The 72,089-nt window shown below is 39.7% G+C and overlaps 1 protein-coding gene across 1 annotated transcript; it reads right to left on the reverse strand.

Moving 5' to 3' along the window:
• Positions 1-16,671: 16,671 nt before the first annotated feature.
• On the reverse strand, positions 16,672-55,879 carry ACSM2B (acyl-CoA synthetase medium chain family member 2B). The gene is given in 15 exon segments (XM_045849085.1): positions 16,672-17,507; positions 21,504-21,623; positions 22,697-22,796; positions 22,916-23,043; positions 24,786-24,887; positions 29,469-29,549; positions 30,716-30,839; positions 31,050-31,129; positions 34,185-34,341; positions 42,113-42,256; positions 43,418-43,625; positions 46,035-46,245; positions 54,213-54,397; positions 55,275-55,363; positions 55,774-55,879. Coding segments are annotated over 14 exon segments (1,764 nt in total). The 5' UTR covers positions 55,294-55,363; positions 55,774-55,879; the 3' UTR covers positions 16,672-17,402.
• Between the last annotated feature and the right edge of the window lie 16,210 nt (positions 55,880-72,089).

Raw genomic sequence — 72,089 nt, forward strand, 5'->3', positions numbered from 1 at the left:
GTATTTCATTGTGATGAGACAGGCCTCTTCTGGAAGAAGATGCCAATGAGGACCTACATCACACAGGAGGAGAAGTCACTGCTAGGATGCAAGTCAGTGAAGGGAAGGCTGACATTAGTGTTTTGTGAGAATGCAAGTACAGACTTTAAACTGAAGCCTCTACTCTTCTACCATTCTGAAAACTCATGAGTTTTCAAGAAAAAATAATTTCATGGAAAACAAGTTGAATGTGATGTGGAGGGTTGGTACCAAAGCTTGGGTAACCAGGCAATTTTTTATTGAGTGGATTCACGAACTGTTTGTTCCAAGTATGAAGAAATACCTCTAGAAAAACAATTGCCACTCAGGGCATTTCTTGTAATGAATAACCCTCCTGCTCACCTTTCAGGCCCATAGACCAAGTTGGTGGAGGTGGATAGCTTCATCACTGTTAAGTTTATGCCACTTAATGCAACTGCTCTCATCCAGCCCATGGTCCAGCATGTCATTTCTAATTTTAAAAAGTCTACACAAAGGCACTGTTCCAGAGGTGTTTTGAGGGGACCTCTGAAACTAATTTAATCCTCAAGGAGTTCTGGAAGAAACATTTTAATATCCTCACTTGAGGCTCATAGACAAATCATGGGTGTAAGTGTCTTCCAGGACCATCCAGTCAGCCTGGAAGAATTTGTTGTATGAGTGTGTTGTTGAAAGACACTTTGAGGGCTTCAAGGATGAGCCTGTATCTGTCGGGGAAGATATTGTGTCTTTGGGTAAATCCATGAGTTTGGAAGTGGATGATGATAATGTGGAGGAGTTTGTGGAGCACCAAAATACTGAGCTGAACATGAGGAATTCTTAGAACTTCAGAGGGAGTAGCAACAAATGGCAGCTGAGGAGCTTTTTTCAGAGGAGGTTGAGGGAAGGTAGGATATTCCTACTTTCCTTATCAAGGAAATGGGGAGAAATACAAAGTTCTACTGAGAAATATCACTCTGACAAAGAAGTAGCAAACCACGTGATAAAGTTGTTCAATGACAATGCAGTATTTCAATTTAGGCTAGTGTTAAAATACAGGCAAAACCAAACATCATTGGATAGGTTTTTAGTGAGACAGAGGCTCAGTGGATCTGAAACAAGTTCTAGTGCAGCAAAGAGATAAAAGAGAAAGAAACCCAGAAAAACAGCTACCTGGTTTTTTATGGATGGGGAAACCTTTTCCAAACAATAACATCTCTCTATCCCTCTATCCCACCTCTCCATATTTAGTCATCAACAGCTCTCAATATTACAGGTAAATTATAGTGAGTAAATTTTTATATTTTACTAAACATTTTATTTTTGTTAAATCTTCATTTACATTTTGTATCCTTTTTGTTTTTAAGGGTTCATTTCTAGATCAAACAGTACATTAGACATTACTATATATAAGAAACATTAAAGGATGTTTCCTTTAATGGAAGGAAACATCCTTCCATTTGAGGAATCATTTCCTCATTTGAGTCATTTGAGGATCTGGAAAAGATTAATTCAATTTACAATATGTCTAATGGGAAAAAATGATTCAGCTTTCAAACAAATTGCTTCATTTTTAAAGCTTAATCCAAGTTTATTTTATTATTTTTCTTTTCAATTATATTTTATTTATTATGCTATTACAGTTGTCCCAATTATCCCCTTTTGACCCCCTCCAACCAGCACTGCTACTCCTTCATAATTCCCAGTATTGTTCATGTCCATGGGTCATGCATAGGTTCTTTGGCTACTCCATTTCCTATAGCAAACTTTACATCCCCATTGCTATTCTCTAACTACTTATTTATACTTTTTAATCCACTCACCTCTTCACCCATTCCCTCACACTCTCCTCCCAACTGGCAACCATGAAAACATTTTCTGTATCTATGGTTCTGTCTCTTTTCTTCTTGTTTGCTATATTTGTTTTTTAGATTCAATCGTTGATAGATATGTATTTATTGCCATTTTATTGTTCATACTTTTGATCTTCTTTTTCTTAAATAAGACCCTTTAACATTTCATATAATGGTTTGGTGATGATGAACTTCTTTAGTTTTTTCTTGTCTGGGAAGCTATCTGCACTTAGATTCTAAATGATAGCTTTGCTGGGTGGAGCAATCTTGACTGTAGGTCCTTGCTTTTCATGACTTTGAATATTCCATTCCAAGCCCTTCTAACCTTCAAAGTTTCTTTTGCAATCATCTAACAATCTTATGATAATTCCCCTGTAGGCAACCAAGTGCTTGTCTCTTGCTACTTTTAAGATTCTCTCTTTATCTTTAATCTTTAGCATTTTAATTATGATGTGTCTTTGAGTGGGCCTCATTGAATCCATCTTGTTTAGGACTCTGTGTTTTCTGGACTTGCATGTCTATTTCATTCAACAAATTAAGGAAGTTTTATTTCTTTGTTTTTTTTCAAATGGACTTCCAATTATTTACTCTTTCTCTTCCCCTTCTGGTACCCCTATGATGCGAATGTTGGATCACTTGAAGTTGTCCTAGAGGCTGCTTACACCACCCCCATTTTTTATTTTTTTCCTCTTGTCCTGATTGCTTGTTTTTTGCTTCCTTATGTTTCAAATCCTTTATTTGATTTTCAGCTTCATCCACTCTACTGTTGTTTCCTTGTAAATTGTTTATTTTAAGTAGTGTATCCATCATTTTTGACTGGATCTTTTTTATGTGTTGATATTCTCACTAAGTTCCTTGAGTATCCTTATAACCATTGTTTTCAGGTCTGCATCTGATAGATTGCTTATCTCCATTTTGCTTAGTGATTCTTCTGGAGTTTTGATCTTTTCTTTCATTTGTGCCATGTTTTGTTATCTCCTCATGTTGGTAGCCTCCCTGTGTTACTTTGTATGTATTAGGTAGAGCTCCTATGACTCCCTGTCTTGGTAGCATGGCCCAATGTAGTAAGTGTGCTGTAGGGTCCAGTTGCAGTCTCCCCTATAACCCAAGCTGGGCATTCAAGGTTCATCTTTGTGTGGGCTGAGTATATTTCCTCTTGTACTTGAGATTTGATTGCTGTTGGCAGGGCAATGGGAGGATTTTATCCAGGCCAGTCATCTGTATGGACTGGCTGTGACCATTGATCACCAATCACTGTCTTCTGTGGGAGATCAGCAGTGTGAAGGCAGGGTGGCAGTGCTCTGTAGCACTGGATGTGCAGCCTCAGGGGTTTCTTGGGTGGTGGAGGCTAAGATCAGCCCCCTATTGCCTGGGGCCAGCCTGCCTGAGATATAAGGCAGCCTGAGATGACTTATTTGTGCTGAGTTTTGAGATTTCCAGGTGAATACAAGCTGTGATTCTAGATTACCTGCTGCTAGCATCATGACTGGGGCCATTTAGCAAGTGGTGGAGGGGTTGAGGGCTCCTTGAGGCTGGATGCTGCTTGTTTGGGAAGATTTAGGAAGTTGTGAAGAATGAATTAAGAGTAATCATTCATACAGAAAATCAGCTTGGGTGGGTCCATAAGTTGGGTGGGACAGAGGTTCTAGGGATCTCTGGGGTGGGGCAAACAGTGCTAATAATATTTATGGAGTCTCCTATATGACACCAACCTGCTGGCTCTGTAGTGGGAGGGCTCAGAAAAGTGACAATGGGCTCTGTCTCCCTTTCTTTCTGGGAGAAGGATATATCCCAGCTCTTGCCTTGATGCCAGACATTTCATTTTCTTCCTGTATGCCACTGCTACCTTTTAAACTGCTACCCAGGTACTGGAGTTCATAGGGAGTGAGTCTGCATAAATCTGCGTGTGAGTTATTTAAGAGAAGTGGCTTGGGACTCTAGAAGTTTTTTCCATTGTCCCAATCCCTGATGGTTTTTGCAGCCAGAAGTTATGGGGACCTATCTTCCTGACCCTAGAACCTCAGCTGGGACACCTGTCTTGGGGCTGGGACTTCTTGCTTCCAAGACATCCCTCCCAAGTTTTTACTTAACACACATGGATGTGAGACCATCCTGCTCCACATATCCAAGTCTTTTATCAGTCTGGATGTATGTGGTTTCTTTAATTGTGTAATTGTAAGACTTCTATTCAACTTGATTTCTGATGGTTCTGAGTGGTGGTTGTTCTATATTTTAGTTGTAATTTGATATGGTTGTGTGAGGAGGCAAGCCAGGTTTACCAATGTCATCATCTTGACTGGAAGTCTGCCACAAATTGCTTCTTGAACGGCCTTCCTGAATGAATTAAATTTGAGGACCGAGGTTCAATCAGAGGCTGCTCACCTATCCCTTGTCCTTGGACTATGCCTTTGGCCCACCATTTCTATACCAACAGCTGTTTCAGGGAGGTAGCCTTGGGAGATAAGGTGATGTTGAGATCTCTTGCATGGAAGACTAAAACTGTTCCCAGCTTCTATATAAACCATAAGAGTTTGTTAGGCCAGTGTGAAGGTCTACTGTTCTTGCAGCTCCCAAAGACAAGCTCATGTAGGTACTGCCATGATGATTGCTCATGGGTGATCAACCAAGTCCCTTAAATCCTTGGTGAATCAGAAGTATAGGACTGTTCATTGTTTAAAGAAAAAGAGCCAAACAACTGTTGGAATTTTCTTCATAGACTCTACAATGATAGCAACTTTTTATATGTGATGAAGATACAGACATAGATACAGAATGTTAAGAGTTTAGGAGGTTGTGGTCAATATGGAGGCATAGGTAGAAATGCTATGCTTCCTCACATAACCAAAAGAAAGATGAAAACTAATTTAAAAACCAAAAAACAAAAACCAACCAGAACTTCCAGAAAATCAAACTGTACAGAAGCCAGACAACCAAGGAGTTAAAGAAATATGAATCCAGATTATAGGAGGGACAAAGATAGGCAGTGGGGCAGAGAGGATGTGTGGCAAGGCAACAGCTGGAGGATGAGGTGGGAGGAGTTGGAGCTGGTGGACCGGACTTTCCACATTCATGTGTAGATAAGCTAGGAGGAACAAATGGGGATCAAAACATACTGTGAAGCCCAGGGTTTCAGTGCAGGAAACAAAAGACTCAAAACCTCTGACTGTAAACATCTGTGGGGGTTGCAGTGGTGGGAGAAACTCACAGCTTCACAGAAGAGTTTACTGGAGAGGCCCACAGTGTCATAGAATGCACACAAACCCACGCACCTGCACATTAGAACCTGAAATGGCACAATCCACTTGTGGAAAGTGAGGGAAGTGACAGAAAGTGGAGCAAGAGCCAAGTAAGCTGCATTGTTTCCTCTTTGACCCCTCCCACACAGACAGTATGGCAATGCAGCAAACAGGGTTGCCCCACCCTGGTGAATACCTAAGGCTCTGTCCCTTATAATATAACAAGTGAACCTAGACAAAGAAATATGGCCCAGATGAGAGGGTAGATCAAAACTCCAGAAAAAGAACTAAGTGACAAGGAGATCGACAACTTATCTGATGCAGAGTACAAAACAATGGTAATCAGGATGCTCACAGAAATGATTGAGCTCAGTAGCAAAATGAAAGAAGAAATGAAAGCTATACAAAGTGAAATAAAGGAAAATATACAGGGAACTAGTAGTGAAGGGAAGGAAACCAACACTCACATCAATGATTTGGAACAAAAGGAAGAAATAAACATCCAATCAGAAAGAATGGACTAGTAAGAATTAAAAAAAAAATGAGGAGAGGCTTAGGGACCTCTGGGACAACTTTAAATGCTCCAACATCGAATCATAGGGACCCCAGAAGGAGAAGAGGAAGAGAAAGAAATTGAAAACTTATTTGAAGAAATGATGCAGGAAGACTTCCCCACTCTAGAGAAGGAAATTTACTTCCAGGAAGCCCAGGAAACTCAGAGATTCTCAAAGAAATTGGGTCTAATAAGGAATACAAAAGGACTTATCATAATTAAGTTACCAAAGATTAAAGATAAGGAGAGAATCTTAAAAGCAGCAAGAAAAAAGGAGACAGTTACCTACAAAGGAGTGCCTATAAGGCTATCAGCTGATTTCTCAAAAGAGACCTTGCAGGCAAGAAAGGGCTGGAAAGAAGTATTCCAAGTCATGAAAGACAAGGACCTACACCCAATATTACTCTACCCAGCAAAGTTATCAATTCGAATGTAAGGGTACATAAAGTGGTTCCCAGATAAGGTCAAGTTAAAGGAGTTCATCATTACCAAGCCATTATTGTATGAAATGTTAGAGGGACTTACCTAAGAAATAGAAGAAGATAAAAATATGAACAGTAAAATTACAATAATCTCAGAACTATCAACAACTGAACCAAGAAAAAAAAACAGCAACAAAAACTAAACAAACTACTAGAACAGGGACAGAGTCAGAGAAATGAACACCACATGGAGGGTTATCAGTGGAAAAGGGGAGGGGGAGAATGGGGGAAAAGGTACAGGGGAGAAGAAGCATAATAGGTAGGCACAAAATAGATGTGGGAAGTTAAGAATAGTATAGGAAATGGAGAAGCCAAAGAACTTATATGTACAACCCATGGACATGAACTAAGAAAAGTTGGGAATGCTAGAGAATGGGGGTGTGTAGGGACAAGGGTGATAAAGGGGAGGAAAATGGCACAAATTTAATATTATTAATAAAATGCACTTAGAAATAAAATAAATAAATTTGAGAACTGAGGTTCCTCTGTAGTTTTATGCAAACAAGAGGCCTTATATTGATCAGAAACTCACTACTTCCTAAGCAGCCCAGAACATTGGGGAAAAGACGTCATTTTCAGAAAATTCTGAGAATGTTCATGTTGTGAGCTGCTTTCATGCCATGTACATTCATTCTTCCTGAAGCCATGCAGAACAAATCCAATATCTAGGTACTTAAGTGTCCCAACCTGAGTTCCTTAGGAAGTAAATGTCCCTCATCCTGAGCTCCTTGGGGAGTAAATGTTCCTGAACTTTTGCCCTCCCAAGTGACTATGGCCAGACAAGAGGACAAGCTACTGAACACGAGGATAGTGCCTGGCTTTTAGGGTAATATTGACAGAAATACTGACCCACAAGCACAGTCAGGACCACAATAATGTAGCTTTCTGAGGCTTCTTTTGTTCCACCCACACTGCTGGGGATATAAAAAAAGGACCTGAGGAACAGTGAGTTCTATTATAGGGGTTGTCCAAATGGAGCTCCAATGGGGTGCGAATTTTAACACAGCCTGAGTGAGGAGGGAGAAAACCAACTAAGTTGTTTGCCATCTATCTCTTCTCAAACACTCCCAGATACCTTTGAAAAGATTCACACACACAAAAAATGGCATTATTTTCCTCTAGGGACAAGAACTGTGATGGCAGTGTGGGTGATTTTTACTGGACACCTTTTATTTCAGAACATCTTTGTCATTACCCAATTGCAAAGGTAAATAACATTTTTTTATTTTTAACTTTTTAGGCTTTGTAAAATTCTCCTATGAAACCACCTGGTCCAGGGCTATTGTGTGCTGGGAGGTGTTTTTCTTTTTTTTTTTTTATTACTGCTTCAATTTTATCTGCTGTTATTGGTCTGTTCAGGCTTTCTGTATCTTCTTCATTTAGTTTTGGAAGATTAAATATTTTTAGAAATTTCTCCATTTCATTTAGGTTTTCAAATACTTTGGCATATAGTTCTTCATAGTAATTTCTTACAATCCTTTGTATTTCTTTTTTTTAAATTTTAATCATTGTTCAAGTACAGATTTATGTCCTTTACTCCCATTTCAACCCACTCACCCATCCCTCCCCAACTCCCTCCCATTTCCACCCCAGCTACTTTTTGTCCATGTGTCTTTTATATTGTTCCTGTAAACCCTTCCCATTCTCCCCTGAAGTTCCCTCCCCTCTCCCCTCTGGTCACTGTCAGCCTGTCCTCTATTTCAATGTCTTTGACTATATTTTATTGTTCGTTTGTTTAGGTTCCTGTTAAAGGTGAGATAATATGGTATTTGTCTTTCACTGCCTGGGTTATTTCAGTTAGCATAATGCTTTCCAGCTCCATCCACGCTGTTGCAAAGGGGAGGAGCTCCTACTTTCTTTCTGCTACAGAGAATTCCATTGTGTAAATATACCAAAGTTTTTTGATCCATTCATTTACTGATGGGCATCTTGGTTGCTTCCAGCATCTAGCTATTGTAAATTGTGCTGCTATGAACATTGGGATGCATAGGTTCTTTTGAATTGGTGTTTTAGTATTCTTAGGATAGAGTCCCAGCAGTGGAATTGCAGGGTCAAAAGGCAGATCCATTTTTAGTTTTCTGAGGAAGTTCCATACTGCTTTCCATAGTAGTTGTACAAGTCTGCAGTCCCACCAGCAGTGCACTAGGGTCCCTTTTTCTCCACAACCTCTCCAACACTTGTTGTTTGTTGGTTTGTTTATGATGGCCATTCTGACTGTTATGAAGTCATATCTCATTGTGGTTTCTATTTGCATCTCTCTGATGGTTAGCCATATTGACCATCTTTTCATGTGTCTCTGGATCCTCTGTATATCCTCCTTGGAGAAATGTCTGTTCCAGTCCTTTGCCCATTTTTAAATTGTGTTGCTTGTCTTCTTAGAGTGGAGTCATGTAAGTTCCTTATATATTTTGGAGATTAAACCCTTGTCTGAGGTATCCTTGGCAAATATGTTTTCCCATACAGTTTTCTTTTTATTTTAATAATGGTTTCTTTAGCCATGCAGGAGCTTTTTATTTTGACAAGATCCCATTTGTTTATTGTTTCCTTTATGTCCTTTGCTCTAGGGGACATGTCAGTAAAAATGTTTCAGTGTGAAATATCTGAAATTTTCCTGCCTAGGTTCTCCTCTAGGATTTTAATGGTGTCATGGTATATATTTAAGTCTTTTATGCACCTTGAATTAATTTTTGTGTAAGGTGTAATTTGGTGATCAAATCTCATTTTTTTGCACGTAGCTGCCCAGTTCTCCCAACACCATTTGTTGAAGAAGCTATTTTTACTTCATTTTATGTTGCTGCCTCCTTTGCCAAATATTAATTGACCATAGAGACTTGGGTTATTTCTGGGTTCTCTGTTCTGTTCCATTGGTCCATGTACCTGTTTTTATGCCAGTACTAGGCTGTTTTGATTACAGTGGCCTTGCAATATAGTTTAGTATCACGTATTGTGATCCTCCTCAAAGTGGAGGAGGGATCCTCCACTTTGCCCTTCTTTCTCAAAATTGCAGCATTTATTTTATTTGGGGTTGTTTATGGTCCATATACATTTTTGAAGTGTTTTTTTCTATGTCTGTGAAATATGCCATTGGTACTTTAATAGGTATTCCATTGAATGTGTAAATTGTTTTGGGTAGTGTGGACATTTTGATGATGTTAATTCTTCCAATCCATGAACACAGTATATGTTTCCATTTGTTTGTGTCTTCCTTGATTTTTTTTCTTCAGTGTTATGTAGTTTTCTGAATACAGGTCTTTTACCTCTTTGGGTAGGTTTATTATTAGGTATTTTTTTTCTTTTTGCTATATCAAATCATTTTTTTTATTTCTGTTTCTGCTGTTTCATTTTGGTGTACAGAAATGCCTTTCATTTCTGGATATTGACTTTGTATTCTGCTGTTTTACTAAGTTCATTTATTAGGTCAAGCAATTTTTTGGCCAAATCTATAGGATTTTCTATATACATTATTTTGTTTATTATTATTTTGTTTATCTTTTTAAAGAAGCAGGTTCTTGACTTATTGATTCTTAGAATTGTGCTTTTAGTCTCTATGCCATTTAATCCAGCTCCGATCTTGGTTATTTCTTTCCTTCTACTTGCTCTGGGCTGTCTTTGTTGTTGTTCTTCAACTTGTAGGCTTAGGGTTAGGTTGTTTGTTTGAAATATTTCTATTTTTTTTAGGTAGGCCTGTATCACTATGAACTTCCCTCTCAGGACTTCTTTTTGCTGTGTCCTATATGTTTTGGATTGTTATGAGTTCATTTTCATTTGTTTCCAGGAACTTTTTTATTTCTTCCCTAATTTCATTCTTGACCCATTCATTGTTTAATAGCATGGTATTTAATCTCCATGATTTTGAGTATTTCAGGTTTTTTTTTCCTTGGGGTTGGTTTCTAGTTTCAGTCCCTTCTGGTAGAAGAAAATGCTTGATATGATTTAAATTTCCTTGAATTTCTTGAGGCTTGTTTTGTGTCTTATTATTTGGTCTAGCTTCGAAAATGTTCCATGTGCATTTGAAAAGAATGTGTATTTAGCTTCTTTGGGATGGAGGGCTCTGTATATAGCAGTTTAGTCCATTTCCTCTAGGGCATTGTTCAATGCCTTAATATATTTGTTGACATTTTGTTTGGAAGATCTGTCCATTTTTGACAGTGGGGTGTTAAAATCCCCCACTATAATTGTGTTGCTGTCAATATTTTTCTTGAAGTCCTCTAAGGTTTGCTTTATATATTTGGGTGCTCCTATGTTGGGTGTATACATATTTACAATATTTACATCTTCTTGGTTGATTCTTCCCTTGAGTATTATGTTGTGACCTTCTGGTTCTCTCTTTATGGCCATTTTTTTGGAAGTCTATTTTATCTGATATGGGTATTGCTACCCAAGGTGTTTTTCTCTTGTCTGTTTGCTTGGAAAATTTGTTTCCAGCCCTTCACTTTCAGCCTGTGAAGGTCTTTTGTAGACAGCATATCTGTGGGTCATGTTCTCTTATCCATTTAGCTATTCTATGTCTTTTCACTGGAGCATTTAATCCATTTAGGTATAAGGTTATTATTGATAGGTACTTATTCAATTGCCATTTTCATACCTGTGTTGCGCTTCCCCTCACTCTCTCGCTCTCTCTCTCTCTCTCCCTCTCTCTCTCTCTCTCTCTCCCTCCCTCTCTCTCTCTCTCTCTCTCTCTCTCTCTCTCTCTCTCTCTCTCTCTCTCTCTCTCTCTCTTTTCCTTCCTTTCCTTAAAGCAGTCCCTTTAGTATCTCTTGCAGAGCTGGTTTGGTCGAGGTGTATTCCTTTAGACGTCTTTTGTCTGAGAAGCTTCTTATTTGGCCTTCTATCTTGATTGAGAGCCTTGTTGGGTAAAGTAGCCTGGTTGAAGACCTCTGGTTCTCATTACTTGGAATATTTCTTGCCATTCTCTTCTGGCTTGGAGTGTTTCCATTGAGAAGTCAGCTGCTAGCCTTATTGGGGCTCTCTTGCATGTTACTTCCTGTTTCTCCCTTGCTGCCTTTAATATTCTCTCTTTTTCTTGAAATTTTGCTATTTTAATTATGATGTGTCTTGAGGTGGGCCTCTTTGGGTTTCTCTTTATTGGGACTCTCTGTGTTTCCTGGATTTGTGTGACTTTTTCTCTCATCAAATTAGGGAAGTTTTTCATCATTACTTTTTCAAATAGGTTTTCTATCCCTTGCTCTTCTTGTTCTCTTTCTGGTGTCCCTATTATGCAGATATTATTACGTTTCATATTGTCTTGCATTTGTCTTAATCCTTTTTCATTCTTTCTGAGCCTCTTTTCCTTTTCTTGCTCTTTCTTGGTGTTTTTTTTTTCTACTTTGTCCTCCAATTTGCTGATCTGATCTTCTGCTTCAATTATCCTGCTTTTGATTCCTTCTACTGTGTTCTTCAGTTCAGAAATTGTATTCTTCATTTCCTCTTGGCCCTTTTTGATAGTTTTTAGTTCCTTTTTCATGTTGATGTAATTTTCAGTGAGTTCATTGTAGCTTCCCTGTAGTTTCTGGTAGCTCATTGTGAGCTTGTTGAGTTTACTGATAATCTTTGCTTTGAACTCAATATCTTGTAGTTGAATTGCCTCTATGTAATTTAGCATTCTTTCTGAGGCTTCCTCCTTTCCCTTCATTTGGGGATTGTTTCTTTGTCTTCTCATTGTTCGTGAGACTCTTCTTGTTAGCCTTTGTTTCTTAAATTGATCTGTTCTGGCTCCCTGGGTTTATGATGTGAACTTCTGTGGTAGAATAACTGTGAGATTCAGTGGTACAGTCTCATTCAGATATCCTGGTGCTCACAGCTTCCACCTACTCTTTTGTGTGTTCAGTTGGAGGGGAAAGGCAAAATTGTTTAAGACCGCAAGAGAGTATTCTGTGATATTTACAGTAGCAGCCAGTAGAGAAGAGATGGGATATCCTTTGGCTACTTATAGTATTGACCGTGATCTTCCACCCCACTCTCCACTCTTTAGAAAGGATGGAAAGAATATAAGACTGTTGCTGGGGAGGAAAGGATTGTGAGTTGGATCTATAAAGCAGTGAGCTTGTGGGAGGTCAGATTCTGAGGTAGGATGAGAGTAAAGAATAATAGATATGTGTAGTGTGTGAGCGAATAGAGTTAACCATTACAGTAATAGAGTTGGGGAAACTGTGAAGTGGGCTGAGATCTGGGAGGGGTGTTGTGTTGTATTTACAATTATATGGAATAGGTCTTATTTACAGTAATATTAGAGCAACAATCATATGACAGAATCTATGAGATATAAATAACAAGATTAAGGAGTATAGAACCTTGAGTAGTGTACTAATGGAACACAAATGAAGGGTAGTAAATTAGCAATACACTATGAATTAGATAACAGGGGAAACCTATCAAAAGATACATTATAACCTGCCAAGCATAGAAGACTAGACAGAAAGAAGAGGAATACCAAAATACTATTAAAATAAAAAATGTAAGAATAATGAAAAGAGATAATACAAATATGCAATAACTTACAGGTTCAAAAAAACAGGAAAAAGAGCAGAAGATGGAATGAAGAAGAGATAAATTTGGATAGGAAGGAGTAACTAGAGTGAAAGAAAGAGAAGCATAAGGAATTGAGAGATATAAAAATAATAATTAAAAAATAAAAAGTTACTAAAAAAGAGGAAAACAAACAAACAAACAAACAAACAAACAAAAAACCTCTTGTTCATTTCTAACTGGCTAAACCAGTTTTTCTGATCTTGCTGGCTTCAGCAGGCTGAGAGGTGATTGGAGTCCCTTCCCAGTCAGAACACAGACTCTTGTGTACTGTTCCCAGTGCTAGCCACATGTTCTCCCCAGAACCGGTCTGGTGCCTCTCCACATGGCCCTGTGTGTGGATCTGGATGCTCCTAAGCATGCTCTCCAGAGTTCACTGCCTCAGGCTCTGGTATCCGATGAAGCCCCATGCCTTTTCAAGGTTCACAGTGTTGGCTCTGGGGATTCTGAGGGGCATGCACTTCCCCAGTTTCTCAGTCATGGGCACTGGGGATCCTATGGAACACCTGTGCTTTTTCTGTGTTCAGGGTTGTGGGGTCTGGGTCTTCCACTAAACCACACTCTCTACAGGTTGGGAGTTTGAGCACATGGCCATGCTGCACTTGAATGCACAGGCTGGGGTGCACACTCTTCCCAGGGGTATGCGTGGATGTTCACAGCCCCTGTGTGATTGTCTCTCAGTCCTCACTCCCCTCTCGGTGCCTTCAAGTAATGAGGCCTCCCCTGGTGTTGCTCAATTCTTGTTTGGCTGGGGAGGGAGTGGTTGACCCAGCTCTCTCCAGAGTGCCCTGAGGCAGACTCAGGAGTGCTGGGCCTGGGGCTGCAACCTCCCTGGTCTCCATGCTGATCCCTGGGCCCTTATTATCCTGAAGCAGTCTCCTTACCATCTGGTTTTTCAATGTCCGCTATAATTTTTTTATCTTCTATTTTCATAAATGTTGTGATATTCTTGGCTTTTTGTTCTGTTTCTCTGTAGATTGGTTAGTTTTTCTCCTGTGTGTAGGTGGAAGTAAAATCTGCTCCCTCTTACCACACCACTATCTTCTTCCTCCCAATCCTTTGTATTTTTGTGGTATCAGCTCTAATCTGTCCTCTTTCATTTCTGATTGTGTTTATTTGGGTTGTCTCTTTTTTTCTTGATGAGTTTACTTAAAGGTTTGTCAATTTTGTTTATCTTTTCAAAGAACCAGCTCTTGGATTTATTGATCCTTAGAATTCTTCCTTTAGTCTCTATAACATATAATTCTGCTGTGATATTGGTTATTTCTTTGTAACTTGCTCTTGGCTCTTTGTTGTTCCCCTAGTTCTTGGAGCTGTAGGGTTAGGTGTTTATTTGAAATGTTTCTATCTTTTTTAGGTAGGCTTGCATTTCTATGAACTTTCCCCTCAGGACTACCTTTGCTATGTCCCACAAATTTTGGATTGCTGTGAATTCATTTTCATTTGTTTCCAGAAGCATTTTGATGTCTTCCTTGATCTCATTCTTGATCTATTCATTGTTTAGTAGCATGCTATTCAATCTCCATGACTTTGAATGTTTTTGAGTTTTTTTTTTCTTTAGGTCAGTTTCTAGTTTCATTCCTTTGTGGTCAGAGAAAATGCTTGATATGATTTCAATTTTCTTGCATTTGTTGAGGCTTTTTTGTGTGTCCTATAATGTAGTTTATCTTTGAAAATGTTCTATGTGCATTTCAAAAGAATGTGTATTTTGCTTCTTTGGCATGAAAGGTTCTCTCTCTCTCTCTCTCTCTCTCTCTCTCTCTCTCTCTCTCTGTGTGCGTGTGTGTGTGTGTGTGTGTGTTATATACATATATATGTGTATATATTTGTGTGTGTGTGTGTGTGTGTGTGTGTGTATAATCAGTTAAGTCCATTTGATCTAGAACATTGTTCAATGCTGCAATATCTTTATTGATATTTTGGTTGGAAGATTTATCTATTTTTGACAGTGGGGTATTAAAATCCCCTACTCTAATTGTGTTGCTGTCAATATCTTTCTTGAAGTCCCCAAGATTTTCCTTACATATTTGGGTGCCCCTATGTTGAGTGTATATATATTTATAATATTTATGTCTTTTTGATGGATTCTTCCCTTGAATATTTTGAATTGTCCTTCTGGATCTTTTTTATGGCCTCTTTTTTTAAGTCTATTTTGTGTGATATGAGTATTGTTATATGGCTTCTTTTCCTGTCTTTTTAAAAAAAATCTCTGTGGGGAATGAGAAAGAGAGGGAAAGACATACCAATGTGTGATTGCTTCTCGCACACCCCATACTGGAGACCTGGCCCCACAACCCAGGCATGTGCTTTGACTGAGAATTGAACCAGTAGCCCTTTGGTTTACAGGCTAGTACTCAATCCACTGAGCTATACCTGTCAGGGTAGTAAATAACATTTAAATGATAAAAGGAAATAACAGAGGTTCTTTCAGGATGGTACCCTCTTGCAGGGTCCTTTTGTGCATTACAGGTTTCAGATATCATATTCGTTCACATCATCTGTGAAGCTTGCTGGTTAATATGAACCTTTCAAAAACAATTTCATGGAGGGCTTTGTATTCATCTCTCAGCCCCAAGGGTCTCTCTTTCTCTTATTTCAGGACCCTCTTCTTCCCAGAACACCTAGATACTTGAGTGTTGTGGGCAATGAAATGGTACCCATTAGTGTATAGAATAGAATGACAAAAACAACAACAACAGCAACAACAACTCATGACTCTGTAAACACAGAACCAGCTCAGACTGGCCCTATCCTGTTTCATACAAGATACTGAGTCATTTTTCAGAAACAACACATCAAAATTGCAAGTCATGCAGCAGAGGAAAAATGTTGCAAATTATACCTGGAGCCAAAGTCTACTTCCCCCCACAACAAGACCAAAGGACAGGGACATGACCAAAACCTGAAAGCGTTCCAGCTTTTGGTATCCATTGTGCAGAAAGATCCATTGTCCAGCTGACCTCTTAATTCATGCCCCAAACCCTAGGTCTAGGAGATTGAGCCCTGCATTGCCTCCTGTCTCTTTGCTGGTGACTTCATAATAAAGCTTTTTTCTTCTCTAAAAAGCTTGTGCCACAGTATATTGGCTTTAAGTACATTGGACAGTGAGTCCTTTCTTGGTGACAGCTCCATCACCCAGTTGTATCTTAGTTTCTATAAACACCTCTGAGCAAATGCTCCTTTTTTGCTCACTCCTCCCTTCTATTGCTCCTGTGAGCATACTTGCTCTCTTAGTGAATTGAAGTTTTAGTAAAAGTAACTCATATTAAATCAGAGGTTACTTTTGCTCAGAGTTCATGCAGCCAGTCTGCTGTGCCCAAACTGACTGCACCTCTGATTGTGGAGGCAGTGGTCATTCTTTTGGCCCCATCCATGGCCCTCACACTAATATCTTCCTAGCTGTCTATCTGAACCCTAATAACTGCTTTCACAGGCATAATATCTACAAATTACTGCTTCATCCCTGTGATGTTGTTGTATCACTCCCATTTCCCAGATGAATAAACTGAGGCTCAGAGTGAGCAGGGTACTTCTCTGGAGTAACAGAACTAGAATTCAAACTCATAGCCTTCAATTTCAAAGGTTAGTCACTTTTCTATTTGATCCTTGGCTACTTCATTTTAGGTAAAAATGACACAACTTGCCTTTTCTTTTGGGTTTTCACTTGGGTCCCAACCCTATCCTTCCCCTTTGTAATTTTGTCCCATTCTTCTCTAGTGTCTCTCAAACTCCAGCTGTACATGCTTCACCATCATTTTCTTTTTTGCTATAATCAACTGTTACCTGTACTCTTATCTCATTTTTATTTGATTCCTTTAAAAATTAAATAAAAAACAAATTACATTAATTATCTAAATGAATCTGTGCCTCTGTTACAATTTAAAAAATAAATTTAATTGCCACCACAGGAAAAAAAAACAAAAAAAATGAATTCAATGAGAGCACAAATTGTTAGTTTTTAAAAAGATTTTAGCTATTTATTTTTAGAGAGAGGGGAAGATAGGTAGAAGGAGAGGGACAGAAACATCAATATGAGACAGAAACATTGATCTGTTGCCTCTTGTATGTGTCCTGACTGGGGACCAAACCTGCAACCCATACATATACCCTGACCAGTAATCGAACTGGTAACCTTTCGCTTTGTGGAACAATGCCTAACCAAGTAAGCCTATGTGGAGGTCCTGTTCAAAGGGTGAGATGGGGAACCATAGCCTTTTAGTTCTTTCCTAAAATCCAATTTTCAACTTGATTTGGTTACTGTTGGTTCATCTGTCCATCTGTGGGAGTAATAATAAGTTTTTCCACTCCTCCTTCTTATCCTTGTCTTCCATTATTTTTGTTTATTAGTTTCTATTTTATCAATTTCTTCCTTTTCTTTTCCCTCCCTCCCTTCCTTCCTTCCTTCTTTACTCTCTCCTTCTTTCTTTCTCTTTTTTTCTGTACAATTCATTTTATCTTTCCTCCCTACCTCCATCCCAGCTTCCTTCCTTCTTTTCTTAATTGCTTCTTTATACTTCTCTGTCTCATTTTATTTCTTTTTTTTCCCATTATCCTCTCCTTTCCTCACTCCAAATCCTGCCCTCCCTTGCTTCCTTCAACATCTAACATAGCAAGATTTTGAGCTAATAACCAGGGAAAGACAAAAATCAAATGTCTTGTTATAAAGAATCTCATATCTCCATAAGAAGGCAGATCGCCCAAAGGGAAATGGAAGGGGAATAAGGGCAGGGCCCAAAAGAAAAACACCTTGCAGTTCTCACTGGGTCCTGGCTGACCCAGACTTCTTCCATTCCTTATCTTGAAGCTTCTTCCTCTGGATTTTCCCTGTGGCAGTTTTTGGCAGGTCCAAGACAAACTCTATCTGTTGGGAAAAATCAGTCCAAGGTTGGCCATCCATGACCTCAATAGGGTTGAGAAATTTCTCTAGGTTAAGGGGAAGCTCTTGACATTGGAGGCTTCAGGTGACTGACTACTGAGCCTGGAAAACTCCTGGGGAGTCTCCTGTGCAAAAAAAGAAGGTTCAGAAAGTGCTCTTGGACAAGAAAAGAAGAAACTGATCAGAATAGGACATAAAAGTCAATCAACTGGTCTCTGACACACTCTGAGACAGAGAGAAGCAGGGCAGTGTACTGACATGACGGAGTAGTCAGACACTTGGAGCTTTGACATCAGACTCTGAGCTCTATTCTCTTCTATGCCATTTACCTGGTTTTGAACAGTCACTAGGCTTTTTTGAGACTCAGTTTCCCCACTGAGTAAATTAGAAAATAACAGCAACTTTGTTGAGTTTTTGTGAGAATAGGATGAGGTCATGCAGGCTTAGTTCTTGGCATGGGTAAATGCTCCAAAATATTAGCTGTGGTTATGAGCCTAGACTAGAGACAATATCAGCTAAGAGTTAGGAAGCCTGGTTTTGAATTTCATCTCCATTATTTCATGTTGGTATGTCCTTGGCAAAACTAAAAAAAAAACCTCTCCAATTTTACCTTTCTCACCTGTGGGAATGAATGTTTGATGTTGAGGACCCTTCCATCTCTAATATTCTTGAATCCGAAGATATGGGTAACAAGGAGAACTCACTGAGGCTTCTGGTTATATGACCTAGCTTGCCAGGGCATTGCTGTAGAAGTCAGATGATTTTGAGTTCAAGATGAAGAAAATTATAACATTGGGGTACATAGGTTCTTTTGAACCCCAGTGTTTATAGCAGCACAACTTACAATAGCTAAGTGCTGGAAGCAACCTGAGTGCCCATCAGTAAATGAATGGATCAAAAACATTTACACAATGGACTGCTACACAGCAGAAAGAAAGAAGGAGCTTCTACCCTTTGCAACAGCACAGATGGGACTGGAGAACATTATACTAAGTGAAATAAGCCAGGCAGTGAAAGACAAATACGATATGCTCCCACCTTTAAGTGGACCCTAATCAACAAAACAAGCAAGCAAGCAAAATATAACCAGAGACACTGAAATAAAAAACAAACTGACAGTAAGTAACCAGAGGAACGTGGTAAGGGATAATGGGGGTAAAAGAGGGAAGGATTTTCAGAAACAACTCTAAAGGACACATGGGCAAAACCAAGGTGGGTGGAATCAGGGGAAGGAAGCTGGGGTACGGGAGAGTGGAGGGGGAGAAAGGCAGAAAACTGCACTTGAACAACAATAAAATTAAAACAAAATAAAAATAAATAAAATATTTTTTAAAATTTAAAAAATAAAGAAATTCAATAACAATAGGGATACTGACATGGAAAAATGATCTTCTTAGCAGCATCCTTGCCATGAGGCAAGATGAAAGAGTTTATTAAAATCATAGTGGGATAGAGCAGGGGAGTTGGGAAACTAGCTTGTGGGCAAAATCCAGTTCTTCTCCTGTTTTTGTAAATAAAATGTTGTTGAGACAATAGCTATGCCTATTCATTTACAATTGTTGCTGGCTACTTTCTCATTGCAAGGCAGATCTGAGTAGTTGCCACAAAGACAGTGTGACCTAAAATATATACTCTTTGGCCCTTGGGTATAGATAGAGAGTAGAAGTAAACCACAGCGGAGATTTAGATGTAATGCTTAGAAGAAAACAACTATGCATATCATGAGGAAGGGAGCAAAAATGTGTGGTTCCTGGGAATAACCTGATATACAGGTCATTCTAGAAGGGAGACTTGTAAAAAGAGACACATGAGTAATAATACACTATTACACTGTGTGATAGGACTTCTCTACTGGATCTTCAGAAATATTCAGTTATAACTCAAAATTCATACTCTTGCTGTGATTGGTTTTCTAGTCTCTTTAAGATACTTATTAAAATCTTATTAAGGTACCTTATGCCTTACAAATGTTAACTGTTTTTTTAACAACCTGTGAAGGAGTAACACCATAATCTCCATCATACAGATAAGAAAACCGAGGCCCAGAGTGATTGCTAAGTGAATCAGTCTATTTCAAAAGACTGCTAGACTTACTCACTATCAGTTTGAGGCTGAAGTCTGTGTGATGGACTCTTTCATGTCCTTCCCAGAGCCCCCCCCCCCCACACACTGTAGTAATGAAAGACTCACTCACCCAATGCCAGACCTCTTTGGGGAGTGCAGCCACTATGATGAGCTGTCTCTCCCATAGCCACACCCCATTACAGGGCAGGCTGGATCCATGCCTCACCTACATAAGCTGTAAAGACCCTCCTCCTTGCTGTTGCTTAGGAAACTCTGAAAGGTTGTCCTAGTTTCAAAACTCCCCATGTAGTTGAATGAAGCCCCCACTGAACTACATCACAGTGAAACTTTACCTTCTGCCCAGTGCTGCTCCTTTCCTCCCCTTTCCTCCCCTTCCCTCCCCTTTAATTCCAAAGAACTCCAAAATAAACCTCTTGCATGTTAATCTCCTTCCCAGAGTCTGCTTCTCAGAAACCCACCAGTGTCAAATAGCTTGTGCTGACAAATTGTCAGTGAGTATCTGGGTTACATGAGAATCTGAGGTGTTTTAGGCTTAATGTGGTTGCTCTCACCTTCTACTGAAAGAAAAGAAAAGAAAGAAAATAAAGGAAGAAAGAAAGAAAAAAGAAAGAAAGAAAGAAAGAAAGAAAGAGAAAAAAAACAAGAAAAGAAGGAAAGAGAGGGAAGGAAGGAAGGAAGGAAGGGAGGAAGGAAGGAAGGAAGGAAGGAAGGAAGGAAGGAAGGAAGGAAGGAAGGAAGGAAGGGGAGAAAGAAAAGGAAAATAAAAGAAAAGAAAAGAAAGAAAAGAAAAGAAAAGAAGAGGAGAGAAGAGGATAGGAGGGGAGGGGAGGGGAGGGGAGGGGAGGGGAGGGCAGGGGAGGGGAGGGGAGGGGAGGGCAGGGGAGGGGAGGGGAGAGAAAAGGAAAGGAAAGGAAAGGAAAGGAAAGGAAAGGAAAGGAAAGGAAAGGAAAGGAAAGGAAAGGAAAGGAAAAAAGAAAGAACTCTTTCCTTGGGGTAAACTCCTATCCTGTACCCAACTCCAAAAACTGGGTCCCTCTTCCATGTCCACCTCTATGCCTTTGTTCCCCACCCCACAGTGAAAATAGCTGAAATATATGTAATAGATTCTATGATTTTTATCTTTTCTGATAACAGTGCTTGCATTTTCCTACAGGGAGCCACCCTTCCCACACTCAGTCCATGTCCTGGATTTATGGCAGCCCTTTCTCCCATCTTCCTGCATTCTCTCCAGGAGTGATCATATAACCCAGAACTGGACAATCAGAGTGTTTCATCCCTTGGTTACAGAGACTGGTTTAACAATGGACACATGACCTAAAGTGATCCAGTGAGAATCAACTTGAAGATTTTCTGGCACCTTTGAAGGAAAAGCTGTTTTTTTTTTTCCCACTAGGATTTGCTTAGCTGCCAAAAAATATATGTTTAGAGCTATTGGGGGCCATCACAAAGAGAGAACACTTCAAGAAATGAAGCCAGTACAGAAAGGAGAGTCAAGGTGTGAAGGAGCCATTCTTCATCACATCATTTGAATACTAAGGCTTCATCCATTCTGGACTTAACAATTGTGTGAGCAAGGGACTTTAACTTGGATTATTGCCCCTTGCAGCTGAGAGAATCCTGAGTAATATTGCAAGACCTTGGTACAGACAGTGGGAATATAAGCCTGATACTGGCTAGAAGTTGTTCTTATGGGAGTGTCTGATTTTCAAGGAGAGTAAGCTGAATGTTGAGGCCAAATTTCAAGCATCTATAATAGTTGCTGGGTTGTAGTTTGGGGCTTTCTTGGTCATAAGCAGGCAGAACTTTGAAATTAGAGTCCTCATCTACAATCAGAAAAGGGAAATATGAGAAGAGGTCATCTCTGCTTCTTCAAGTTTGGGGAACCTAGGGTCTCACCTTCCTTGGGTACTTGTACGGGGCTGTCACTGACTTCACATGCTGCTGCAGCTTCTTGGTGAGCTGGCCTGGATCATAGGACATAAACTGTGGTGCCAGGACCACAAATGCCTTCACCACCTGTGATGAGGATCAGGGTCAAGAGAGAAGGGATCAGAGTGATCATTGTCTCCTGGGATATGTTAAGTGTTAAGACTTCCATTACAACCACCACTTTTATATCCTCCCAATTGTACCTCCAGATATTTGGGGCCAGGGAAAGGGAGAAACGGGATAATAATGGTCAAAAGCCCAATTCTCTTTTAAATAGTTTATTGGGTGAGTGTGTAGGACTGTAGATTGAGACCTGGCTCACTTTATATGCCAGGGACAAGAGGGAATTATAGGGAGACACTAGATATAAGTGAAGAGAAAAAAAGAAATACTGAACACCATAAACCCAAATAATCTGTTTAACCTCTTCAAACCACAGTTTGCACATTTATATCCTATAAAATGGAAATCCAGTTGTCATACTCAATTCATGGGAAGTAGAATGAAATAATATACAGCTTGGCTTAGCTCTATTTTTGGCACAAAGAGTTTTCCCAGTAGACGGTCCTCTTTGAGTCCAATTTGCTTAGTGGATCCTATTATTTCTGTGGTGATATGTCCCATCCTTGACAGAGACATGATATTGTCAACTTGCACCCTGCAGAAATGTACTTGGACATTGACTCACACCTCTGCACCTTAGCTGTTCTCCACACATACACCAAACTCCATTAGATTTTATCTGGATCTTTTTCTATAGCCCTGGCATTACAAATGGTCCCTTATCTTCCTCATATTCTAAGTGTAATACCCATTGTTTAGGGGCTCTATCTCTTTGCTTAAATCCTTCCTCTATCCTCTGGTCAGGGATCAGATTCTGATTGATGTACCAATAATACTAGACTTTGTGAGGTGCTTGCTATGTGGCAGATCTTATTCTAAACACTACAAATTTTCATTGACTTAATTATCACAATAACTGCTCATCTTATAGATGGGAAACTGAGCCTCCAAGGCTAAGTAACTTGCCCAAGTTCACACAGCTAGTAAGGAGTAGGACAAAGATTTCAACTCAGGCTGTCTAGTCCTCTGAGTAACCATCATACTAAATGCCCTTGTTTCCCAAATCTGCCCTCCCCCAGGCTGCTACTCCCCATCACCTCTCCTCGTATGGGGTCTGGACTGCTGGTAACAGCTGCCTCCACCACAGCAGGGTGCTCCATCAGTGCATTCTCCACTTCCGTGGGTCCAATCCGGTACCTGTAGAAGAACTTGCCCTTCAGAGAAGACTGGACACAACCTTTAGGCAAGCCCCAAGGCCTAGAATCAGTCAGAATAAAGATCCAGATTACCCTTCTCATCCCAGAAACGAAGCTCACCCACTGGCGTTAATGATCTCATCTGCCCGCCCCATGTACTGGAAATATCCATCTTGATCCTTGATGGCCCGGTCTCCTGTGAGCCAAAAATCCCCTCGTATGTTGGCTGCTGTCTTCTCCAGATTATCCTGGTTACCACAGAAAGACAGTCATTATAACTAGAAAGCCTAAATCCTCTGTCCCAGGGCTTCTATGAACAGATGTGCAGGTTGTGCATTTTATAACTTGAACCTGTCAACCCCAGTCCCTAAATGGAACTGGATTTCCCCCATCCCTTATTTCAGTTATTCTTTCCAGGGCTTCTTCCCTGCTCCCCTTGTTCCAGTCTAAGGGATAATATTAATGCATTAATTCACCCATGGTCTAGGGCATTTTTCCTGACTGATTCCACCTTCCCTTCAATGGTCAGCCTAACTCCTGCTCCATTCCATTACACTGTTTAAAGAGACCAAAGTTTATTAAGCATTTTTCTAGGCTTTTTGTTAGATTAAAAAATTCTAGAAATATACCAGGAAGCCCCCAGGGCCCTGCTAATGTGCATATTTCTGCTATGGCTAGAACCCTCCATTGAACTGTGACACTTGTTTTTGAACAGTGAGAAGGTTTAAGGTTTACCCCTTGTTAGTGCATCTCTGTGTCTTGTTCAAGTACTGGAGTGTGGGCTCCCTGATGGATGCTCAGTCACTGGGTTTGAAGGTGGCATAAGGAGTTCATCAGCTAACTTCTTCATTTGGAAAATAAGGGTATTGAAGACCAGAGAGATCAAAACAAAATAGCCATTGTGAATGACAGAGGTGTGACCTAAAGTCAAATCTCTTGACCCTCACCTTGACTCTTTCTCCTGGTCACCATTCAGCCCCTGCTGGCATTATCTGTGGGCCATAAGCCACTCTGTTTTCCTGCACTGTCAAATGGGGAGAGTCCCATGCATTAGCTTCCTCGCTGGCATGTAAAAGTGAAATGGGACAGCACCCAGGAAGTACCTGTAGAAGTGTGTGGTGTGACTGTGCCCTCATCTCTTGGGCTCATTTTTCCTCATCTGTATAATGTGAATGATAATTTACATCTCCAGTAACTCTTTTCTTTTACATACTCTTATATAGCACTGTTCTAAGTATTTCACAATTATTAATACCTTTTGATAGCCATAGGAATGCTATGAGATATTATAATACACATTTTACAGATGAGAGACCTAAGGCATGAGAGATCAGTCACTTGCTCCCACAGTAAATAGTGGAGTAGGGTTGGGAGGATTAAATGAGTTTAATGTATGCAAAGTGCTTTAGGACTGTGCATATCATGTACTAAGCATACAATAAATGACATTAATTATTATTAGTGAATTTACTATTTGAACTGGATTTGAAAGAGTCTTGTAATCTCTGATTCACCATCCTCACCTCTAAAGTGAGGACTCAAGAATCATCTATTTCTAGCAATCCAAGCTTTGAAGATAGGAATGCCTCCAAATATATGGAGAAGCATCAGTGTGATGTCTAACATAGCTCTAAAGAGGATCAATGGCATGGAGTAGGGATATGATACTTGGTGGAGGCACAGGGCTGCCCTTTAGAGAATTCTGCCATATATAGTTCAGGGTCAATAAGCTTTCTGTCATGAAACATTTCTTGTGGGTGGAAAGATATATCTAAATAAAAATAATTCTTCGAATGAGATCTTAATGATAGGCTAAGGGTGGCAGGGTTGAACTGCCTGTCTTTTCTCTCGGAAAAGCACCAATTCTTATACACCGGGTACTCCTCGCCAATGCCTCTTGGAAAGTTCAGGAGTTGAGGCCCTTTCTCACCCATCTTAGAACCCAATGTTCCCACCAGGGAACAAAGGTAGAGGAGCACACATTTCTTACCACGTAGCCAGAGAAGATACCTATGGGCTTTATGGGTTTGATCCTGATGCCCAAGTCTCCTTCTGCACCAGGGGGCAGGACATAGCCCTTGTCATCTATGACCTGGAGGAGGAAGCAGATTGGAAGAATGATCAGAAGAATGATCTGGATAACAGGAAGTGTCTCGAATAGCAACATGGAAGAGCTGAGGTGGTCAAATGGACACCCTCTTGCTCCAGTGATGACTGCAAACAAGAAACAGACAGCACAGAAGCCAAGAGTTTGAAGCCCAGATCTCTAATTCATCTGCCTGGAATGGTTTAGGTGAAGCCTATATTGAGACTGAACCAAATGAACTTGGGAAACTTCTGGTTTTAGTAGCTCAGGAAATATAGCACTCTCCCATTGTCTTTGAGGCCCATGGACTCAGATATCAGACAGATCAAAACACAAATTGTGACTCTGCTACTTTACTTCTTGTCTATGAGCTACTTAAACTTTATTGAGGGGAACCGAAAAGAAACCGGAATTTTTTAAAAAAACAGTTGTGCATTTATTCTTTCATGTTTAAACTTTAGTCACCTTCAAAGTACTCTCCATTGGATGCAATACACCTATCAAGATGTTTTTGCCAAAGATAAAACCAGTTTTTGAACTCATCAATTTTTTTCATTTTTAATATATTTTATTGATTATGCTATCACAGTTGTCCCATTTTCTCTCTTTATTCCTCTCTACTCTGCACACACCCTCCCACCACATTCACCATGTTAGTTCATGTCCAAGGGTCATACATATAACTTCTTTGGCTTGTATATTTCCTATATTATTCTTAACCCCCCCCCCCTGTCTATTTTCTACCTACTATTTACCCTATTTATTTCCTGTACCTTTTTCCTCACTCTCCATGTCCCCTTCCCCACTGATAACCTTCCATGTGATCTCTATTTCTGTGAATCTGTTCCTGTTCTAGCTGTTTGCTTAGCTCACTTTTGTTTCTGCCTTTTTTAGGTTTGGTTGCTGACAGTAGTGAGTTTGTTGTCATTTTATTGTTCAAATTTTTTATCTTCTTTTTCAACTCCCTCTAACATTTCATATAATAAGGGCTTGGTGATGATGAACTCCTTTAATTTGACCTTATCTGGGAAGCACTTTATCTGGCCTTCCATTCCAAATGATAGCTTTGCTGGATAGAGTAATCTTGGATGTAGGCCCTTGCCTTTCATGACTTTGACTACTTCTTTCCAGCCCTTTCTTGCCTGCAAGTTTTCTTTTGAGAAATCAGCTGATAGTCTTATGGGAAGTCCTTTGTAAGTAAACTGTCTTCTTTCCTCTTGCTACTTTTAAGATTCTCTCTTTATCTTTAATCTTGGCTAATGTAATTATGATGTGCTTTGGTGTGTGCTTCCTTGGGTCCAACTTCTTTGAGACTGAGCTCCCTGGACTTCCTGGAAGTCTATTTCCTTGGCTAGATTGGGGAAGTTCTCCTTCATTAACTTTTCAAATAAGTTTTCAATTTCTTGCTCTTCCTCTTCTCCTTCTGGTGGCCCTATGATTTGGATGTTGGAATGTTTAAAGTTGTCCTGGGGATTCTTAAGCCTCTCCTCATTTTTTTGAATCTTATTTCTTCATTCTGTTCCAGTTGAATGTTTATTTTTTCTTTCTGCTCCAAATTGTTGATTTGAGTCCTGGTTTACTTCCCTTCACTGTTAGTTACCTTTATTTCACTTTGCATATCCTTCACTTTTTCCTCTATTTTACCACCATACTGAACCAACACTGTGAGCATACTGATTACTGGTGTTTTGAGCTGTGCATATGATAGGCTGGCTATCTCTTCATCACTTAGTTGTATTTTTTCTGGAGTTTTGATCTGTTCTTTCATTTGGGCCATTCTTTGTCTTGCCTAGCCTGTTACATAGTAAAGGGCAGAGCCTAAGGTATTCACCATGGCAACCCAATCTATGTTGCTGCATGTGGTGCTGTATGTGGAGGAACAATGAGGCCTTCTCAGCTCTCTGCCAGCTTTTAGTCCCCTCCACCACTACCCACAAGCAAATTGGGCCCTTCTGGTGCTCATTTCAAGGTGTGTGGTTTTGTGTACCTTCTAGGACCCTGTGGGTCTCTCCAACAAACTCTCCTGTGAGGCTGGGAGTTTTTCCTGACACCTCAACCCCCACAGCTTTTTACAGTCAGAAGCATTGAGGCTCTATTTCCCTGTACTGGAATCCTGGGTTTCTCACACTGACTTTCTCTCCAGTGATTCCTCCCAGTTTATTCACAAAAGAATGTGGTACTGCCCACTCCACCAGATTCTGTCTCACTTGTCCCAGTCTACCAGAAGCCACCTTGTTGTGAATCCTCCCCACTTGGCTGCCCATATCCACCCCTTTTAATGGTCTGGGTGAATGTTTTTCTTTAATTCCTGGCTGTCAGACTTCCATACAGTTTGATTTTCTGTCAGTTCTGTTTGTTTCTTGTTTTTAAATCTGTTGTCCTTCTTTGGGTTGTGCAAGGAGGCACAGTGTATTCACCTATGCCTTCATCTTGGCCAGAAGTTGTAAGTTTTCTCTGAACTCATCGATTTTGATGCCTTTCAGTGTTTTTGCTTTTTTTTGCTTCACCTCTTCTACTTTGTCAAAACATTTCCCTTTGAGGCCTTTTTTCATCCAGGGAAACAACAACAAAAAAGTCTCATGGGGTGAGATCAGGTGACTAGGGAGAGTGGGGCATGGGAGTTATGATGTTTTTGGCTAAAAAATGCTAACTATTCAGTGCAGTGTGGGCAAATGTGTTTGTAAATCATGAAATGGGCAAACATGTTAAAAAAGTCTTCAAAAAATTCACTGAAGCTGAATGTAGTCTCTCACAAAAATGCCATTTGGTACACTCTTACAGATGTTTCCCAGAACACTCACCTAGCAGGGGAAGCCTGTGCTACAAGGGACCCCCACCTTACAGAAGGCAATCCTGTTTTGGGAGGTCCTCCTCATATATCTCAATGCCTTCATCTGTGAAACTGAAATAATATCAGCCTATCTCACAGAACTGTTATCAGAAGGAAATAGAGTAGTACAAAAAGAGCTCCATAAAGTTACCACAGTTGGCTACCATAGTTAGAGCAGGCAATCATAGGTAACACTGAATATAAATTTTTATACTCTAGGTCTGCATATCTATACACAGAACCATAGATACACATACACAAATTCTATTTCTTGGAATTTAGCTTAAAGAAATAATAAAGGAAGGGAGCAAAATTTTAGCTACATCTTTTTTTTATAATTTCATGTTCTTAATATAAAAATTTCAAAGCAACTCAATGGGGGGATTAAAATCTATTAAACAAATGTCACTGGATATCTATAGAGAAAAATTGAGCATCAAACCCTACTTAAGGCAATACACAAAATGTACATAAATAAGAACCAGTTAAAAGGGTCTCCAAATATAAACATGCAAGCTAAAATCAAAAACCTTTAAAATAACAAATGGGGTTTTATCAAAACTATTATAATTTTCTCAAAAAAGACACTATTAGGGACAGAATTAGGCAAAATACATAGAAAATTGTTGCAAGGACTAGTATCCAGATTTATAAAAACCTCTACAACACAACAAACTGAGTCAAAAAATCAATAAAGTAGGTAAAAGTTTTACACAGAAAATTTTACAAAAGATGTTATGAAACACTATCTATGAATGGAAAATAAACACATGAGAAAATATTCAAAATCTTTAGTTATCAAGGAACTTAAAATTAAAACCAAGATTTGATATCTTTCATATCATTTAAATTAAAAAAATCAACAGTACCGAATGTTGTCTAAATTGTGTTGCAACTGGAAATTTCACACATTGTGGGTGAGAATGAAAAATGATACAATCACTTTGGAAAATATTGGAAGTTTCTTTTTACTTTATTGTATTTTATTTTATTTTTTAACCCATTTTTATTGTTCAAATACAGTTTTCTGCCTTTCCCCCCACCTCTCCCCACCACTCCAATCTTCCCCACCTCCCTCCCTTTTCCACCCACCTTGTTATTGTCCATGTGTCCTTTATAATTGTTCCTGCAAACCCTTCACTCCTTTCCCCTATAATCACCTCCCCTCTTCCCTCTGGTCACTGTCAGCCTGTTCTCAATTTCAATGTCTTTGGCCATACTTTGCTTGCTTGTTCATTTTGTTGATTAGGTTCCTGTTAAAGGTGAGATCATGTTGCTACAACATCTTCACTGTAGTGTTGTTTTTACCAGTGAATTTTTTAAAAATCATCTATTGATTTACAAAATGCATAAAGAGTGGTGGAAGCACAATATCAATTATTACATAGTCATTAAAAATCATGGCATTTGTCAGTATTAATTGACTCAGGAAGATGGTCACCCAAGATTATTCAACAATAAAAGTAAGTAAGAAGTTGCTGTGTCAAAATTTAGCCCTATTTTTGTTTTAAAAATGTATATATTTATTAGACTAACAAGCCAGCTAATTTGCTGGCTATTCAGAGTGTTTTTCTCTGCATGGTAAGAATATAAAAATTTCCCTTTTCTTTTCTTTCTTCTTTCCTTCCTCCCTACCTTTTCATGTTGTTTTAATATCTTTCTTTTCATTATTTTCCTAAATTAAAAATGTAATAAATGTTACTGAAAACTTTGTGTTTTCCCCCCTTTTCCCTCCCTCCTTAGTGTACCAAACAAACCTGCACATCGTAATGGGGAATCGCAGTCCCCAGGCAGCCAGGCTTGACTTTCATTGTCTTGGAAACTCTGCATGTGAGTCCCTGTGGGAAGAAGTAGACAGACGGGCAAACTTCAGGAGGGTTATGAGGTCACAGGAAAAAAAATGAGTAGAGCAGGTTCTGACACAGTCTGAAGATGTCTCACATTTGGTGATTCCCTTCCTCCCCTTCCCTGGGCTCTCCCCTGTACTGTAACCCCCACTGGAGGGGTTGCACTAAATTGTTTGCAAAGCAATCTGATTGACTACTCCCCAGGAAAAAGGAACTAACAACCACATTATAGTCTTTTTAAGGGGAACTATACTTTTTTAAGGGACCATGGACACCAAAAATTGTTTAAAACCATGTGGGATTAAATTACCTTCCATAAGAGGGCCAGTCCTGCTTGAATCCTGAAATAAATTCTCCTACAGAGATGCTGGTGTCCAAGGGAACATTTTCTAAAGATTCCCTTTAAAAAGCTGGATCCTCTCATGGCTGTATTGTCCTACCCCACATTTGCAAAGCTCCTCTATATCACAGCACTGCCATGAGCTCTCTTGGGAGTTCTGCAGTAGTACCGGGGACCATTAGCCATAGAAGGATGTAGAGTAAAAGAGTACAAGGAGGAGGAAGAAGAACCAAGAGTCACAAGTAAGAGGCACTGGGGCAATACTCCCCAGGTTGTTTTGATAAGTGGCACACTGATCTGCATTGTGCTCAAGTAGCCCCAAGAGTTCCAAGAAGATATATCAGCTGGTGAGGTGGGGGTCTAGTGGGTTCTTCCTCTATCCCTCACTTCAATATGAGCAGCTTAGTGTAGTGCCTTGTACATTTGATAAACTCAGATCTCTGCTAAAATGTTACCTCACTACAGGGGACTTTCCTGACCACCATTTTTGAAAATTCAGGCTTTCATCTCACCTCACCTCATCTCACTTATCTTTACTTTTCTCCACAGAAGTTCTCACTGTCTTCCATGTCATATATTTACTAGTTCATGTCTCTTTTCCCCACTTGCATGATAATGCAATCTCCATGAAAGCAGAAGTTTGACCTGTTTTATTCCCTGCTGAAATCCCACAGATAAATAAATATAACAGAATAAATAGCTCAGTAAATATTTACAGAATAAGCACATGATAAAAGGTAGCTCATTTTTTTTTATCAAAGAGACTTTTGAAGCCCACCAGGCTGAACAGCTTATAGTTCCCCCTAAGAGCTGATACCGTTTCTGTCTGGCCATAAAACTCTCGAATATCCAGTCCTGTCTGAGACTTCCAGCTCTTCAGAGTTTCTGGGAGGAGGGTCTCCCCTCCACTGAAGCAGTTCTGTAGATGTGGGAACTTGTAACTGAAGAAGAGAAGAGAAGTAATTGTTCCTCCCTTATCCTCCCAGAACCAAACTCTGCCCATGCCTAGATCTGAATTCTGGGTGCTTTGGCAATGATATTAATTTCATGGGACAACTCATATAAATGAGAATGTGTGTAAGTAAGGGAAGCAGGAGGAAGAACATTGCAATAGATCCAGAGGTTATTACCAACCCCCAAAACCCCATCACCTGGAAAGGTCCTGTTGTAGCAGCATTCAGTAAACAATGGGTGCTCCTACCAGGTTGTTGATTGGGTAGCTGGACAGCACCTGGAGAAAGAAAGCCAACTGAGACACTGATCACCAGGTCAAATGCTGAACTTACCAGTATGCATAGTGGTTATGAGCATGCACTGTGGCATCACAGTGTCTCGATTTAAATCCCACTTTCTTTGCTATGTCTATTTCAGGCCAAATCATCCTCAATTCTCATGTACCCTCAAGCCAAAAGTAACAGAGAAATGACCACTTATCATTATAGAGAAAAGGTCCAGGATTAATTTGGGACATTTTTGTCAAATAGAGCTGCTTATTCCTGGAAATTTAATGACTAGTTTTCATAAACATACCTTTAAGACACAGGTGGCAAACACAAGGCCCGAGGGTTTAATATGGCCTTCCATATTGTTTTATACAGTCTGGCACCTTGTTCCTACCCAACAGCAGTGCCGAGCTCCTTGCCCTTAGTTAAGGAGTAGTTACACTTACACAGTCCTAAAATTATATTCAGCCCTGTGAAGACAACCTCAAGGCTAATGTGGCCCCCGGTGAAAATGAGTTCGACACTCCTGCTTTAGGATTATGTAAACACCCAGTCACCAAGGGAAAGAGATCAATTGCTGTTGCAAATTGGCTGCATGTTTTGGTTAAGTCCTTTAATCTCCTGTGGCCAGCGTTATAATAGATTAATTTTTGGTAGAAAAGTGCTTTCAAAAGTTAAAAGTGCCTTATAGACATCCCAGAAGTGCTATTAAAATTTAGCTAGTACTGTCCTGGCCCAATGGCTTAGTTGGTTGGAGCGTCATCCCTTACACTAAAAGATTGCTGGTATGATCCCTGGTCTGGGCACATAAGGGAGGCAACTGATTGCTGTTTCTGTCTCTCTCTCTGTCTCTGTTTGTCTGTCTATCTCTCTCTCTTTCTCCTTTATTCCTCTCTCTCAAAAATCAATAAGCATATTCAATGAGAATAAAAAAGTATTTAGCTAGTACCAATACCTTCCAGATCCTGTGCTATCTCATTTAATGCTTGCATTAACCTCAGGGAGTTTGTATTATCATCCCCACTTTACAGAAGGGAAAATGGTGACTCAGAGGATTAAATAACTTGCCCAAGGTCACACAACCAGCCAGTAGTGGACCCAGAATCTGCAGCTGGTGCTCTTAGCAGTTATGTAACACCACTTTTGTCCCATGCTTTGCTTTGTACAGAATTTATTAAAGTATACAATTTATTAGAAAAATTACTTGACAAAAGGTCTAGAAAAATGATTAACATTAGTAAATCATGAAATTATTCCCTCTAAGTATTCTTGTTGAACTGGTATAACCTGTGAAAATAAGTCCATTTCCCTTATTGCCTTGCCTTACAGGAAGCTCAGTATGCAATTAACTATTTGTTGTCTTCCAAACTCTCATTAGTCTTCCCACTCCACAACTCATTAGTCTTCCCACTCCACAACTCCAATCTATAGTTTCCTAATAGATTTTATAATTTTATCTGTTTTCTTGTTTTTTTCTTCTCATGATACTTAACAGAAGCCACATCAAATCATGCTCAGAAAGAGGCAGAGTAAGAATTTGTTTAAATCAGTGACAGAATCATTTGAAGAGAATCATCTGAGAGAATGCAGACCATGACTGACTTTTTGACATTGAGGATGTCATTCTTGCTTCACTTTGCTCCTGAGGTGTCTGTTGCCAGCCAAACAGAAGTCTGGGTGGGCCCTGAACTTTTACAGAGATCTGAAGGCCCCAGAATGTCAATGGTCCAACTGTACATTACAAATATAGTTCAACATCAAGTGTGCTTTTGCAAACAAAATAAGTCCATTTCCAATGCTTTGTTTCTCCCAGGTCAAGACCATTTTTAGATTTTATTTAATGGCTTCCCTATCAAGTTCTACAGTAAAAAACCCTATTTATTCTTCAAAACTCCTCATAGATTATAGTCCCAAACTGGCAATAACCCTAATGTCCATCAACAACAGGATAGAAAAAAATTATGATTGATAGATACACAGAATGAAACACTACAGGATTTGAAAAGAGCAAACTTGTCATATGTGCAATAATAAGGAGAGTAATTAGTATAGAATATGTTGAGTGAAAGAAGCCTGACACAAAAGATTACATATTGGATGATTACACTTATATGAAGATCAAAAAGAGGCAAAATTAACATATAGTGATAGAGGTCAAAACAATGATTAATTTATGGAGTATAGACAATGGCATGAGGTGGCATGAGCACTTTCTGGAGTAATGGGAATGTATTATATCTCAATAAGGCTGTGGTTATATGGGTGTCTGTTATAGATTGAATGCTACATCCTCTGCCAGTCATATGTTGAAACCATAACCTTCTTGTGATGGTATCTGGAGGTGAGGCCTTTGGGAGATAATTTGGTTTAGATTAGGTCATAAGGGTGGGGTCCCTATGATGGGATTAGAGCTCTTATAAGAAGAAATCAGAGCTCACTTTCTCCATCATATGAGGACACAGAAGGAAGTCAGCTGTTTGTAAATCAGAAAGAGAAATGTTACCCTGATCTTAGACTCCTAGCCTCCAGATCTGTGAGGAAAAAAATGCCTGTTGTTTAAGCCTCCCAATCCAAGGTATTCTGTTATAGCATCCCAAACTGGCTAATACAGTGTACAATATAAATAAATTATTGAAAGCTGTATACTTAAAATAATTGTGTTCAATGCACTTTACCTTAAGTCTGTGCTATACTTCAAATAAAAAAAAATAAATGATACACACACACAACATCACCTCCAATAGTCCATCTATCTCTATAGATGGACTATATAGATAGGTCACCACCATCTATCTGATACTTGGCACCAGAACAATAGTCCATTAAATATGCATTGAGTGAACCAGTTACCCATGATGCCTGTCTCCTGATATATTCTTTTTATCTGTATATGGGTTTGTCTCCTTACCTGGACCATGAGCTCTATTAGACCAAGGATCATTTCCATCTTGCTTACTGAACACTATCTATAGGGCAAGGGTTAGTCAAAATTAGATGAGTCGAAAGAAACTGCAAACCATGGACTGACTCTGACCATTTGGTGTAAAGTGGATCCTCTCTTACCTTTAGAATTACCACTGGGTCAAACTTTGGCAAGAGATGGATAAATATGCATGCTCCTGATGTCCAGGGATCCAGAAATGAGCTCATGATGTTCACTACCCAACCTGTGTCTGATATGGTCCATATTAGGTCTGAGGCTTGCAGGCCTATCCATAGGCTGAGAAAAGAGAGGAAACACACATACATATATGTCAGTGCATGTTGGGGTGAGCAGAGCTTTAGCATGAGTGTGTATGCATGTGTAAGGGCAGATACGTGTGCTCAGGTGTGTGTGAACCTGAATGTTTGAATACATTTGTAAAAGTGTATGTAAGTATACAGTGGAGTTGTTCTCTATCCATATCTTTTGTTTCAAGAAGGGGAGAGCACTTTGAAAGTATAACCCTAGTGGACATGACTCAGCAGATAATTGGGTCTCATTTTCACTTTATCCCCAGAACATAGTACAGTTTTTGATATAGTAGTAACTAGTTAGGAAATGTCTACTATGTTTATGCATAAAAGACACTAGAAGTGATTATTCTAACAAGTAGCCTTGCTAAATTCAAGTTCATTTGAATAGACCACTGATTTTCTATTCATTTTATTATTTTTTCTTTTCTTTTCTTTTTGATTTGTTGTTCAAGTACAGTTTTCTGCATTTCTCTCCCACCCCTCTCCAGCAATCCAGCCCTCCACATCTCCCTCCCCTTTTTCCTCCCCCCACCTTGTTATTGTCCATGTGTCCTTTATAATTGTTCAGGCAAACCCTTCACATTTTCCCCCTGAAATTCACTCCCTTCTCCCCTCTGCTCACTGCCAGTCTGTACTCAATTTCAGTGTCTTTAGTTATATTTTGCTTGGTGGTGCATTTTGTTGATTAGATTCCTGTTAAAGGTAGGATCATACGGTATTTGTCTTTCATTGCCTGGCTTATTTCCCTTACCATGCTTTCCAGTTCCATTTATGCTTCACAAAGGGTAGGAGCTCTTTCTTTCTTTATGCTGCATATAATTCCATTGTGTAAATGTACCATAGTTTTTTGATCCATTCATTTACTGATGGGCACTTAGGTTGCTTCCAGTACTTGGCTACTGTAAATTGTGCTGCTATGAACATTGGGGTACATAGGTTCTTTTGGGTTGATGTTTCATTGTTCTTAGAATGTAATCTAAGCAGTGGAATTGCATGGTCAAAAGACAGTTCCATTTTTAGTTTTCTGAGGAAATTCTATACTGTTTTCCACAGTAGATTCATGAGTCTGCAATCCCACCAACAGTGCACTACTGTTTCCTTTTCCCCACATCCACTCCAACACTTGTTGTTTGTTGCTTTGATTATGATGGCCATTCTGACAGGTGTGGAGTGGTATCTCATTGTGGTATTAATTTGCATTTCTCTGATAGCTTGCAATATTGAACATCTTTTCATATATCTCTGGACCCTCTGTATGTCCTCCTTGGAGAAGTGTCTGTTCATGTCCTTTGCCCATTTTGTAATTGGGTTGCTTGTCTCCTTACAGTGGAGTCGTGTGAGTTCTTTATATATTTTGGAGATTAAACCCTTGTCTGAGGTATCATTGGCAAATATGTTTTCCAGTATGATTGGTTCTCTTTTCATTTTAATACTGTTTTCCTTATCCATGCAGAAGGTTTTTATTTTGATGAGATCTTATTTATATATTCTTTCCTTTATGTCCCTTGCTCTGGGGGACATATCAGTGAAAATATTGCTGTGTGGAATATCTGAGATTTTCCTGCCTATGTTCTCCTCTAGGACTTTAATGATGTCATGGCTTATATTTAAATCTTTTATCCACCTTGAATTATTTTTGTGTATGGTGTAAGCTGGTGCTCAACTTTCATTTTTTTTCATGTAGTTGTCCAGTTCTCCCAACACCATTTGTTGAAGAGGATATTTTTACTCCATTTTATGTTCCTGCCCCCTTTGTCAAATATTAATTGACCATAGAGACTAGGGTTTATTTCTGGGCTCTCTGTTCTGTTCCATTGGTTTATGTGTCTGTTTTTATGCAAGTACCAGGCTGTTTTGACTACAGTGGCCTTGTAATACAGTTTGATATCAGGTATTGTGATCCCTCCAACTTTGCTCTTCTTTCTCAAAATTGCAGCAGCTATTTGGGGTCATTTATGATTCCATATAAATTGTGGAAGTGTTTGTTCTATATCTGTGAAATATGTCATTGGTACTTCATTGGGTACTGCATTGAATCTAGAAATTGCTTTGGGTAGTATGAACTTTTGATGATGGTAATTCTTCTGATCCATGAACACAGTATATGTTTTCATTTGTTTGTGTCTTCCTTGATTTCTTTCTTCAGTGTTGTATAGTTTTCTGAATACAGGTCTTTCACCTCCTTGGTTAGGTTTATTCCTAGATATTTTATTTTTCTTGTTGTAATATCAAATGGGATTTTTTTTCCTGATTTCTGCTTCTGCTGTTTCACAGCAGAAATGCCTTTGTTGGTGCAGAGAAATGCCTTTGATTTCTGAATATTGACTTTGTATCCTGCTGTTTTGCCAAAATAATTTACTAGGTCAAACAGTTTTTTTGGTAGAGTCTGTAGGATTTTATATGTACACTATTATGACATCTGCAAACAATGACAGTTTTGTTTTCTCTTTCCCAATTTGGATGCTTTTTATTTCCTTTTCTTGTTAGATTGCTGTGGTTACACTTACAATACTATCTTGAATAGAAGTGGCAAAAGTGGACAACCTTGTTTCATTCCTGGTCCTAGTTGGACAGTTTTTAGTTTTTGCCCATTTAGTATGATGTTGACTGTGGGTCTCTCATATATGGCCTTCATTATGTTGAGAAATGCTCCCTCTATTTCCACTTTGTTGAGTGTTTTTATCATAAATGGGTGCTGAATCTTATCAAATACTTTCCCTGCATCTACTAATATGATCATGTGATTTTTGTCTTTGCTCTTGTTTATGTGATGTATTACATTTATTGATTTGTGAATATTGTACCACCCTTGCATCCCTGTGATGAATGCCACTTCATCATGGTGTATGATCCTTTTAATGTATTGCTGGATGTGATTTGCCAATATTTTGTTGAGGATTTTAGCATCTATGTTCATCAGTGATAGTGGCCTGAAGTTTTCTTTCCTTGTTGTGTCTTTATCTAGTTTTAAGATTAGGATAATGCTGCTTCATAAAAAGAGTTTGGAAGTCTTCCATCATTTTCTGTTTGTTTGTTTTGTTTTGTTCTGGAATAATCTGTGAAGGATAGGGGTTACCTCTTTCTTAAATGCTTTTGTAGAATTCTCCTGTGAAACTGCCTAGTCCAGGTCTTTTGTGTGTTGAGAGTTTTTGATTACTGCTTCAATTTTTTTCTGCTGTTATTGGTCTGTTCAGACTTTAGGTTACTTCTTCATTGAGTTTTGGAAAATTACATTTTTTTGAGAAATTTGTCCATTTCACCCAGGTTTTCAAATTTCTTGGCATATAGTTCTTTGTAGTAATTTCCTACAATCTTTTGTATTTCTGTGGTATCAGTTGTAATCTCTCTTCTTCCATTTCTGATTATGTTTATTTGGGTCCTCTCATTTTCTTGATGAGTCTCCGTAAAGGTTTGTCAATTTTATCTTTTCAAAGAACCAGCTCCTGCATTTATTGATTCTTAGAATTGTTCTTTTAGTCTCTAGATCATTTACTTCTGTACTGATCTTGGTTATTCCCTTTCTTCTTCTTGCTCTAGGCTTGGTTTGTTGTTTTTCCTGGAGTTCTTGTAGACATACGGTTAGGTTTTTTAATTGAAATGTTTCTATTTTTTTTAGGTAGGCCTTATCACTATGAACTTTCCTCTCAGTACTGCTTTTGCTATGTTCCATAAATTTTGGATTGTTGTGAGTTCATTTTCATTTGTTTCCAGAAACTTTCTGATGTCTTCCTTGATCTCATTCTTGACCCATTCATTGTTTAATAGAATGCTATTCAATCTCCACTAGTTTGAGTGTTTTTTTTTCCCTTGAGGTTTGTTTCTAGTTTCAATCCCTTGTGGTAGGAAAAAATGCTTGATATGATTTAAATTTTCTTGAATTTATTGAGGCTTGTTTTGTGTCCTGTCATGTGGTCTATCTTTGAAAATATTGCATGTGCATTTGAAAAAAATGTGTATTTAGCTTCTTTGTGATGAAAGTCTCTCTCTCTCAATCTCTCTCTCTATATATATCTATATCTATATCTATATATAAATATATATATTTTTTTCATGTTGATATATTTTGCAGTGAGTTCCTTGTAGTTCCCCTGTAGTTTTTGGTAATTCTTTGTGAGCTCATTGAGCTTCCTTATAATCATTATTTTGAATTCAATATCTGATAGTTGACTCACCTCTATTTCATTTAGCATTCTTTCTGAGGTTCCTTCTTTTCTTTCATTTGGGGATTGTTTCCCATATATATATATATAGTCAGGGAAGTTAATTTGATCTAGGATCTTTTTCAGTGCTGCAATACCTCTGTTGATATTTTGTTTGGAAGACTTACCCATTTTGACAGTGGGGTGTTGAAATCCCGTAATATAATTGTGTTGCTGTCAATATCTTTTTTGGAGTCCTCCAATATTTTCTTTATATATTTGGATGCTCCTATGTTGGGTGCATATATATTTACAATGTTTATGTCTTCTTGGTGGATTCTTCCCTTGAGTATTATGAAGTGACATTCTGGGTCTCTTTTTATGGCCCTTTTTTTGAAGTCTATGTTGTCTGATATGAGTATTGCTACCCCGGCTTTTTTTTTTCCTGTCCATTTGCTTGGAATATTTTTTCCAACCTTTCATTTTCAGTCTGTGTAGGTCTATTGTTCTGAGGTGTGTCTCTTGTAGGGAGCTTATGTGTGGTTAATGGTTTCTTATCCATTCAGCTATTCTATGTCATTTGATTGGGGCTTTTAATCCATTTATGTTTAAGGTTATTATTGATTAGGTACTTATTCATTGACTTTTTTTGTACCTGTGTTCCCCTCTCTCTCACTCTTTTCCTTCCTTTTCTTAAAGCAGTCCCTTTAGTATCTCTTGCAGAGTTGATTTTGTGGACGTGTATTCTTTTAGACTTCTTTTGTCCGGGGAGCACCTTATTTTGGCCTTTCATCTTAATTGAGAGCCTTGCTGGGTAATGTAGCCTTGATTGCAGACCTCTGGTTCTCATTACTTGGAATATTTCTTATCATTCTCTTCTGGCCTGGAGCATTTCCATTGAGAAGTCAGCTGCTAGCCTTATCGGGGCTCTCTTGTATATTACTTCCTGTTTCTCCCTTGCTGTTTTTAAGATTCTCTCTTTGTCTTAGAATTTTGCCATTTTAATAATGATGTGTCTTCAATGGGCTTCTTTGGGTTCCTCTTGATTTGGACTCTCTGTGTTTCCTGGACTTGTGTCACTTTTTTGCTCATCAAAGTAGGGAAGTTTTCCATCTTTACTTTTCCAAACAAGTTTTCTATCCCTTGTTCTTCTACTTCTCCTCTGGTATCCATAGTATATGGGTATTATTATGTTTCATGTTTTTCTGCATTTCCCTTAACCCTTCTTCACTCTTTCTGATTCTCTTTTTCCTTTCTTGCTCTTTCTGGGTGTTTTTTTTTCCTACCTTGTCCTCCAGCTAGCCAATCCTATCCTTTGCTTCATTGATCCGGCTTTTGATTCCTTCTACTGTGTTCTTCAGTTCAGAAGTTGTATTCTTCATTTTGTCTTGGCCCTTGTTGATAGTTTCTAAATCCTTTTTCATGTTGATATATTTTGCAGTGAGTTCCTTGTAGTTTCCCTGTAGTTTTTGGTAATTCTTTGTGAGCTCATTGAGCTTCCTTATAACCATTATTTTGAATTCAATATCTGATAGTTGACTCACCTCTATTTCATTTAGCATTCTTTCTGAGGTTCCTTCTTTTCTTTCATTTGGGGATTGTTTCTTTGTCTTCCCATTGTTTGTGAGACTCTTCTTCCTAGCTTCTGCTTTGTAAATTGATCTGTTCTGGCTCTCTGGGTTTATGGTGTGAACTTTTATGGTAGAAGATCTGTGAGATTCAGTGGTGCAGTCTCCTTAATCTCCTGAGGTCACTGGTCTTGGGCTGTCATTTATGTTAGCTTTCTGTATGTCTTTGTGCTTTGATTGTTGTTGGGTCTTTCTTTGGTGGGTCTTTCCCTCTCACTGGTTAACTGAGGATCACTCCATCCATGACATCTTTTATTCTGTTGTTCAAGTGTGGACAGGTTGTGTTGAAGCTGATTCTTCTGTGTGTACAAGATTTTGGGTCTTCTCTCTCACTCTAGTTCAGTTGTTTGTTCTGGATAATTTCTTCATGATTTAGTTGTATTTCCAGATCAGTTCTAAGTTGAGGTTAGTGTGGCTTCCACTCCTTCCTTCGCCTTCTTCTGTTGTTTTCTCTTGGTGGTTCCTCTGTGGATTTCCTCTTCTAGCAGGTGTACTGATGTTCACAGCTCCCACCTACTTGTCTGATTTTTCAATGCCCTCTAGAATTTTTTGTCTCTAATCTTCATGTATGCTGGGATATCTTTGGCTGTTTGTGCTGTTCCTCAGAAGATCGGTTGTGTGTTTCACCCATGTGCAAGATGAAGTGGGGTCTGCTCACACCTATCTTGCTGCCATCTTCCTACCCTGGTTTTCTATCCTGAAGCATCACAAATTGCCTTATTTCATTTCTCTTTTGGGGAAAGAATAAAAGGTATTAGGCCAATTTTTCCTTTTTATTGAACTTAATGGATGACACTTGTTAACAAAATTTTACAGGTTTCAGGGGCACAATTCTACAATACATCATCAGTATATTATCTTGTGTGTTCACCACCACAAGTCAGGTCTCAGTCCATGTCATTTATCACCCCCATACCTTACTCCACCTCCCTCCACCCCTCCCCTTGGCAGTCACCACACTGTTGTCTGTGTCCAGGAGATTTTTCTCTTTCTCTTTTTTGCTTAATCCCTTCACTCTCAGAAGTTCTCTCCTTTGCCAATAGCCATCAGCCTATTAGGCTTATCTCAAAGCAAGAATGATTTAGGCTAAACATGAAGAAATTCCTTGTGTCTGGGAATCATTATAATATGTGTCCCTTGCTTAAGATGATTTATAGTTTAACTGCTATAAGAGAATTAGGTCATAGCCTATTAGAAACAAATTTAGAGGTTGGGGTGGGAATTTATATCTTAGTTATATTTAAGTGATTTGCCTTATGATATTTTAGAACCTGTATTTTACTATAGCTTTTCTATTCAATTGCTTCTGTTAAATAATTAAATTTTATGTTAACATGGATTCATGCATAGGATATTTAGGTTTTTGAGGTTTGTTTTTGCATTAAGATATTTTTCCAGTTCTTATAATAACATGAACATAGTAAGCAGGATCTACTGAAAAATCCCCTGAGGATCTCTTGTTACAATTGCAAGACAACATTGACACAGTATTTTTTTGATTCCACTGATGGGGTTGATGTAGAGCAGAAGGAAATTCTGAATTTTGACATCTGAGATCTCATTTCATCTATTTAATCCAATTATAGCTCCCACTTCAATGAATTTGAAAAGTAATTTTCTGCTGACAAAAGTGCCCTTGTGGAATGTGAGCAGTGGGGAAACAAATTACCAGCACCTCAAAGGACAACAAAGATATGGATCAGTATGGGGTGAAATTGCATATAAATCTTGTGTTAGTCAAACTAGTAGACATGTAGCTCAAAGCCCTGAAGAGGTTTTGAGGTTTCATGTTATCAAAAACAGAAATGTCACATTGAAGGTCACTGGATACCAAGTATGCTGATGTATGCTCCCTCTTACCCCACTTCCCAAATGTCTTTTTCAGAAGTACCAGGTTGAAGCCAATCTCAGGAGAACTGGGTTTGAGTTCAAAAAGTCTCAAGGCATGGCCATGTAATAGTCTGTAGAGAGAAAGGGGTCTTCTTACCCAGCATCCATCTTGGCCTTGATGCCCAGGCTTGCATGGGAATGTTCTGCCATTTTGGGAAGGCCTGTGGTCCCACTGGTGAAGTAGATAGCAGCTGCTTCTTGGCTTCCTGTCTCCACACGTTGATGAGTGGTAGATGCTCCTCTGACAGAGACAGAGTGTCACTTTCTCAGATCTGTGCTGGTACCAGATGTCCTGGTGGCCCATCTTTTCCACCTTCCCTTATGCTAGTAAGGGCAAGTCAGCCAACCCACTCCAGAAAGGAGGCTTATAAATGGTTAAGATCATGAGATTCTGAGTCACTCAGACTTGGGCTTAAAAGCTACTCGGATTTGATACTTTATTAACTATGTAACTTTGGACTACTTATTTAAGACCTCTGGGTCTCACTTTATATATCTATAAAATAGGATGAGGAAGTTAACTATAACACAAAGGAAACACATGATTTGCTTAGCAAGAATCCAATCAAAGCTCATTTCATTATTTAGATCCCTAACACAACACTAGATGAAGAGGAGGTGATCAATGAATCCCTTGAAGCATTTGCACCTCTCTCAGCATCACCTCTAGTGTCCTGATTTCAAGTCTCTTGGAGTTGGTCTCATGTCTGTTTCTCTGACAGTTATCTTAAACACCATGCCATTAGAAAGAAAAAGTTTATGTTCACTCTAGGAGTTTCCTAATGTATGTGTCTCTAGTGGAGGGATTTCAGACATGTGACAGAAAACTAATTCCTCCAACTCACGCTGTCATGGACTACAGGAAAAAAATCTTTTTTAATGACTCAGAGGATGGGGAGAGGTGCCTGGAAACTCAGTATATCAGCCATCTCTTGTTTTACCTCATATGCTCTTAGCCTCACTTCTGATTCCATCCATTGAGCAGTCTGGGTGAGTTTCAACCCACTTCATGTTTTTAATAGTGTGGACCATGGGTGATTCTCTGTAAGCCTGAGGCTTCTCTGTTGTTGCCATGGCATGGAACTCTGGGTCCACTCTGCATGCATGTTTGTAGACAAGAAGTGAGGGGTAGATAATATCTCCTGCTTCAGTAATGCTCTAGCATTGGGAATCAGGCACTTCTCAGTTCTTTCAGGAACAATTCTGAAAGGCATTCTCTGTGCTATCAGAAGGTCCCACTTATTCCCTGCAGTAACTCTTGTCATATTAATCTTTTCTTCTTCCCTCCATAGTCCCTTTCCACAGTCCCACACTCTACTCCCTGGACCTCCCAAATAAAGCATCTGCACATAAGTGTTTGGTTCAGTTTTCACTTCTGATGAAAATCTATACAGATACTCACTGTAATAATGTCTTGAATTCCAGCCACCCATCCTGACTTTTTTCAGACACTAGTATCTTTGTTTTCAGAGAAGGGCAGTCAGGTGCCACAGTGTCCACTGCCTGAGCCACTTCATCCCCAGCCACGATGGCCTTGGCCTTAGACACCTGAAGCCTGTAGAGTATGTCTTTGGCTCTAAGCTGGATAGTCCCAGGCATGAAGACAAGGCCTGAAAGTGAAATGGTTTAGAGATAACTGGAAGACCGTCTGCTTCCCTAGAGAAGTGTGATGTAGCAGCCAGTGGGTTCCAATGTGGAAAGGGAAGTTAGGGTAAGAAGTTTCAATAGTGACAGATGATTGACCAGAGAGTGATTTAAACACAGATTTCTCTGTATTGTCAGAGTTAAAAGGGGTCTGACAACACCCTCTCACCCTCCTGTGTGTGTGCACGTGTGCGCACACACACACACACACACACACACACTGTCTTTCAGGAATTTTCTGTATCCAAACACTTTCCTGTAGTAATTAAAACAAGAAGGAAGAACACTTGTAACTGTCTGTTTTACTGCAATACCATAGTGACCTAGCCAGGGACCCTAGATGCATTTTCTTAGGCTAGAGTGCCCTTAGCTTTTGTTTTCTATCTTGATGAGACTCCTGTGGTTTGTTTTGTTCTTTTGGAGAATAACAAGACTTGTTTCACTTTTTATGAAGCTGATTTTACATGTTCCTCTTGTTAAACAGCTTTACCTTTGGTTCACTTTCTTCCCACCCTCAACACTTTAGGATCCACACTGCAGACCTGGTGACTACCCTCAGATGTGTTACTATCATGGTAGCCCTACTGAATCTGAGTCTGATTTTCTTCAGACTATAATCTATCATAATATCACCTTTCTCTCATAGCCCATTCACTCTTTCCATAGGGCTTCAAGATCCTACTACCTCTGATTCCTCTTCCTTTTTGACCACATATATGTCCTCCTCCTTATCGGTGAGAATACCTGTTGTGTGTAAGGAAGACCATGAAGGTTGGAGTGTGCATAAGGATTGATGATGCTACAGTTTCCTGAGGCTCTTTTTTACACCTCTTCACTTATCACTTCTTGTATGTAAAGGTTGATAATTCTCAAATTTCTGTCTCCATCTCATATGTTGTGTCTTAAGTCCAACTTCTTCTCACTTTTTTCCATGAGTATTTTTATTGAGATATAATTGACATATAACATTGTACTAGTTTGAGGTATATATGTCAAATATCCATAGGTATATATATCACATATGTAAGATATATTAATTTGATATGTGTATACATTGTAAAATTATTACCACAAGTTAACAAAATTGCAATTTTTCTTTGTGATGAGAACTTTCATGATCTATTCTCTTTGAAACTTTCAAATATACAACACAGTATTGCTAACTATAGTCACCACGCTGTACATTACATCCTTATGATTTATATGTTTTATAACTGGAACTCTCTTCCCTCTTGAATATCAGTGGGTACTTCTGACTCAACAGTTACCAAATTGAACTTCTTATTTTTCATTGACATCCCATATCTGATTCATCCTGTGTTCCTCACTTCAGTGAAAGGCAGCCATGCCCACACAGTTACTCAAGCATCTGTGACTTCTTCAACCCCCTGGCTTTCTTCCTCTACCTTATGTCATCCACACACACACAAAAAGAAATAAACAACAACACAAAAAAACAAAACCCTGCTATCACTTTCCTCCTAATCATGTCTCAAATCTATCCACTTATCTCCATCTCCTTCACCCCATCCAAGGCAACATCATCCCTCCTCTCTTATCTGGGTTTCACACCCTGGCTTTTGCCCTCTTGATATCATTCTCTGTGCACTATTTACATTGACTTTTATAAAAAGCATATGATCATGCCACTCAGTTCACCCACAGTTTCCCATCCTTCATGGTATAAGGGTCCAGAACCCTTATCATGCCCCCCCAAGTTTCTGCCAGTTTACCATCTGACCATCTATTCAGGCACCTTTGCCACTATTTTCTCCTTGTTGCCTGGAGTCCAGGCACACAGATATCCTTTCAGGTTTCCTCATAATTTTCAAGCTTCCCTCCTCCCTTTGCTGTTTGCTCTGCTTGGAGCACTCCTCTATGCCTCCTTGCCTGGCCAAATTGAACTCATCCTGGTGTTTTCAGTCCAACTATCACTTCTGCTGAGATATCTGTGACCCCTGTAGGTCAATAAGTTCAGTATACTAGTGCAAAAGCAGGCATGGACAGTATGTAATCAGGGCATGGTTGTGTTCTAATAAAACTTTATTTACAAAAACAGGATGTAGGCAAGATTTTTAATAGGTTTTTATAAAATTTGCATGCCACTTATCAAAATTGTTATTAAATAATTATGCATACTTACACATCTTCCTCTAAAGATGTGTAAGTCCTATGAGTACACAGGCCATGTTGTGTTCACCCTGTACTAGTAACCTCTATCATGATGCTTAGTAGATAGTTTGCTTAAATAAATAGAAAGGTGGTTTCTACCCATGAGAAAGGAGAGCATGTTGTGTGAAGGGGGCATCTTTGGAGAGGAATGGTTGTATTTCTGCCACCAGTTTCTTTCACAACCTAGGTGGTGGATTACCAACCTGCTCGCATGCAGCCCAGAGTCACCAGCCACCACTCAGGAACTCGGGGCAGCACCACTGCCACACGGTCCCCACGCTGCAGGCCACATGCTCCCGAGAGTACATTGGCCACCTGTTGGCTGAGTTCACTCAGTTGACTGAAGTTCCACTTCACTTCATCGCCATCACCACTCACCCACCAGAGGGCTGGACCCAGGTGTCTATTGCCAGCCTTAAGAAAGAGAAGGCCAGAGACATTGAAATAAAGGACAAACTGACAGAAACCAAAGGGGAACAGAGAATGATATGTAGGGAAAGGTCTATCAAGTAACATGCATAAAGCACACATAGACAAAGCCAAAGGGGGTAGGTTTGAGGGTGGGAGGCAGGGCTGGGTGAGGTGGGGATAGTAGTTGGGTGAAAATAGAGACAATTGTACTTGAACAACAGTAAAAAAAAAGAAAAGAAAAGAAAGAGAAGACCTACTGTTTGGCGGGGGCTGGTGTGTAACTATGGGGAAAATTCCAAGTCTAAGAATTGCCATGACTATGCTTAGTATGCTTTTTGATCTCCAGACCCTTGTTCACTCTTCAAAGGTATTAAAAACCCCTACAGAGATTTTATTTATATGGATTCTCTCTAACAATATTTAAATTAGATTTTATAAAGTGATAATATTGCATATCAATTTGGTTGTGAATGGAAAAATGAGATAAACAATCATAAAGCATAAAGCTAAAATGGCCTTCCTGAACTTTCACAATACTGCTGTGAACTTTTTTTTTGCTTCTTAAAGAACAGTCGTGATACACAGTTGGATTGGTATTTCTTTCTCAGCTCTCATGCATTAAAAAATAAACTGCCAATGGAACTGGAGAGCATTATGCTAAGTGAAATAAACCAGATGGTGATCTCAACTATAAGTGGAACCTAATCAACAAAACAAACAAATGAGCAAATTGGAAACAGAGACTTGGAAATAAAGAACAAACTGACAGTGACCAGAAGGGAGGGAGGAGGGACATAATGAGGAAAAGAAGGGGAAGTTGCAAGCAAAAGACCATAAATAGAGGACTCCTGGGCAAAGACAATGGGGGAGATTGACTGTGAGAGTGGGGAAGTGACAGGATAGTGGTGAGCAATGGGGAAAAAGGTGTCACAACTGTAATTGAAACACAATAAGTTAAAAATAAAAAATAAACAAATGAATAAACCTCCAATACATAATTAATGCAAATAATGAAATTGAAAACAAAATCTGAGACCTTGTTCAGATTAATGCCAATTACTTGAATTGTACAGGTTCTTATAATTTATATTAAATTTTGGTCATCCTTAATATCTTCCTTTTTAAGCACCTTTAATCTAAAAATTATGATATAATTTGAATTTAGTCATTCTGTTTGTGTTTATAATTGTAAAGCCAGAAAACTTGTTTGAGGTTTCTACAATTTAGCCTGGAGGCAACTTGAATAAAGTTTTTAGTTAACTAATGAACAGTCACTATTAATATTAATTTACATATACTCATCAATCCCCAAAGGCTAGTTATTCAATTTTAATTTTCAAAACTAACTGGAAGTCATGGAAGTTGATAAATATGGAAAATAAGGCTAATATTATCATAGCATTTATATGTATTTATTTATTTATTCCAATTCTGTAATGAAGAAGTGTCTGAATAATTTCTCTCTGTAAGTAGTACATCTTTTATTACTATTAATGACTGAATCACAATATTTATAGGAAATTGGCCACTATTTAAGTAGTATCTTTATTTCCTTATAATTAAAATTCTGTTCATAATTATAATTGAAAGAGCCATTCATTATTCAGGAGTTAAAATGTAAAAAAATGTTAGGATTAAACAAAACAAAATGTTAAAAAAATACCATATGATCTCATCTATAAGTGAAAAGTAATCAACAAGACAAGTGAGAAAAATAGAACCGAAGATATGGAGATAAAGAAAAAACTGAAAGTGACCAGAGGGAAAGAAAGACAGGAATAATGGGAGAAAGAAAGGGAAAGGTCAAGTCAAGGAACTTGTATAAAAAATCCACAAAGACAATGGGGTGGGGAAGGCTGAAAGTGGAAGACAGGATGTGAGTATCGCAAAGGAGAGTAATGGGAGGGAAATGGGGACAACTGTATTTGAACAACAATAAAATGATTAAATAAAGAAAAAACATTTCCATCACTCTAAAAAATAAAAGGAAAAAATATTTACTGTTAGAAATTAAAACTGAGAAATTTTATAAATGTGTGCTTTAAAAAATAACAGTTATAAATCCATTATATATTACTATAGGAGACCATTCTGCATGGCATGAGCCCAGCTGCCACTTGGAGATACAAAGGACCCATGCCCATGGATAGGTTCTCCCATGGGGAATTGGGCCTGCATTGTACCTGGATTGCTATGAGACTTGCTTTTGCTAAAACTCCCTCACCCTGAACTGAGACAACAAGTTCTTACTGTAGCTTCCTAAAATCCATACTAAAACTCCCCAGTATGGAGTATAACCAGTTCAACCACATTTCCCTTTGCATTAGCAAATATCCTTCTGTGATGTGATTAAAGACATCCTCTCCTTTGTTTTCTGTAGAAGGTAACCGCCTAAAGTGAACTTGTGCATAATAAATGAGTAATGTAATGTGCCAAAAAAAGCAATAAAAGCTTGTCAAAGCAAGGGTTGGGGAGCTCTCCTCTTGAGAGAGTGGCCGAGGTGCTCCGAGGAGCTATCCCCTTGAGAGAGAAGCCATGCTGTCCCTTTTCCCCCACAGGACTTGGTAGTCCATGTGAATTTGTTGTGTCTCATCCATAATGCCGCGGACCCCACAAGCTGGGGTCTGCATCACCTGGTGCCCAGGAACAGGAATCCAGGACTACAAGCCAAACAACACACCAGCTTGGTTGGAGTATGTGCACATCTGCCCAGGTAAGAAGGGACTAACAACACCCAGTGCTTTTTCGTTAGGTCACGTGGTGTGTTGGATTTCGGAGGAAAATGGTTTTCTTCCTAGTCACTCTCTCTTGCGACTGCTTTGTGACTGTACCTTCTTTAGTAAGCAGGAGCCTTGCTCCCTCTCCTAAGTATTTGCTGCAACCTTGCGTGCAGGGGTGGAGTAGTTAAGAGACACAAGGGCACTTGCTGCAATGCTGTAAAAACACCCACAAGCCAATCCCCATGGCACAACATCCAACTAGGTCTAGGCTTGGGAGAAAGAGCAGAGATTTTCCTTTTAATCAACTTTAAAAACATCAACTAGTTACAGGACAATTTACAAGCATCTCAGCAAATTCTTTCTTTTAAGCTGCTTCTTGTGGTCCTTTCAGTTTTCCCTTTTCCCTCTGTCTGCCTGAATAAGTATTTAAAGGCACAGGTGGAAAAGGAGCAAAACTGAGATTGGTTTTGTAATCACTGTGCTTGCTGTGAGAGGAATTTCAGAAAAAGGTTCTTTTATTTGTTAAAAAAAATTCTTTCAAGTTTCCTGTGAATCCTCAGCCATGGGGAATGGGCTCTCTAAGGAACAAGAGCAATGTTTTAAGCTATTTCAGCATTTATGGGGCTGTTGAATGTCTCCAAGATAAGGAATCTCCAGACTTAGTTATTTAGGAAAAAGTTGGGCAGAAGTTGAAATAACACCAGGTGCGTGATAAGATTCTAAGGTTAGTGTCTCACTCCCTCCTTTAGAGGATTTAATTTGAAAATACTGGTTTGCTTGAATTTTGTTTTTGTTTTGAAAGGAATGGCTCATTCTCAAAATATTTTGCTGAATCTCTAGTAAATAGAATAAGATCTCTAATGTTGTTAGAGATCTTATGATATGTAAGGACTCTCTTATGATATATAAGGACTCTACTCAGAAAGAGTTTAAATTGATTGTTCAAAGAAGGAAAAAGATCTCACTTCACTCAGACAGTAAAAAGAGCAGGAAGAAAAACAATGAGAAAATGTGTCTTTTAACCACTCTGAATCTTCCTTATTGAGGTCCAGGGAATGCTTCAGTCCTCGGAAACAGCTGTGCTAAGATTATTATCCTCTGTCCTTCTTCTCCAGCCTCCCTGAAGTTGTCAAGGGCACTAGATAATGAGACAGCTCACTTTTGAGTACACTCAAGGAATACAGTAATCAATAAGAATTAAAAACAACAAGAAAAGTAAATGTATTTGCCAGTGGAGAAAAACCTTTTTCTGAAAGTTATGAATGTTTTCATAAATTTGTCAATCTAAAGCATGCTGTAAGTGGGATGAGGGTGTGTGACGTGTTAAAAAAATATTAAGAATCCTCCTTGTTTATGCCAAAGGTGTAACCCTTTATTGTAAAAATGAAATACAGGGGTACTGTCTCCTGGGGAGAATTAGCCCTTCTCCATGGAAGATTAAGTATCACTTTTTAACTCAGTACCTGTAAACACTGATCGTTTCCTTTGGGAAGAACTGGCTGTTCTCCCAGAGGGAATGGTTGGTGAGTCGAGTCACAAAAGGCCCTTAGTGTGTAACCATTTTTGTCTAAAACATATTTAAACAGAGCATCCCCCCATCTTTTCCACGTTCCTTGAAAACTCTGAACCTAGGAGCTACCAGGTCCTGAGAACAACAGGGCAATTAACTTGCTGCTCAAACTCATTGCAGCTTGCAGAAATAGCCAGGCATTCTGAAAACAATTTAATATTCCTTGCTCCCAAGCTAAGCATATTATTAAAGAATGTCCTGATTGCCAAGCCCTTAGCAAGGCACCCCCATCTACAGGAATTAATACTCGAAGACTAAGTTCTCAAATAATTTGGGAAACAGAAGTCACTCATTATGCTCAATTTGGAAAATTCAAATTCATTCATATTTCTATTGATACTTCCTCTGGTGCCCTACAAGCATCTACTTTAACAGGAGAATCTGCTAAAAATATACAAGCCCATTGGCTTGAGGCCTTTAGTCATTTAGGATGGCCTCAGCAAGTTAAAACTGATAATGGCCCTGGACACCTTGCCTATTCTACTCAGGTTTTTCTTCAGCATTGGAATATCTAACATAAAACAGGAATACCTTACAATCCAACAGGTTAGAAAATTGTAGAATGGGCTCATCATACTTTTAAAAATCTTCTTAAAAAACAGAAAAAGGGGGAGTCATGAGTCTTTCCCCCCAAATTTGATTATGTTAGCCATGTTTACATATAATTTTCTAAATTGTGATGAATCACGTTGTGATTCACTTTGGATTTATCAATCCAATTGAGAAATATTTTCAGACGAAAGAGCCAAATTCATCTTATCCTCAGGTTTTATATAGAGATTCCCTGGGAGATGGCTATTGGCAGAGCCCTGTAGATCTCTTAACTTGGTGGAAGAGGGTATGTGTGTGTTTCCATTCCTACAGGTCCTATCTGGCTATCAGCCAAAAGAGTAAAGCCTTATCATGAGTGGGATAGATGCTAAGCTCTGCTACCTTGATCCAAGAACCAATCGACTGAGAGACCAGATGGCCCAGCTGACCCTGAACAACCAGAAGGAAAATAAATACCCACAGCATCACTCATGGGACTGGGCTAACAACAGAGGAGAATGGGGTCTGCCCCAATGACAGGGCCCAAGGCTCAAGTGCCTCTTGCAGAGGGCAACAACCCCTCAGTGTCCCATAATGTTCCCTTTAGGTGTGTCCCCACCACATGGGGGGGACATTGAGGCTCTTAATGCTCAAGTAAAGGCCTTATCAAACAAAAAGTGTTCCAGACCCTCCACAATAATTTACAACAGCTGAACCCTAAAAACTGGTTCAATGGATGGAATTTATGAGTTTGGGTCATGGCATCCCTTGGATGCCTCCTTGTCTTAATTTTTATTTGTGCTTTATGATGTATATGGAGGTTGTTTTCTTGATATCGCATTCGGGAACAGCAAATAGTAGGTTTCATAGGCTTAACAGCTACAATTGCATTCACAAAAACAAAAAAAGGGGGATATTAGATGTTAGGGACCACCCTGCCTGGTTTCAGAAGCTGTAAACCCTCATGGCTAAGGGTGATTGAGAGACCTTGAGACCCTAATCTAATAAGGAGATGAAGCTTATCTCCCTGTCAGGAGCACTGCTTCTGCTCACTTTACTTCACCCTGCCAGACTCCCAGTTCATGTTTGGTTAATCAATGATGGGTAAGATTCCTCAAGGGAAGGATAATCTAAGACAAGCAGGATCATGAGGGGGCCCTCAGGGAAGGACTTGGGGGGCTATAGAAAAAGCAGGTGATGGACTCTCGCCCCTCAGCTTTGACATAGCCTGAGTCCTCATTCTGTGCAAGAAGTCTTCTAATCTCTTGGCTTCCTTACTTCCCCTGCTCCACCTAAGCCTGAAACAATGCAGGAGGTGGGTACAGCCCTATTCTGGAAAGGATGGATTCTCCTTGGCGATCAGACCTAAGAAAGAATGCATACAATCCTATGAAACCTGCTTTGCTAATACCCTCAATTTAAATGATAAGGGTCCAAGCCAGAAATGAGTTTGTTTCCCCAAAGATTTAAGGCCCTTTGGTTATCTGATCCTGACTCAAAATAGGCCCTCAGAGTTCTTTAAATATTATCTGTTTGATCATTACTGCCTGACAATGACTGATAGGCCTAATCTGAGAATTTTGGTCTTTGGAACCACTGGTTGCTTACTGATAACAATAATGCTCTGTGTACTTTGATGCATTTGCAAATTATTTTCCCAGGGTCCTGTGAGAGACCAGCCAGTAGCAAGCTTTGTGGGATCTATAGTGGTCCTAACTAAAAACAAAGGGGAAATATAGGAGACCATTCTGCATGGTGTGGGCCCAGCTCCCACTTGGAGATGCACAGGACTCATGCCCACAGATAGGTTCTCCCATGGGGAATCAGGCCTGTATTGTACCTAGACTGCTATGAGACTTGCTTTTGCTTAAACTCCCTCACCCTGAATTGAGGCAGCAAGTGCTTACTATAACTTCCTAAAGTCTGTGCTAACTCTCCCCAGTATGGAATGTAACCAGTTCAACCACTTTTCCCTTTGCATTTTCAAATATCCTTCTTCTGTGATGTTATTAGAGGCATCCTCTCCTTTGTTTTCTGTAGAAGGTAACTACCTAAAGTGAACCTGTGCATAATAAATGAGGACCATCATATAATATGTCCAAAAAAGCAATAAAAGCTTGTCAAAGCAAGGGTTGGGGAGCTCTCCTCTTGAGAGAGTGGCTGAGGTGCTCCGAGGAGCTATCCCCTTGAGAGAAAAGCTGTGCTTTCCCATTTCCCCCACTGGACTTGGTGGTCCATGTGAATTTGCTGTGTCTCAGCCATAATGCTGGGGATCCCATGAGTTGGGGTCATGTCATATTACCACAAATAAGATGTGGTTTAATAAGGAAGTATACTTTCTGAAACAACAAAAAATGAGAAGTGTCATTTTTTCACAATTTTGCAAGTCTCTTTAACGTCTTCTTTAATAAAAGACAAATTCTCTTTCTATCTCTGCATTCAGTTTTTGTTGTACCACCTGTCTAGCCTCTGAAAAAATGCTACTGCATACTTGTAAGAGAGTGACAATGAAAAAAGAAAGATAAATGTTATAGAAAGATCCATCTATCATATATATGGCAGATACACCTCTTCCCTTATCCATACCAAGAGGAATCCTTTCATGCTCCAGAAAGGCACAAAACCTCAGAGGGAAGGCAATAGCAGGGCCAGCAATAGACAGGATGGAGTTCTAGAAGTGTAGGATGGGAAGGGAAATAGAACTTTTCTCATCAATCTTTTTCTGATGCTTTATGTTGGAGTCCTTTTGACAGTCTCTTCCTAGTGACCATCCTGCTTGCTTACTCTTAATGACAGAAAAGACTGTTGATTCTCTCTTATTAAACCCAAATCTGCCTCCTCTATGACCCCCAACCCACTAGTCCTTTTCTCATCCTTGGAGATCATAACAGAGCATGTGAAGTATGTGTAGGCAGAGTGTGTGTCAGCTACCCAGGGACTTACCATATTTCTTCACCAGCACCAATTTCCCAGGCCCTTCTTTTTGCCCATCTCATGCTCTCTGGTTCCCACCCCATACTGCCTTCATGAGATATGAACCTCATAGCACATAATAGTACCTGACATGCAATGTGTTCAATATATTAAATATGGATTAATTAATAAACTCAGCACAACCTCCAAACTCTGTCTCTAATCCACCCCGTTACCTTCTCCATGCCAGCCCAGTAATCCATCACATCACTTGCAAAGTTAAACTTAGCAGGAACTTCCTGGTGGCCCCACTGCAGAGATGCAAGTTGCTTGGTATGAATGTGGACAGTGCGACAGGACATCTGAGTCCTCCATAGCATGCAAACCCCCTGTAATTTTTGTAGCCAATGCATAGTCAAACCTGTGAAGGAAAGATGACATGGAGGTGAATCTTTCCTATATAGACTGCTCTACTAGTCATCAGCTACTTACAGAGATTAACCCCAGCCTTACAAAGTTCTTCCAGAAATGAATTTGTCATGGTTATGAGTCAACTGGAACTCAGCATTTATTTCAGTCTGCCATGCCATTCTCCAAAAGTACAACACCCAGTCTTATATCCCACCTCTCTAGCACTTCTGACAGTTTTGTGAACACTCAGTTCCATGTTAAAAAAAAATCCCTTTATTCTTAAAATACAGTGGTAAGGTAGACTGAATTGTTATTCCCAACAATTTACCCCCTCCTTGTATTAGGATTATATATCCTCATTTATTTTCATGTGACTTGCCCAGGGTCTCTCACTGACTGTGCCTTGCCCATGAGATGTGAGTGGATGTGACTATGTGGTTCATCAGAAACCCTTGCATTTCTGCCCTCAATCATGAATATAGCATATCCCAGGTAGGTGCTCTAACTTTAGCCTGGTCCCAGAATCATAATACATGTGGAGTAGAGTCCAGTCTAGCATAGCCACAGCCCACTCACAGACCCATGGGGAAATATATGTGAGCTTCTAAGCTCCTGAGATGTTTGGATGTTGGTTACTACAGTAAATATTGACTAATACAATTAATATCTATTTCCTTCTATGAACCTAGAACACAGCAACTAATACACAGAATCACTTCAGAAATTATAACTGTTGTCATTGTTGCTTTCATCTATGTCTTGGCTCCAGGGACAGCAGTATCAAGGCTGTGTAGGCTGGCTCTGAGTACCAACATGTGTACCTTGATAGAGATGAAGAATTTAAGTCTAATGGTGTTTAATTTAAGGGATCCAGCCAGGAGTCTCACCAGTTGACTGGATGCCCATTTCCTATTGTCTGGTCAGCAACAGCCAGAATGCTCAAGGTCTCTGAAACTTGTGCATCCTCTCTTATATTCTGAAAGAACAGAAGTGTAAAATTTTTAGCAACTTCTAATCAAGAATATTTATTGCTTTTTTCCCTGCTGGTTTCTCTCTCTTTCCTTGACTGATTTTCTCATTCTTCAAGTCTCACCTCCTCATAAGGTCCTCCCTCCTCAACCATCACTCAATTCCCATCTCCCTTTGACTGGCCTTCTCCCAGACACCTCATTCTCTCCCTTTTGCCATGTTAAAGGCACATTCTCCTTTGCCCATTGCTGTCTCCTCAATAAGACCTGGCAGATACTTCTTTTCTAGAGCCCTACAGATTGCAGACTGGTGTTTCCTGAAGATTTTCACTCTCTTGGAGAGCGCTGGTTTCTAAGGACAGGTTTATGCTATTAAGAGGCATGATCCCATCACTCCACTCCCTGAAATGGTGCTCACCTGCCAAATCCTCTTAGGAAGTCTCTCTAAGATTTCTTGGTACACTCTTCTCCTGAGAAGACAGTTCCAGAATCCCTATAACCTTAGAGAGCACAGATTACCAGGCAGGCAGATCAAGAGTCCCTGGAAATTTCAGGGGAGACATAGCTAATCATTACCTGTGGACAGTCCCAGAACCTTACTTAGGATAGCATAAATCCTCCTAGCCAGGCATGGTGCAGAGTAAGCACTCAGTAAATCCTAGTGACTGCAGTTTAGAATGGGAGACTTGCATCTGGACTCAAATTCACTTTCATGGAATGAGCACTTAAAGTTATTGACTGTTTCTACTGATAATATGGGTGCAGCAGATTTGGGGAATGAGGGTCATGGTCCTGGAAACAGTAAGTAGGGTCCCACAAATAGAAATAAACTCAAGAAAAGTCGTTTGTCTTCCAAGAAATAGGGGCAAAATAACGCATGGGTACATTTGGTTTGAAAATGATAAGGGGCTCAAGTGTTGAAAAATTTTAGTTTAAGGTCAATAGTTATAAGCCTAGTAAGTAATGCATATATTAAAGCTATTGTTTCAGGAACTATAGATAAGACCCACCACTCCTGAGAGAGACAGCTGACCTCCTGGGGAACCACTAAAAATTACAAGATGCCTCCACTTGTTTCCCACCTGGGGAGCATCTGGGCCATTGTGCTCCATGGAGAGACAGATGACCACCTACCCCTGGGAACAGCTAATTGCCTAGGGTGAGAATGCTGCAGTTTTCTTTGATCTAATTTCTCCTGAATTTCAAAACCCCTCACTGTACCTTGTATATTTCCTGTTATAAAAATGCTAGCTTGAAAGAAAAATGTAAGATGGTCTGTTAGAATATGAAAATGCTGTCTTCTCAGAATGCCAGCCATCTGAATAAAGTGCCCATAAAGATTCAATCCCTGTCTCTGCTTATTGGGTTCAGTATGTGACAGGCAGAATGAATGCTGGTGTTTTCTGGCTTCAAAAACTCTAGAGCCAAGTTTCCCAGGATAGCCATGGAAAACTCTCTTCCCCTTGTCAATTAATCAATAGTCAATATGTACTTACTGCTGCTCTCAGGGGGACACAGAGGTGACCAAGACAGATCCTTCCCAGTCTGGGGCTGATACTGATGCAGACACCAGCCTGCAGTGTCCGCATCATTATGGATGAAATGAGATATTCACACAGACTACCGAGTCCTGTGAAGGAAAAGGCACAGCATGGCTGATCTCTCAAGGGAAGCAAAAGCCTTGGCCCTTGCCGTGACAGGCCTTTATTTCTCTTCTCTGCATATTACATGATGGTCCTCATTTACTATGCACAGGTTCTCTTTAGGTGGTTACCTTTTACAGAAGACAAAGGAGCCAATGCTGCTAATCACATCACAGAAGAGGGATATTTGCAAATGAAAAGGTAAAAGTGGTTGAACTGGTTACACTCATTCTTGGAAGGTTTAGCATGGATTTTAGGAAGTTATTTTGCAGTAAATGTCCTCAATTCAGGGTGAGGGAGTTTTTTAGCAAAAGCAAGACTCAAAGCAGCCTAGGCACACTGCAGGCCTGATTCCTCATGGGAGAACCTATACGTGGGTGTGGGTCCTGTGCATCTCCAAGTAGAAGCTGGGCCCACGCCACGCAGAATGGTCTCCTATAGGAGACAGCTAATAACATGTCAAATGATTAAGTTTATTTTAGATACTGTTAAGGGTAGTCAGAGGTCAGATCATATCACACTTCTGCTTAGCGGTCAGCAGTGAGTCCCAATTTCATGCAAAAAATAAAAAAAGGTCAAAATATTTACCACATCATCCAAGGTCTTACATTTTCTTAACACAGCCTCCTGTTCTCCCTAGCTGATTGTCCTCTTGTTTTACAGCTCACTCACTGCACATCAGCCCACTGGCCTTCTTCTGTTTCTAGAAGGCACAGCTTGTGTCAGTGCATTTACACTTGCTGATTTCTCAAAGCACTTTTCCCCAGATATCTATGGATAGCTCCCTTTCCTCCTTTAAATCTTTGCTAAAGATTTTTACCACTTTCTCAATGAAGCTTACCTTGATCACCTGGCAAATTATGACCCACCTCCTAACTGGTTCCCCGTCCCACATTACCCAGAACTATTTTCTCCCTAATACTCATCATTCTTTAACCTTATTTTTTGTTTCCATGTCCTTCCTTTAGAATCTAGTATGAGATCAGGACATTTTGCCTGTTTTGTTCATCAATTTAGTTCCAGAACCTAAAGGGATGTCCAACCTGTGGCCTGTGGGCCACATGCAGCCCAAGATGGCTGTGAATGTGGCCCAACACAAAAGTGTAACTTTACTTAAAACACTATGAGGTTGTTTTGTAATTATGTGTTGCAATGTATTTAATGTGTGGCCCAAGACAACTCTTCTTCCAGTGTGGCACGGAGATGTCAAAAGGTTGGACACCTGTGATTTTAGCAGGTGCTCAGTTAACATTTCAGTGAATGAATAAGGGTTTTGAAGTAAAACACAGGCTGAGGAAATGGGAAAAAAAATACAACACACACCCTGAGTAAGGCTGAGATGGGGAAGAGGAATAGCTCTAACCTAGATTTAAACTTAGATTTATAATGGACTAATCAATTTAATACCTGAAAATGAAGTGGCTTGAGAAGGAATAAAATTATAAAGAATCTGCCTAAGCATATACAGTCCCTTGAGTGGGGTAGAAAGAGTAGTTATAGTAGATCTAAATATCCAGTGGTAGAAGAAAAAATTATAAAGCTATTTTCTGACTGTAGTCAATATTTCCATGATTTTTGCCACAATGTGGTTAGGTAGAGCATCCTGAGATCCCCCAAAATATTCCTGGCATTGGGACATCCTGATCAGGGTACAATTTGTAGAAGAAATGATTTAAATTCTGAGTCACAAGTATAGTTGAGCCCTCAGGCCAGAAAGAGGCAAATAAAAGAAGAAAAGTGAGTCCAGTAAGGAAAAGAGACTGAAAAGGGAGGCAGGGGTCTTGGCAGGGTCTCAACTTGACAACAGAGGGAGGGAAGTCACAGAGAGAGGTTTCTAGGTCAAATTCCCCTGAGATTCAGTATTTCATCTGTTAAATGGAGATTCTAATACTTTCTTTTTTCCTTAGGGTTATATGAGAACTAGCTTAGATCAGATTCCCTAATGTGGGTTTGACAAGGTGATAGTTTTCATGTCCATGATTATTTTGATGTGCATTAGGAAAAAGTGAACAGAACTCTAGGCTCATCCCTAAATGACTATCATATTGCTTATGGGGAAGATACTTTATTTTAAAAATGAGCTGATTTGAATTTCGATCTAGATGGTGAATAGGTAAATGTAATACTAGTAATCCTCCCACAACCACATCAAAATTACAATGAAACTACAGAACAACCATCATTTGGAACCACCTGAAGACTAGCTAAACAGAATTCCCAAAACTTAGGATACAAAGAGGAAGCCACATTGAGATTGGAAGGAGGGGCAGAAACACAGAATGGTCTGGTCCCACACCCATGTGTGGTAGTTAAAAATCAGGAGAGATATCTTGGCTGTGGAGATCTCCACTGAGGAGTGAGGGTCCCAGTACCACACCAGGCTCCCAATCCAGTATTCCAGTGCCAGTAAGTCCCCATAACTTCTGGCTCTGAAAACCAGCAGGAATTGTGGCTGAGCGAGATGTAGTGTTTTTGGAGTCCCCGGCAGTTCCTTTTAAAGGGCTCCTCTGTATATACACTTACTCAGACTTACTTATTCTGAGTTCCAGAGCTGTGGAAGTAGCTCAAAAGGCACAAGGAATATAAGGGGAGGGACTAAATATATATATTGGGTGGGACCAGGCCTCAAAGAATCACGAGGGTGGGGCAAACAGTGTGAGCAAGGTTGATGAACTCAGATACGGTGCCAGCTCTGTTGCTCTGTAGGGAAAGGGTTCAGAAAAGGAATGGTGACCTTTGTCAGCACTTGTGTCTAGTAAAAAGCTGCTCCCTAGCTTTCACCTTGATGCAGGACAATTCACTTCCTCCCCATATTTCTCTGGTGCCTTTCATTGGCTGCCCGCCCCCCAATGAAAATCAGAAAGAATGAGTCTGAATAAGTCTGTGCATGGGATCTTTAAGAGGAATTGTCAGCAAGTCTAGCAGTTTCTGTTTTCTGCAGCATCAATTCCTGCTGGTTTTTATAACCAGAAGTTATGGCAATTTCTCTTTCTGACACTGGAACTTTAGACTGGGTTTTCTGGTGTACAACTGTGACCCTTTGCTCCTGAGATATCCCTCCCAATTTTTACCTACCACACATGGGTGTGGGGCCAGCCTGTTCCACATCTCTGCCCAACCTACCAGTCTTGATGTAGTTTCTTCTTTAACTCTGTAGTGTTAAGACTTTCATTCAGCTTGATTTCTGATGGTTCTGAATGATGGTTGTTCTATAGTTCAGTTGTAATTTTAATGCAGCTGTGCAAGGAGGCAAATTATGTTTATCTATGCCCCAAAGATGGAATTTATAAGCTAAAAGTGTATGGACAAATTTTTATGGCCCTAAAAATGATTATGAAATGTTTTTTTCAAAAGGTTCAAGTGGTTATACTCCCATTGTCATTGAATGAGCTTACAAGTGCCTTGAGGCTATGATGACCTCTCTTTCAGAGGGCCAACTGACAGCTCTCAAGCAGTAAGCTCCATAAATAGTTGCTGAAGATGCCTCCAGAATGGAAGTCAAGCCCTAAAACTTCTTTGTCTGGACAGTGGTTGAACACTCTGGGTCAGTGTTGCTTCTCTGCTCTCTTCCAGGATCATCCAGTGATTCAAGAGAGGCCCACTTGAAAACTGAAAACCTTTCATGTCAGTAGGGTAGAAGGAATGATGCTCCAAGTGGTGACTAACCATTGATCCCACCAATCAATCCCTCCTAGCACCAGTAGAGGCTTGTGGGATCTTTTGGGGGTTGCATCTCATCTCTCCACTCTTGGCTCCTCTATTTACTCCTTTGTATCTTTCCAGCAACCATCTGTGGCAATTCTGAAACAAAGGCCACATAGTGACCATAAAACAAACATCAAAATGCTTTGAAATTATCATTTCCCAGGAAGGCTTTTGGCTTGAAAAGACCAGTATACCCTGCCATTTCATTGGACAGCCTCCAGGATTTGTAGTTTTCTCAAAAAAGCAACAATTGAAGCAGTGAGACCCTGGAGCACACAATCCCTACAATAGCATTTTAGCAATTCCTGTAATCAGATTTATGGTCACCTCTTAGAGTGGGAACAAAATCTGCTTTGGGGAGTGTCCAGGGCAGAAATAGGGAGAAATGGCTGAAGGAGCAGGTTAGGGTTATTTGTGTACTCATCTCCTAAGGGCCAAAACCTGAGGGAGTGTGCCCACTTGATTTCCCAATTTATTATGTCTTAGAGCTTCACCCTGCTGGGGTACTTGTATGGAGGGAGGCATCACTCTTTTCACATGACCCTGCAGTTCCTGGGTTAGTTTCTCTGGATCATGAGAGGAGTAGGCTGGATGGAAGACTCTACATTCCTCTACAATCTGCCAGAATGAAAACAAACAATAGGGCCTTGGGTGAAAATGCTTAACCTGGGCTGTGAGTAAAGTGCTCACCTTTACAAGCCCAGAAATGAGGTTCTACCAGTTCCTTGGGCTCAGCCAGTGAGGTGAACAAACAGCATTTTTTTTCCCGTTGCCTGCCTTTCTAGATCAACTATTGGGGAGCATTGACTTTTGTGAAAAGATTTCAGTCTCCCACCTATTTCCAAACTACTCCCCAGGCACCATGAGGAGCCAACATGTTTCTCTTAAGTTGCAAATACTTTGGAGAGAGTTCCATAAACTCTTAGAGCTCATTACATACAGGTAGTCCGGATAGGTAGGTTTGGGATGAAATAAAGGCGAATTTTCCATCCTTCACAGAGTATTGCAGAAAATCAAAAAAGATGGAAGACTTTCAAACTCTTTTTTACAAAGCCAACATCATCCTAATCCCCAAGACAGATAAAAACACAATGAAGACAGAAAACTTCATTCATTTACTGATGGGCATTTGGGTTGCTTCCAGTACTTGGCTATTGTAAATTGTGCTACTATAAACACTGGGGACATAGGTTTTTTTAGAGTGGTGTTTCAGGACTCTTAGGATACACTCCCAGGAGGAGAATTGCTGGGTCAAAAGGCAGTTCCAGTTTTATTTTCCTGAGGAAATTCCATACTGTTTTCCATAGTGGTTGCACCAGTCTGCAATCCAACCAACAGTGAACTAGGGTTCCTTTTTCTCCACAACTTCTCCAACATCTGTGTGTTGCTTTGTTTATGATGGCCATTCTGAACAGTGTGAAGTGGTATCTCATTGTGGTATTAATTTGCATCTCTCTGAAGGCTAATGATACTGAGCATCTTTTCATATGTCTCTGGACTCTCTGTATGTCCTCCTTGGAGAAGTGTCTGTTCAAGTCCTTTGCCCATTTATTAATTGGATTGTTTGTCTTCTTAGAGTGGAGTCCTGTGAGTTCATTATATACTTTGGAGATCAAACCCTTATCTGAAGTATCATTGGTAAACATTTTTTCCCATATTGTTGGCTCTCTTTTCATTTTAATACTGTTTTCTTTAGCTATGCAGAATATTTTTATTTTGATAAGATCCCATTTATATATTCTTTCCTTTATGTCCCTTGAGAACAAGCTGACAGTGATCAGAGGGGAGAGGGGAGGGGATAATGGGGGGAAAGAGTGAAGGGTTTACAGGAACAATTATAAAGAAAAAATAGACAACAAGGAAGATGGAAATGGAGGGGGAGGTAAAGAGGGCTAGGGTGGTGGGGGGACATGGGGGGATCCAGAAAACTGTACTTGAACAATAATACAAAAAATAAAAATAAAAAAGAGAGAAAAAAATTTTTAAAAGAACACTTTAGGCCAATATTGCTGATGAATATAGATGCTAAAATCCTCAACAAAATATTGGCAAACCAGATCCAGCAATACATTAAAAAGATTATACACTATGACCAAGTGGGATTCATCCCAGGGATGCAAGGAGGGTACCATATTTGCAAATAAATAAATGTAATACATCACATAAACAAAAACAAAGACAAAAAATCACTTGATCATATCAATAGATGCAAAAATAGCATTTGATAAGGTACAGCACCCATTTATGATAAAAACACTCAGCAAAGTGGGAATAGAGGGAGCATTCCTCAACATAATGAAGGCCATATATGAGAGACCAACAGCCAACATCATACTCAATGGACAAAAACTTAGAGCTTTCCCACTAGGATCAGGAACAAGACAAGGATGCCCACTTTCACCGCTTCTATTCAGCATAGTATTGGAAGTTCTAGCCACAGCAATGGGACAAGAAAAGGAAATAAAAGGCATCCAAACTTGGAAAGAGGAAACAAAACTTTCATTGTTTGCAGATGACATGATAGTGTACAAAGAAAATCCTGTAGACTCCACCAAAAAACTGCTCAACCTAATAAATGAATCTGACAAAACAGCAGGAAACAAAGTCAATATTCAGAAATCAAAGGCATTTTTGTATACCAACAATCAAATATCAGAAACAAAAATCAGGAAAAAAATCCCATTTTTTTATAGCAACAAGAAAAATAAAATACCTAAGTATAAACATAACCAAGGAGGTAAAAGACCTGTACTCAGAAAACTATACAACACTGAAGAAAGAAATTAAAGATGACACAAACAAATGAAAGAATGTACCATGTTCATGGATTGGAACATCATCAAAATGTTCATGCTACCCAAAGCAATTTATAGATTCTACACAATACCTATTAAAGTACCAATGGCATATTTCACAGATATAGAGCAAACATTTCAGAAATTTATATGGAACCATAAACAACCTCAAATAACTGTAGCAATTTTGAGAAAGAAGAACAAAGTAGGAGGGATCACAATACCTGATACCAAACTGTATTACAAGGCCACTGTAATCAAAACAGCCTAGTACTGGCATAAAAACAGGTACATAGACCAATGGAACAGAACTGAGAGCCCAGAAATAAACCCATGTCTCTACAGTCAATTAACATTCAAGAAAGGGGACAGCAGCGTAAAATGGAGAAAAATAGCCTCTTCAACAAATGGTGTTGGGAGAACTGGACAGGTAAATGCAAGAAAATGAAACTTGATCACCAACTTGCACCATACACAAAAATAAATTCAAGAGACTTCCAGCCAATATGGAGGCATAAGTAGACACACTGCACCTGCTCACACAACCAAAATAAGGTCAGCAACAATTTAGAAACAAGAGAAAAACCAGATCTGACAGAAAATTGAACTATATGGAAGTCAGACAACCAAGGAGTTAAAATATACACATTCATCCAGACCAGTAGGAGAGGCAGAGTCGGACAGCTGGGTGGAGAGGGTTTGTGGCACCAAAAGTGGTGGCACTGGATGGGTGAAGCATCCTGGGTGCCTAAAGCATCCTGGGAGTGTAAGGCATCCCACGCACAAGACTGCAGTGGGTGGACCCTGGGCACACAGGCAGCTGGCAGATCCAGTGAGGCGGCAATGTGAAACGATGCACTGTATGCAAGGTGCCTGGCTATCTGCTTTCTGGGTCACATTCTTGCACAGATAAACCAGGTGAAATTGGGCAGTGAGACAGACCACACAACCCAGGGTCCCAGTGCTGGGAAATAGAGCCTCCCAGCACTGATTGAAAACAACTGTGGGGGTTCATGCACAGGGAGACACTCCCAGCCTCACGGGAGAGTATATTGGAAGGACCTAGGGGGTCCTAGAATGTACACAAGCCCATGCACATGGGAATTAGCACCAGAAAGGCCCAGTTGGCTTGGGGGAAGTGGCAGAATGGACTGAAATCTGACAGAGAGAGGAGCAAGTGCCATTGTTTCCTCTCAGACACCGCCCCCACACACAACATCACAACCCAGGGACTGGGTTGCCCCTCCCCGGAGAACACACAAGGCTCTGCCCCTCACTACATAACAGGCACAACCAGACCCCCAACCACCAAATGTACTTCCATTTGAATGGAAGTACAAATCAAAGCACCGGAGCCAATACTTTTAAGCAACAAAGAGATAGCCAACCTATCAATGCACAGTTCAAAGCACTGGCGATCAGGATGCTCACAGAACTGGCTGAATTTGGTCACAAATTAGGTGAACAAATGAATGCTACGATAAGAGGAATGAAGGAAAATGCACAGGGAACCAATAGTGATGGGAAGGCAACTGGGACTCAAAACAATAGAGTGGAACAGGAGGAAGAAAGAAACAACCATACAGAAAAGAATGGAGAAATAAGATTTCAAAAAATGAGGAGAGGTTTAGGAACTGCCGGGACATCTTTAAACATTCCAACATCTGAATTATAGGGGTACCAGAAGGGGAAGAGGAAGAGCAACAAGTGGAAAAGTTATTTGAACAAATAATGAAGGACAACTTCCCCAATCTGGCAAAGGAAATAGACTTCCAGGAAGTCCAGGAAGCTCAGAGTCCCAAAGAAGTTGGACCCAAGGAGGAACACACCAAGGCACATCATAATTACATTAGACAAGGTAAAATTTAAGGAGATAATCCTAGAAGCAGCAAGAGATAAAGGGACAGTAACCTACCAAGGAGTTCCCATAAGACTGTCAGCTGATTTCTCAAAACAGATCTTATGGGCAAGAAGGGGCTGGAAAGAAGTATTCCAAGTCATGAAAGACAGGGCCTACATCCAAGATTGCTCTATCCAGCAAAGCTTTCATTTAGCATGGGAGGGCAGATAAAGTGCTTCTCAGATAAGGTTAAGTTAAAGTTCATCATCACCAAGCCTTTATTTTATGAAACGTTAGAGAGACTTATCTAAGTAAAAGAAGATAAAAAAAAAACATATATAGTAAAATGACAGCAAAGTCACAACTATTAAAAAACACACCTAAAACAAAAACTAAACAATCAACTAGAACAGGAACAGAACCACAGAAATGGAGATCACATGGAGGGTTATCAACAGGGTAATAGGAGGAGCAGAGAGGGGGAAAAGGTACAGAGAATAAGTAGTATAGATAGTAGGTAGAAAACAGACAGAGGGAGGGTAAGAATAGTATGGGAAATTTAGAAGCTAAAGAACTTATGACACATGGACAGGAACTAAAGGGAAGGAATGTGGGTGGTAGGGGGTCTTCAGCATGGAGAGGAATGAAGGGGGGGAAATGGGACAACTGTAATAATATAGTCAATAAAATATATTTTAAAAAATAAGTAAATTCAAGTTGGATAAAGGACTTAAATATAAGTTGTAACACCATAAAAGTCCTAGAGGAAAACATTAGCAGGAAAATCTCAGACATTTCACACATGAACATTTTCACTGATATGTCCCCTAAAGCAAAGGACATAAAGGAAAGAATAAACAAATGGGATCTTGTCAAATTAAAAATCTTCTGCATGGTTAAAGAAAACAGAATTAAATTGAAAAAAATAGCCAACCATATGGGAAAACATAATTGCCAATGAAATCTCAGATAAGGGTTTGATCTCCAAAATATATAAAGAACTCACACGACTCCACTCCAGGAAGACAAAAAAAAAATGAATTAAAAAATGGGCAAAAGACTTGAACAGACACTTCTTCAAGGAGGACAGATAGAAGGCTCAGAGACACCTGAAAAGGTGCTCAGCATCACTAGCCATCAGAGAGTTGCAAATTAAGACCACAATGAGATACCACCTCACACCTGTCAGAATGGCCAACATAAACAAACCAACAAATAAGTGTTAGAGAGGATGAGAAGAAAAGGGAACCCCAGTGCACTGTTGCACTGGGGTTGAACCCCAGACTCATGCAAACACTATGGAAAACAGTATGGAATTTCCTCAGAAAACTAAAAATGGAAGTGCGTTTTGACCCTGTAATTCTGCTGCTGGGATTATACCCTAAGAGCCCTGAAACACCAACCCAAAAGAACCTATGCACCCCAGCATTCATAGCAGCACAATTTACAATAGCCAAGTGCTGGAAGCAACCTAAGTGCCCACAGCGAATGAGTGGACCAAAAAACTATGGTACATTTTCATAATGGAATTCTACACAGCCGAGAGAAAAGAGGAGCTTATACCCTTTGTGACAGCATGGATGGAACTGGAGAGCATTATGCTAAGTAAAATAAGCCAGGTAGTGAGGGATAAATAGCATATGATCTCACATTTAACTGGAAAATAATCATCAAAAGAAAAAAGCAAATGAAATACAACCAGAGTAATTGAAAATAAGAACAATCTAACAAAAGCTAGAAGGGACTGGGGAGGGGACAGAGGGGAGAAGGGTCTTCTGGAACTACTATAAAGAATACATGGACAAAACCAAGGGAGAGTGTGGAAGCAAGGGAGGGAGGTGGGTTTGGAGGGGTTGGGAGGGGTAGGGAGAAAATAGAGACAAATGTAATTGAAAAACAATAAAATAATTTTTAAAAAAAACTGAATTTTGACACTCCTATTATGGAGATTCTAAATTTATAAAGGTGGCAAATACTTCATGATTTCAACAAAAGATATATCACATTCCAACAAAGAATCTGCATGATGACTTGGGATGGAAGAAATCTGTTTTGCCGGTAAACCAATTTACAAGCATCAAGGTATCATTAAAAGAAGTGTTCATCAATGACCAATGGAAAAACACATTTGAAGAGTAGAACACAAGGGTGGTTTCCAATAAAAAGAATGATAAATTCACAGTCAGGCTATGAATTCACAGGCTGTTTGCAGTGAAGTAGCTAGAATCAGAGACATAATGACAATGTGAAATCTATAGACCATTCATTTTGGAATCAGGCTACAGCTACACACACACACACACACACACACACACACACACACACACATCTATATATGTATTTCACCTGCCTATCTTTCTATCCACAGGTCCATTTTTGAGTGAATCTATTCAGACAAACTGTTGTATGATACCAACCTTCCTATGTACAACCATTGTTTACATGACTCCCTACCTGCTCACTTGTCTGGCATAACACCAAACAACATACGCAGGACCTTCTTTTCAAGAAAGTGGGCACTAGGTCATTCCCTTGGCTCAAGGTGACTCTGCTAACATCAATTTTGTGTTGTAGGAGTATCTCCTCATCTGTAAGAGACTCAGTTTGGATCCCTGAAAAATGGGTGGCATAAAATAAACCTTGTGTAATTTTAGATCAAAAAATGGATCATTCATGAAAAAAAAGGGGAATAGAGAGCCCAGAAATAAACCCAAGTCTCTATGGTCAATTAACATTCAAGAAAGAGGGCAGCAGCATAAACTGGAGTAAAAATAACCTCTTCAACAAATGGTGTTGGGAGACCTGGACAGCTACATGCAATAAACAAACAAACAAACAAATAAACAAACTAGAGCACAAACTTACACTATACACAAAAATAAATTCAATGTGAATGAAAGATTTAAACACAAACTGTGACACCATTAATATCCTGGAAGATAGCACAGGCAAGAAAATCTCAGATATTCCATGGAGCAATATTTTCACTGATATGTACCCTAGAGCAAGGGACATAAAAGAAAGAATAAACAAATGGGATCTTATCAAAATAAAAAGCTTCTGCATAGCTAAATAAAACAGTATTAAGGGGGGGCTAAGATGGCGTCAGAGTAGGAAGGAGCAGATTTGGCTTTCCTCTGCTCAGGGGAGAAAATCCTGACCAATCTATGGAGTAGAGAGGCAAGCAACCAACATACTTCAGCATTTTTGAAAATAGGGGACCAAGGATTGTGGCAGAACCAAAAGACCAAAGACCGGAACCTAAGAAGAGTGCTGCAACAAGGTAGGGTCCCGGGGACCAGCGTGTGGTCCCGGGGCTGCAGCCCCAGGACCGGGCTGCTGCTGGGTTTGCCATAGGGTCCTTGGGAGAGAGACGGGTCAACTGCTCCCTCCCCAGCCAAACAAGGTCTGAGCAGCTCTGGGAGGAATCCAGGTGCTGGAAAACACACAGGGCTGTGAGCACCTTTGGCGGTGTGGACACTGGAAGGGCTGAGTTGCGCAGTGGACCTGGACCCCACGGTCACCGGTCTGGCTGGAGCGTTTGGTGGTGGGAGAAGCCAGGCCACTGTGAGGAGCAGCAGGCTTGAACGGGAGGAATTTCTCAAGAGGAAGGAGTGAATAGACACAGATACAGTTTGGGGAATTCTCCTAAAGTGATCAGTGGCTCCAGCTTCCCTGCTATCCAGCCGTGGGCACACGGGCACACGGGGCGCACAGGCTCCCATGCAAGGAGAGCATCCCCACACCCCAGTCCACAGCAGTAACCATGGGGAAAGACCTGATTCCCACACCCAGGGCAAAAGGCTGAGGAGCTAGTTCGAGCTCTGCTGGCCAAGGAAGAAAAGCCAAACCAATCATCCTTCAGCCTGCCTCAGCCAGCAAGAGCAGAAAAAATGGTTTGGCCACTGAAACCAAGAGACTTTTAAATTTGATTCTACATTTTTAAAAATTTTTTAATTTTTTAATTTTTATTGTTTTTATTCTCTTTGGATTTCTTTTTCCTCTCTTACCTGATTTCTTGTTTTATTCTTTCCTCCTTCCGGTCCTCCAATTTTATCTCTTCTTCCTTCCTTTGTCTGCCTTTTCTATTTTTACTTTTTAAAATTTTTTCTAAATACCTACAAGTGAGACAAAATCCTGGATCTGTGAAAAGACCAAAGTTGACCCCAAAGAAGGGGCATCAAACAGCTGGGACAGTGAGATAAATTTCACTCTGCTATTACAGAGAACGAGCAAGGTATTGCATATTTGTATTATTATTATTTTTCCAGTATTCCTACATCTTTTTAAGTAGTATTTTTATATTCCTCTTCTTTTTGTATAGTCTGCTTTGCTAGGCTGGATATATTGTATGACCTGACAGCTTTCCCCTGATATCTCTATCCATACTGTATTGCTAATCTACTGTCCTTTAACTCACCTGTGTCCCATTAGCACACTACTCAAGGTTCTGTACTCCCTATTCTTGTTACCTAGATCTCATAGATTCTGTCATATGATTGTTGCCATAATATTATTGTAAATAACTGCTGTTCCATGCAATTGTAATTACTTCACAACACCCCCCCCCCATCCCCCAGATCTTAGCCCATTTCAAAGTTTCCTGAACTCTATTACTGTAGTGGTTAACTCTATTCTCTCACACACTACACCTATTTACTATCCTTTACTCTCACCTTACCCCAGAATCTGACTTCCCAAAACCTCCCTGTTTTATAGATCCAACTCACAATCCTTCCTTCCCCAACAAGAGTCTTATCTTCTTTCCATCCTTTCTAAAAATCAGCTAGCTAGGTGGAAGATCACAGTTAACACTATACATAGTCAAAGGATCTCCTATCTCTTCCCTACTTGCTACAACTGTAAATAGAATAGAATTCTCTGTTGCTGTCTTAAAACATTTGGCCTTCCCCTTCCAACTGATGACAAAAAAGAATAGGTGGAGGAGGGGAACACCAGGATACCCACTGGAAGAGGAAACCCAACAACAAAGGAACCACTAACAGATAACAACAGAAGAAGGTGAAGGAAGGAATAGTAATCACACAAACCTCAATCCAGGACCTATCTTGAAATACAACTAAACAGTAGAGACAGTACTCAATACAAACAACTGAACAATAATTCTTTAAACCTTATACACACAGAAGAACCAGCTTCAACAAAACCTGCCCTCACCAGCACAACAAAATACCGAGGTGGTGGACAGAGTGACCCTCATTTAACCAGCTGGTGGGAAGGAACCACCAAAGAAAGACTCAACAACAATCAAAACCCAAAGGCAAACACAAAGCCAACTTAAACGATAGCCCAAGACCAGTGAGCTTGGGAGATCAAGGAAACAGCACCACTGAAACTCACTGCTATTCTACTAAAGAAGTTCACACCATAAACCCAGGGAGCCAGAACAGATCAATATAAGAAGCTGAGGCAAACATGAAGAGTCTCACAAACAATGGGAAGACAAAGAAACAATCCCCAGATGAAAGGAAAGGAGGCCTCAGAAAAAATGCTAAATGAAATAAAGGCAATTCAATTATCAGATATTGAGTTCAAAGCAAGGATTGTCAGGAAGCTCAAAGAGCTCACAATGAGCTACCAGAAACTACAGGGAAGCTACAATGAACTCACTGAAAACTACATCAGCATAAAAAAGGAAATAGAAACTCTCAACAAGGGCCAAGAGGAAATGAAGAATACAATTTCTGAACTGAAGAACACAGTAGAAGGAATGAAAAGCAGGATCAATGAAGCAGAAGATCGGATCAGCGAGCTAGAGGACAAAGTAGAAGAAAACACCCAGAAAGAGCAAGAAAAGGAAAAGAGGCTCAGAAAGAATGAAGAGGGGTTAAGAGAAATGCAAGACAATATGAAACGTAATAATATCCGTATAATAGGGATACCAGAAGAAAAAGAACAAGGGATAGAAAACCTATTTGAAAAAGTAATGAAGGAAAACTTCCCTAATTTGATGAGAGAAAAAGGCACACAAATCCAGGAAAAACAGAGAGTCCCAATCAAGAGGAACCTAAAGAGATGCACCTCAAGACACATCATAATTAAAATGGCAAAATTTCAAGAGAAAGAGACAATCTTAAAGGCAGCAAGGGAGAAAAAGGAAGTAACATACAAGGGACCCCCAATAAGGCTAGCAGCTGACTTCTCAATGGAAACACTCCAAGCCAGAAGAGAATGGCAAGAAATATTCCAAGTAATGAGAACCAGAGGCCTGCAACCACGACTACTTTACCCAGAAAGGCTCTCAATCAAGATAGAACACCAAATAAGAAGCTTCTCAGACAAAAGACGTCTAAAAGAATACACCTCCACCAAACCAGCTCTGCAAGAGATGCTAAAGGGACTGCTTTAAGAAAAGAAAGGAAAAGAGAGAGTGAGAGAGTAACACACGTACATAAAAGGCAATGAATAAGTACCTATCAATAATAACCTTAAACATAAATGGATTAAGCTCCAATCAAAAGGCATAGAATAGCTGATTGGATAAGAAAACATGACCCACACATATGCTGCCTAAAAGAGACTCACCTGAGGATAAAAGATCTGCACAGGCTGAAAGTGAAGGGCTGGAAACAAATTTTCCAAGCAAATATACAGGGAAAAAAAGCAGGGGTAGCAATACTCATATCTGACAAAATAGACTTCCAATAAAGGACCAAAAAAGAGAGACCCAGAAGGTCATTTCATAATACTCAAGGGAAGAATCCACCAAGAAGACATAAATATTGTAAAT

The sequence above is a fragment of the Phyllostomus hastatus genome, unplaced genomic scaffold (genome assembly GCF_019186645.2).
Source record: "Phyllostomus hastatus isolate PE091 unplaced genomic scaffold, TTU_PhHast_1.1 phas_contig_64, whole genome shotgun sequence".
Lineage (NCBI taxonomy): Eukaryota > Metazoa > Chordata > Mammalia > Chiroptera > Phyllostomidae > Phyllostomus > Phyllostomus hastatus.